General features: G+C 42.1%; 1 protein-coding gene and 1 pseudogene across 6 annotated transcripts; both read left to right on the top strand.

Annotated features, from left to right (window-relative positions):
• The first annotated feature begins 11621 nt into the window (after positions 1-11621).
• Foxn2 (forkhead box N2) lies at positions 11622-62174 on the top strand. 6 transcript variants are annotated; one of them, XM_076942467.1, is made up of 6 exons: positions 11622-11642; positions 33297-33847; positions 44643-44737; positions 50523-50587; positions 55802-55870; positions 58019-62174. In XM_076942467.1, the coding sequence occupies exons 2-6, from the start codon at positions 33311-33313 to the stop codon at positions 58540-58542; spliced, it is 1290 nt and encodes a 429-aa protein (XP_076798582.1). In that variant the 5' UTR covers positions 11622-11642; positions 33297-33310; the 3' UTR covers positions 58543-62174. The 6 variants fall into 6 exon arrangements, with proteins under 6 accessions (XP_076798582.1, XP_076798579.1, XP_034370242.1 ...); XM_076942464.1 differs by lacking the exon at positions 11622-11642 and adding an exon at positions 11800-11944; XM_034514351.2 differs by lacking the exon at positions 11622-11642 and adding an exon at positions 12030-12170.
• On the top strand, positions 39183-41482 carry LOC117717316 (glucosamine-6-phosphate deaminase 1 pseudogene; annotated as a pseudogene).
• Positions 62175-71930: the final 9756 nt, after the last annotated feature.

The raw sequence follows: 71930 nt of genomic DNA, 5'->3' as shown, positions 1-71930 counted from the left end.
CAGAAAGAATGTGTGTTTCTGTCATTTTATAGTCCCCCTTTAACAGCCCCCTCACTTACTGAACAAGTCCGTTTTAGCTAATCTGACACCTGAAACCTTCTTGCATAAGATCTGCCTTGTAACGCTTTCTTTCTTGCCTGACATCAACCTTGAAGAACAAATCAAAACATACTCAAATCCCTTCAAAAGAAATGGGCCTTTCATATATTTATAAGCAATGGCAGTTTTATTGGAGATTTTGTAAGGGAGCCAAGGAAGGGCTATAAACCACACCCACCTCTCACAACACCCTGAAGCTCACCTCATGTTTTCTTTCTCTGGCTCCAGCAGAGGGGTCGGGTGGGGAGACAGGCTCAACAATTTCCTGCAGAGGGAGTCAGTTTGGTTTAGTCTTTATCCAGATAAGATGCTGCAATAAATATATACAAAATTCTAACTATCGAACAGATTAATTAAGTCAGCATCAACATTTGTTGAATGTGTATAATGTACCAACAGCATTCGAGGTGCTTATCAGTGAAGAAAACAAAGACTGCTACCCCGGAGGATTAAGTTTTAGTGGAGGAGACAGACTGACCTAGTGTGTAATGAGTAAGCCATCTAGTGACGCCTTGGGGGAGGGCTGGGATGCTGGGCTGGGGCAGGAGTGTGCACTTTCAGATAAGGAGGCCAAGGCAAGGCTCACTGAGAAAGCAATACTTGAGCAAAGACTTTAATGGAGATAAGACCAGTAGCTAAGAGAGTTTCTTGGGCAAGGACATTCTAAGCAGACAGCAAAGTCCTGGGAGCAGAGTATATGTGTGTGCATATGTGTATACACACACATATATAGAATCTGGTGTTTTTAAGAAAAAGGAGTAGGAGTTAGGGAATAGGAGTGAGACCATGTAAGGCTTTGTTGGCTACCATTAATATTCTGGCTTTTTTTTTTTTTTTTTCTGAGCAAAATGGTAAACCACTGAGGAGTTTGAGGTGAGGAATGTCATGAAGTGACAGATTTTAGAAGTGCCCTTTGGCTGCCACATTGCTACAATACTGCTGGTGCACCCCTTTAATCCCAGGACTTGGGAAACAGGCAGGCAGGACTCTGACTTTGGGGCTAGTCTGGTCTACAGAGTGAGTTCCAGGCAAGCCAGGGTTACATAGTGAATCCCTATCTCAAAACAACAAGAAAACATACACTAGCCAAGGGAAAAGGCTTCCTAGAACAAGTTTATACAGAGTTATTTAAATTACCCTGTTCAGAGTGGCCTTGACCAGGGTAGTATAGCTGGGCTGGAAAGCAGAGCTCAGACTCTAGACATATTAATAGGTAAGAAAAAGAGGAACAGGGGTGGGGGGAGGGTGGTTAGGAGGGACAGCATTGACCACAGCTTTAAGGTGCAGGGCTTGATCATAATCAAGGAGATCAGCGAAGCGGTTGCCCCTGGTTACTGGAAAATCCTCGCTCCAGAAGCTGCACAAACACTGATGTGGACTCTCTGAGTGCCTTGGAGCTTTTCCTGGCTCTTCGTGGGCTTAACTCTGGGAGCTAGAGTGCCAGGTGGGCACAGTCTCTAAAGTACCCTGAGCCAGAGGCTTCCAGGTTCCTTGTATCATGCCCAAGAAAAATAATGAAAAGCAAAGACTGAGAAGGACTGATGGAGACCATTAAAGAAAGGCAAGAAAGAAGGCCGGGCTCCAAGAGAGGAGCAGCACCAGGCTGCCCTGCTACGCGGTCTTTCATGGGTTTTAATGTGGGAACAAGGTGGCGGTAGCCTGTATTAAGATTGTTCATGTTAGAGAATCGCAGGCCTAGCCAGTAAGGAGTCCATAAAGCTTGGCCGTGTTCTCTCAGTGCTCCGAGGGAGTTACTCATCCTCCACTCAAGAGAGAGGTCACATGTGTTACATGACTAGCTCGTGATCCACCTGGGGCCCCGCCCTTACTACTTAAGGGTTTCTGCCTGCACACTAAGGAGGAGTAAAAGTTTACAAGAGATTATATAACTTAATAGATAATGTAACATAATAGAGAATCCCTTTAATACTCATTGCCAGACCTAAAGATGTGAGTCTGGTTTTGTGTTGTTTCTGCTCTTTTTGTTTGCTTGTTTCTTGAGTCAGGGTGTCGTGTAGCCCAGTATGACCTTCACCTTATCGTGTAGCCAAGGATGACTTTGAACTTGTAATTCTCTTGCCTCTATTTCCCAAGTGCTGAGATTCCAGGCGTTTGCCACCCTGCCAGGTTTATGCAGTGCTGGGGGTGGAACTGTGTACATATGCAAGGCAAATAAAAAAGAAGTATTCTACCTACTGCCTCCCCAGCCCAGGTTTGCCTCTTTTGTTATCCATCAACTATATCCTTTTGTTTTTCTTTTTCTTTTCTGGGACCAAGCGGCAAATGTAGAGATGAGAGGGCAATTTGCAAGAGTCATGTGGATTTGGGGATTGGGCTCAGGTTGTCAGCCAGGCGTGTGTTCCTGTTTGGGTTTTTTGAGACAAGGTCCCACATAGGCTAGGCTGGCCTTTAACTTGCTGCTTAGAAGATGCCCTTGAACTCCAAGCCTCCTGATTTCCTGTCCTAAATGCTGAGGTTACCTTTTTAAAAACATAAAATTTTTTTAAAAAGAAATTGATTGAGGTAAAGCAGCTCTTGCCTGTAAACCCAGCATCTTGGAGGGTACGTCAAGGGGGATTACTGGGAGTTTGAAGCTAGCTGGGGCTACATAGTGAATTCTAAGTCAGCTTGGGTTAGAGTCTCAAAAAAGCTTAAAAAGGTGGACGGGAAGGGATAGAGGAAGGGCCAGAGAGCTGGCTCAGTGGATAAAAGTGAGAGAGGGATGGAGAAGGGTTAGTGGGATGGTCTAGTGGATAAAAGAGCCTGGGCATGGGGTCTAACGGTTGGTGAGTACGTAAAAGTGTTTCATACCGTTTGGTGTAAGCCTAACAACTCAAGTTTTATCTCCAGGGGCTCACATGAGGGTGGAAGAAATAAGCCAGCTCCCCAAGGTTGTTCTCTGACCTCCTCATGGACACACACATGCACACTCGAGCGCGCGCACACACACACACACACACACACAGCAACAATAAACTAATCATTGTGAAACCATCCCAACTGCTTCAAGGCGGGGCTTATCCCTTACCAGCAGGAGTTCATGGTGGTGAACAGACTCAGTAAAATGAAGCAGAAGAGGGCCCAGGAGGGTGATCGCCTGGACCCAAAATGTTTTCTGTTTTCTTTTCAATCTCTATCAGTGTTGCTGACTAAAACCAGCATCTCCAGTATCCTAAGCAAGTACTCTAACCTAACCCTGGGGATCTGAACGTTTATATTGGTTTTGCTCCTTGAGTTACAGTCTCCAAACTGTGTTCAGGGAGGAACACTCGTGGAAACTCCTGGGCTTTCTCTCTCTACGATGTGCTCCCGTTTCCATCACGGCAAACCTACGCTATCAATTTAGAGTTGGGTTCCATGCAAGATTTAATTTAAGAAGAAAAACAATTTTAGGAAAAAGAAAAAAAAAGACTCATTCAAAGAAATAACTTCCATTCAGAGCCAAAACCACTGTGCACTACAGGCCTGCTTATGTTTTGGTATCTTTTGGCATCACAAAGGCTCTCTGCTTGGCCAGCTGTAGACAAGCTTATACACTTTCCCCTAGTCTCATTCATTATTATACAATCAAGTTTAACAAAGAACTCTACAAAGTCAGTTTAACTTCAAGAACCCTCTGGCCTACTTGGCTTTTGCATCTGCCACTGTCCCCTAGGCTGATGGCTGTCTAATACCTTGTGTGTCGTCAGCAAGAATGCTGTTAGGTCAGTATAGCCTGAATACTCCCTTACCCCTAAGGTTTGCTCTTAGGAATTTTCCATCCTCTGACCTCCACCTTGTTAGGTATTCCCACTTGCCCAGGCTACCTGTTTGGAATTGATCCTGTCTTCTGTCCCCTACTGGGAAGTGCCATTGCAGAGATCTTTACTACCTACTGTGGTGGCTCCATATAAAGTCTGCCTCATTAAAGCATTGTGTGGGATGGCTCAGCTGGTGAAGGTACTAGCCACTGAGACTGACTACCAGAGTTCAATCCGTGGAGCCCACATGGCAGAGGAAAGAATCGGCTTCCACAAGTTGTCCTCTGACTTCCACAGGTGCCTTTGACATGCTTGCCCCTGTCCCCTAGAGACAAATATATATATAATGTTTTTTCAAGACAGGGTTTCTCTGTATAGCCCTGGCTGTCCTGGAACTCACTCTGTAGACCAGGCTGGCCTTGAACTCAGAAATCCACCTGCCTCTGCCTCCCAAGTGCTGGGATTAAAGGTGTGCACCACCACTGCTCAGCTCAAATATATTTTTATAGTATTGATTCTTTTCTTCTGTTACAGAATGTTACCCATGTTACATGTTACCCATGAGGTTTTTGTTGTTATTGTTGTTGCTGTTGTTTCGTTTTTTTTCCCAGACAAACAAACTATATGGCTGCCCTGCTCTGTAGACCAGGCTGGCCTCAAACTCACAGAAATCTGCTTGCTTCTGCCTCTGAGTACTGGGATTAAAGACATGGGTGCCACTATTGCCTGGGTGATTTTTTTATGGAGATTTCTACCCAGTGGTCTGGAGCAGGACCTAAGATTTTACATTTCCAGAACACTCCATGGTGCCAAAGCAGCTGACTGTTCTCAACCAACTTTGAATAGCAAGAACTGAAGGTTCTCTAAGGTTCGTAGAACTCATCATTTCTATTGACTAAACAGACTTTTGTAACCTGGGCTAGACCTGAACCCAAAGTTTCCCTCTGTAGCTCCTGAGTGCTAAGACCGTGAGCATGAGCCACCACATCCAGCCCTGTAGACTTTTAAATTGTGTGTATGTATGTATGTATGTATGTATGTATGTATATATGTACATACGTACATATTTGTATTCCTGCATGAGGCTAAAGGCATTAGATGCCCCTGGAGCTGGAGTTGCTGTAAGTTATCTCTCCAATCCCCTAAACAGACATTTTAATGAAATATTTTCCCCATAATGATTTTATGTCAACCAAAACAACAAATTCTAGACTTCATTGTATTTTTCCCAGCCTGAAGTTTCAAGCAACTTAGAATCTGTCTGTCTCATTCTGTTTGTATGTGTGTCTTCTCTAAGTAATGTTTAAACTTTTGGGCATTTAGGAAGGCTTCACATATCACACACCTTGTACCTTGGCCCGTTCATCTCGGCAAGAACCAACTACAGAGGATTTGAAAAGTTTGCTATGAGTGAATTATTCAAAGGTGTCCAGGGTGGCAGGCTCCCTTAAATTAACCTCTTAATGGACTTCTCCACATCACACCTTGCACCCTTTGCTTAAAGTGTTCAGCTCATCCTTGAGACTGACCATTGTCTTTCCCATGTTAGAACTTTCAAACAGCTCTTCTCTCAGAATACTTTCTCAGCAGCCTTTCCCAACACTATCCTTTTCCTGAAGAGTGAGTTGGGAGCTGTCCACCCTCAGAGTTGAGATCGCCCAAACTGACTTGCCCCTGAGTCTTTCCATGCACTCGTATCTCAACATCTGACTACCTTAATGCAGGCCTCAGCCAACTTGCACTGTAAAGGTCTAGGTTTCCCTTTCAGTCTGTAGTTTCTCTGTTGTGATTACCCAGCTATTGTGCTGTAAAGTAGAAGTACCCTTGGACAACAGGCAGATATATATGCACAGTGATGAACCACTGACGTTTCATTTACAGGAAGATGGCCAGGAAGATGGCTCCATGCATAAAGGCGCTTGCTGAGGAGCCTGCTGACCTGAGTTTGGTCCCTGGGACTCAGGTCATCGAAGGAAAGAGCTGACTCTTTCTTCTTAAGCTTATAAGTTGTTTCCTCACTTCTATATTTGTGCTGTGACACGTGTCCCCTCCCCCACCCCAAAGCAAATCAAAGAATGAACAACATTTTAAAGTTAATTTACAGGAAACAGGCTGGATTTAGCTATTAGGGCAATATTTTCCTGAGCCCCATATGTAAGTGCTTAGACACTACAGCTGTCTAATTACAATTCCTGGTGGTCCTTGAGACTGCTGGTCTCTCAGCAATCTAGCTAGGCAAATCAGGTAGACATGGAATGTGGATGCTGCTATTTGGGGCAGTTTTATTAGGCCACATGGAATCGGATAAGTGAGCAAAGAGACCCATCCACAAAAGTGAAGCAAGCTCACAAAGAAATGTCAAGACTAACCTGCTGAGTAGAGAGAAAAGAGAGAGGCAAGTTCTTGCAATGCTAGCTGAGCTTCCCAGGGCTTGCTCTCACATAATCCCTGCCTATTTTTGTATCAGATACCTCTTAAGTAGCCAGTTGGCTTGCATTTCTGTTTCTTGCCACTAGATAACTTGAGCAAGCTTTTCTATCCAACTTTCCAAATGACTGGTAGTCCTCTGCTGTAAACAGCCATGAGTCTGCTACGTTGGTTTTTGCTAGGTTCCTTTCTCTCTTTTATTTCATATCCCTACCCCCACTTTCTACCCCTACCTCGTCTGTTTCCAGTGGTTCTTTCTTTCTCTATCTTTTGTTTCTTTAAAAAGCATAGTTGGAGATGTCATTAGAAGCTATTTTTATATCTTTGTATATGCTTAAGCATGAAGATGAGGAGAAAACAGATGGTTAGAAGAAGTCAAGGCAGGGCTGGAGGGATGCTTCGGTGCTTAACAGCATTCGCTGCTCTTCTAGAGGCCCCGTGTTTGATTCCCAGCACCTGCAAGGTTGCTCACACTGTCTGTAACTCCAGTTCCAGGGTTCCAATGCCCATCTCTGTTCTCTGTGGACCCTAGGCCCTCACACAATGAAAAAGGTGATGCACATCCAAGTGCTGGCATGGGCTCCTCAAGAGAGAGTCAGCTCGGTGCTCGTCTGTTTCTGAATGTGCTTAATTTTACACTAACACAACCATTCACATTTGCTTTCTTCCCCTCTCTTTTCCTTTACTTCTGGATTTTTTTCTTTTTAAATAGAAGACTTGCTATGTTGTAGACCAAGCTGGTCTCAAACTCTTGATCCTCCTGTTCCAGCTTCCAGGGTGCAAGGTCTATAGAGGGTTCACAGGGTGCCCCAGTATAGAGATTTGTTTTGATACTATTGCATGCTAGTGTGTGTGTGTGTGTGTGTGTGTGTGTGTGTGTGTGTGTGTGTGTGTTTGAGAGAGACAGACAGACAGAGAGAGAGAGAGAGAGAGAGAGAGAGAGAGAGAGAGAGAGAGAGAGATTTGTGTGGTGTGTGTGTGTGAGAGAGAGAGAGCTGTGGTGTGTGTGTACATAGTATCTGTGTATATGTGTGCAGTGTGTGTGTATGATGGAGTGTGTGGTATGCTTGTGTATGTAGAATGTGTTGGTGTATACATGGTGTGTATGGTATATGTGGTGTATATACGTAATGTGTGTAAGTATGACGCGTGTGAGTATGTTGTCTGTGTGTAATGTGGAAGGGGTATGTGGTGTGTGAGTGTTGGTGTGTATGGTTATGTGGTGTGTGTGATGTCTGTGTGGTATGTACAATGTGTAGTTTGTGTGGTGTATGTATGTACACATAGTGAAGAGACCAGAAGAGAATCAGATGTTTCCTCTATATGTTCCCTTGAGATAGTGTGTCTTAGTTAGCATTCCCATTGCTGTGAAGAGACACCAAGGCAACTCTTATAAGGAACAACATCTAATTGGGCTGGCTTACAGATTCCGAAGTGCAGTCTATTATCATCAAGGTGGGAAGAATGGCAGTGTCCAGGCAGAAGTGGTGCTGGAGAAGGAGCTGAGAAACTGTGTGCTTCCATTCCTCTTCAGATAATGTAATTCCTGGGAAGTAATTCCTAGAATTTTTAGCTCTCTTCTGCCTTTAAGCTAATATTTTTGTTTCATTTTAAAGTTCCTATTTCTCAACTTGTGGGTTGCTCTAAATTCCTGTTAATATTGGGGTTTAGTAAATCTGATTTGATAGCCGTGGTTGCTCCTAGGTAGAATGAAACGGTAGCAGTGGCACCCACCTTTGATCCCAGCACCCGGGAGGCAGAGGCAGGTGGTGCTCTGCATTCCAGGAAAACCTGGGCTACAGAGTGAGTTACAGGACAGCCAGAGTTATGCAAAGAGACCCTGTCTTGAAAAACCAAAAAAGAAGAGGAGGAGGAGGAAGAAGAGGAGGAGGAAGATGACTGAGGCTGGGCAAGGTGGTACACACCTGTAATCCTAGTACTTTGGAGGTGGAGGCAGGCGGATCAAGGTCATCTTAGCTACATAGAGAGTTCACCTATTCAAGACCTATTTATTCAACAAATAAGAAATAATAATAACAATAATAAAGCATATTGAAAGCGTTTCATTGGCAATTCTAACATTTTAGCCCAAGTGGCATGCCAGTACCTTGGAATACTGTATTTTGTCTTTGAGGACAGTTATTGCTTTTATACAAGTGTTATTACTCACTGCCTCTGTATCTCTGTACCATAAGCTGCTCTAAGAACTAGACTACAACAATGAACAAAAACACAGTAATGGTTCTTATTGCTAAGTCATTAAATCTACATTATTTAATCAAAACGTTTAGAATTATTTCTCCTTGATATAATAACATTTGTTGAATCCATCACCAATATGTAATGATAAACACACTTTAGACATGAATATCTACATTTTTATTTCTCCTACCTTTAGCCTAAATATGAGGGCCCATTTATTGTTTATTTATTTGAAATATTTTATGTATGAATACTTATCTGCACATGCACCTATGGGCACCTGGTGCTCTTGGAGGTCAGAAGAGGACATCAGCTCCCTTAGAACTGGAGTAGGTGCTGGGAACTGAGCCCAGATCCTCTGTAAGATCACCAAGTGCTCTTAACCACTAACCATCTCTTCAGCTTGTATTCATTTTCTTTTCTTTTCTTTTCTTTTTCTTCTTTGAGATAAGATTTCACTATTTAGCCTTTGGCTGGCCTTTTCCTTACTCTGTAAACCAGGCTGGTCCCAAACTCATAGAGATCTGCTTGTCTCTGCCTCCCAAATTCTGGGATTAAAGGTGTGCACTGCCATGCTTGGTACCCCAATTTATTTTTGAGACATGGCTAAACTCTGTATTCTAGGCTAGTGTGGAACTTATATGTAGACAGGCTGACTTGGAACTTGGAAATATCCAACCCTTTCTGTCAGAGTGCTTGGATTGCAAGTGCTTGCAAACATGCTTGCATATTCTTAGACAATGTATTTTCTAATGTGTTTGGTTTCCAGTAAACTGATCACTGAGTAGGCTTCTTTAAAACTATTGTATAGCTGTTTCCTCCTAAATAAAACCAGTCCATTTTGGAGGAAAGCTCATTAAGATGCAAGATATTTTAAAGGGAAGCTAAACATTCCTTCCATCCCAAGGGGGAAGTCTGTAAGACAGGGAAATAAACTAACAGAGGTTTCAGGAAGTCCCTGAAATCGACCAGATGAACTAGGCCCCTCTCAGCCCAAGCATACGTAAGCAGTCAGGACTGCTGGGAGGTACTATCAGACCAAACAAGCTGCCTAAAATCTGTTTAAAGATAAGCCAAACCAGCTGGAAGAAGCAGAGACCAACTGAACTGCCTAGAAAGGGCTATCTCCAACCTGCTGAGCTACCTGCAGGGTGTGCCCTGGGTCCCCGGTTTCCAACTTTCATGAGGTGTCCCCATACTGGAGTGGGCTTTGGTGATGTAAGTCCTTGAGTCACTTCTGTTCCTCCACTAACACACCCACCCCACCCCTGTATTCCTGTAAGAAACCACAACAAAACACATTGGTTCAGTAAGTTGCACGTTGAAGGCTTGTATTTGTCCCCTATTTGGGTGTGTAGGTATGTGTTCTTGTCTCCCCAGGGCATAGAATCATACAACTGAAGAATTCTGGAAAAGGAATAAAGCTCCACAAGAAATCTGATGCCTGGGGCTCTTTTTTGTAAAGAGTTAAAAGTTCTGCTCTTTTAGACTGATTATTCTTGTAAACTCAAGGGAAAAGCTGCTCCCTCTGGATCATCATTATCTTTAATCAGAGCTTTTCCTTGGTGGATGTTCAAAGTCCTCTAAATTAGCCTCTTGGTATACAAGAATCCTCAGACTTTGAACTAATCGTTAACAGATTTGTTAAGACTCTTGAGCTTTACAGGTTGACATTGTATAAACGTGCCCAGTCTTTCTGGGTGTGACCAGTCACTGCAGAGGACCAGCAGAGAAGACTTAATGGTTGAAGATGCAGAAGACTCATTACTTGACCTTGGACAAGGTGTATACTTTTTCTGGGTTTATCTATTTTATGGTAGGCTGGCTCCTGGAGTGATTTATCTCTGAACTATCTCCAGCTTTCAAATTCTATGATTCTTCCAGAGTTCAGGAAGAACATTTAGCTTCTTGAGTTTAAAATAGATGCAGTGATGAATGGGAAACTACACAGAATATAAAGTTCATTCTATATATCAAATACTGTATTAGTAATATTAGTACACTTGTCAGGTGAAAGGCTAGAAATTGAAAGATTTAATTTCTAGATTCATAATGACAACAGTAAACTCAAATTATAGTTTTCTTTCCAGATATTCGATGGAATCTTCTCTCCTCTCCTCTCCCCTCTCTCCCTTCTTCCTCCTCCTCCTCTTCTTCTTCCTTCTTCTTCCTCCCTCTCTCCTGTCTCCCTCTCCCTCTCTCATTTAACTCCCTATGTAGATGGCCTTAAACACTTGAGTCTCCTATGCCACCTTCCAAGATCCGGGATTACAGGAATGAGGCTCTATACCCTGCTTTCCCTTTGAGACAGAAACTCCATATGGAGCCCAGGGTGACGTTTAAATCATGGCACTCCTCCAGCCTTACCCTACCCAGTACTGATACATAAACCTGCACCACCAAGGGCAGCTTGATAAGCTACTTCTAGGCTTCAGTTCCCTTATATGTAAAGTGGAATTCCTGAAAGTGTGAGTTTGCAGATTCACCAGAACCCTAAACAACCAGGAAGTATACCCAAAGGGAATGTCCTTAATATTAAAAATTATTCTACATTTGTCTGAAATTCAGAATTAACTGGGCACTCCCGTTTTATCTAGCAGCACTGTACCAGCAATACACACTAAGTCCTTATTACTGTACAAAGTAATTAGTGAGGGCTCTGTACATTTTTTGCTTTGCCTTTTATTACTGTTTTTTTTTTTTTTTTTAATTTGGGAAACAGACCCACAGTCAATCTTAACTTTAGTAAATCTTTAACTTTTTCAATTTGGGATCTGATTCCAAAGCCCATTTCCCCCACTAAAAACCGCTCTGCACGAGTTTCCGCTGCACTTCAGTCAGAGGAAGGTAGCGCTGTTCTCGATAAAGCTTCCCAGTCCCCACACTTTCAAAGCCCGGGGCTGTTGGGACCGTCGCGGCAGCCCCAGCACACGCGTTGCGGGCGGACACTCGCGCGTCCCGCGCCAGCTCGTCCACTCAGCAGCCACGCCGCGCCTCTGTCGCCCTCCCATAGGTCCTTCTGGAGACAGGCGAGGTCTTTTCATTTTCCCGCCTGCTCGCCCCGCTCTGTCCTTCGGTGTCCCTCGCCGAGCCTTCCGAGCCCGCCCCGCCCTTCCGGACGCCACCTTCCCCCACCCGCCTTCAGGACGACTCGGAGGGGCGGCCGCCGCCCCGGTAGGAGGCGGGAGGGTGGCATGGGCGGGCCGGGGGAGGCGGGACGGAAGGAGGGGCAGGGCCAAGCGCCTTGGCGCCGCGTTGCCATGGCAGCGGGGCAGGGAGGAGGGGAGGAAGCGAGCGGGCGGGAGGGGGATGTGGTGCTGCGGCGGCCGCCACCGCAGCTGCCGCTGCCTGCTCACGGCTGGGTGTCCCGGAGGCGGCTGCTGGGAGCCACGGGAGCAGCTGCGGTGCTCTGCCATATTGTGTCTGGCCCGGCCCGGCCCGGCCCTCGCCTCCCCTTCGCGGCGGCCGAGCTGACGGTGAGTCCCGGGATCGCGCGGCGCGGAGGCAGCGCGTGCGGCCGGCGCTGGGCGTGGGGCGCGGAGGCGGCTGTCCCGTGGCGCGCCGGGACATTTTTGTCCCGTGAAGAATTGGCGCCCGGCGCGGGGGTGTTCCCGGCGCGCGGCTCAGGCGGAGCGTGGGCTCCCGGGGGGTGTGGACCCGAGGCGAGCACGACCCCGTGAGGAGTTAGTAGTTTGTCCCGAGGTAATGACCGTCCGGAGGCGGCGTCGCGCAGCCGGAGCCACAGTGGGCAGAGGACAGCCGGAGAGCTCGCCGGAAACCTGCGACCGGGGAGTTGCTCTAAGAGCCCCGAGAGCCCGCGCCACGTCGCCGCTCGGGCTCCCATCGGAGCGGGACGCGCGCGGCGTGGAGTCCCGGTCCGGCCCAGGCGGGATGGCTGGGCCCCGAGAAGTAGTGCCCAGGAGGCGCCGCGCGCGACTCGCGTGAACTTCGGGCGCGGGGCCCGGATGTGGGGTGGCTACCCCGGCCGGCTCTCGCGGCTCCTGGGGCCGGCGCCCCCCGAGCGTGGCTGGCCGGGGGGTTGGGACTTGGACTGTTGCAATATGGGCACTTCCTGTTCGCCATCTCCTTCGGGGCCGAGGTTACTTCTGCCCTCCGGCCCGCGCCCGGGCGGGGAAGGGTGCGCGGTGATCGGCCGCGTTGAGCTTGGGTGCCGGCCCCGGTGCAGTGGCCGGCGGCCCGAAGCCGGTCCGGGGAAGGTAGGGGGAGGGAGTCCACGTGCGAGGTGCTGGGTCTGCACTCCAGACTCCGCCCTCGACTGCCCTCTTGCAAAATGCCTGGGCTCCCACCGCACCTCACGCAAGTTGGGGTAGCTCTTTCACTGGGGCACCACATTCTCGAGATCATCTTGCACTTGGTTTCTGCTTTAAAGCCTTCGTTTTTCACCTTTTGGGTGGTGGTGGGAGGAGTCGTAAGTGCAGAGAAATGACTTTTTTTTTTTTTTTTTCCTACTTGAAACTCCGCTGTGAGCGGTTCTTTCCATGTTGGTTGGTGCTCTTTTCTCCTGTCTTCTGATTGTGACAGCCACGTGGCCGGCTGAGTGCAATAGAGTGCTCTAGCGGCCAGAGGGTTGAGGCTTCTCCCGCAGCAGGGGCTTTGTAATGGTATAATCTCGGGTTCTGCGCTCTGATATGGCGAAGTGGAAAAAGCCAACTGATCCTGTCTAGCTGTTTCACCTGAATCGTATAATGGCTTTCCTTTGCAATTCTGGTAAAGTGTATATTGCCATTTTTGCCATTAGCTATAACTTTGATGATTTATCTTAATATTTTAGCAGTGTTAGATATCATCAAAGAGCGATAGGACGATGTCTTTATAGAATTTCCCGACTCTTTAAAAAAATCGTTTGAATTTCAAAGCCATTAACTAATGAATCTGAAATGATCACATTCTGGTGTTATTTAGGGTTTATGAAAAATGAAATTATCTTTTTTGTTTTGTTTTGTTTTGTTTTTCGAGACAGGGTTTCTCTGTGTAGTCCTGGCTGTCCTGGAACTCACTCTGTAGACCAGGCTGGCCTCGAACTCAGAAATCCGCCTGCCTCTGCCTCCCAAGTGCTGGGATTAAAGGCGTGCACCACCGCTGCCCAGTTTGAAATTATCTTTTTAAAGATAAATACTATTCTTGTATGAAGTCAAATTTGAGCAGAATTCATAATAAGTGGAAATTATAGTATATAATAAAGTGAAAGAGAAAATGATAAAAGTTAAAAATTTTTTTCGGGAGTGAAGTTTTAGAATGTCTTTACTCTCATAGATTACCAATGCATCATGCATCATTTTTATTTATTTATTTATTTATTTATTTTGGGGGCAATTTTAATTTGTTTCAGTAACATATTTCTGTTGTTACTTAGTTTTAGTTGGTTGTTAAGCCGGAAGAAATACCTTACATTTGTAGAGTTGTGGAGAAACCATTCCAACTCCATTTACCAGGATTTTGATTGTTGTGTAATGATTGTGTGAAGTGAATGAAGGTATTGAAGAGGTGACATAAAGCTTTCTGTAGAAGATAGACTGAAAAATGAGTGTGTACTGACCACTGAGAACAGTTGATAGTTGAAGAAGAAAAGTAAATTAACTGAAGTGAAGAGACATTTACATAAACCCGGAAGACGGAAGGACTGAAAACAGTTTGTGATAAGATTTAAAGCAAAGTGAAACTTTAAAATACTTCTCAAACTGCAAGTGTGTGTGTGTGTTTTGAGAAGGCTTTCACTATGTTGTCCAGGCTGACTTCAGAATTGGAGTAACCCTCCTGCTTCTGCATCTTCTGTTGTTGTTTTGAGACAAGCTTCACTTTGGAGCCCTGGCTGGCCTGGAACTTGCTATGTAAATTAGGCTGGCTTGCAATTTCCAGAGCACCGCCTGCCTCTGCGTCCTGAATGCTGGGATTGTCCTGAACATCACCATGGGTGGCTTGCCTGTAGTTTTGATTGCTTTGACTGTTCAAGACAGGATCTTGACAAAGATGAGCCTCTTGTGTAGATGAGGACAACTTTAAACTCCTGATCCACCTGCTTCTGTGTCCCTAGAGCTGGTTTTATAGGTGCATACCACCATAGTTAGCTTGTATATGTTTTGTTGCTGTTTGTTTCAACAGCTCAAAAGGATGATTATTTTTAAAATAATATAACTGGGTTTTATGTAAATACAAACAGTTCCAGTAATCGTTTTGAGAGCTTAGGGCTTTAGGTTGAAGAAGTAAAACACAATTGAGACAGTACAGGAGCTAAACTGTAATAAAACTAAGGTTAAGAGAGTAAGTGTAAGAGTTAGTAGAGAAAGAAGTTGTAGAAGGCTTGGGTGGGTAGAAGTTTCTTGGAAAAACATGGTTATTGTTTTCCATGGGAAAACTTCCGTGCTAATAGATAATCACCCAAATGGCCACCTTTCGTTTGTTACTAATGTATTTATTTTGTTTGTTTGGTTGGTTTTGTTTTTATGAGAAAGAGTAGCCCTGTGTAGCCCTGGTATCCCCTGGATGTCCTGGATCTCTCTCTGTAGACCAGGCTGGCCTCAAACTCATAGATGCCCCTGTCTCGGCCTCAGAGTACTAGGATTGAAGATGTGCACCACTAGCCCCACCCCCTTTTAAAGTAAGCATGCATATGAGATTTATTTTGTTAACTTTCACACTTTGGTTCCAATCTTCTGTCTTCCATCTTAATCTTTTTTTCTTTTTCTTTTTTTTGTGTTTCAGTAAGCTTTATTTTTACTTGGTGCAAGATGTGGGAGAGGCTCCAGGGTGGTTACAAAGCTACCTAGTGGCTTGAGAGGTTCATTCAGGTGGAGGTCCTAAGGCTGGCTGGTGCAGAGCAGAGGAGGGAGCCTCTTTGAATGTACAGAGGCCTCCTAGTGCTGGAGAGTGAGCCATTCAAAGAGATACTACTCACCCAGAGATGCCTGGGGCATGCCAGTCTGTGCTGGTTGTGGCTCTGCCAGCCTATGGAGGTTGGTTAGGTGGTTACTCATTTTCTTGATATGCTTCACCTCCTCATCCAGGAAGTGGTTTTCCAGGAAGTCACAGAGATGAGAGTCTGTGGGGTTAGAACCCATGCAGATCCAAGAGGGCCTGGTTCAGCTTCTCCAGGGCCTAGGTAGCTCCCATGGCCTCCTGGGTTTCACCCCATTCATCTTGAGATGGCTTCTGCACATCCTGGAAGAGTGCACGGCCTTCAAGGCCCTCAGATCATTCTGCAACTTGAGGTGATGTTTGATGCTCTTCTTGGCCAGTTTGAGGAAGAAGTGGCCTACGCCCTCCAAAACCATGTCATCCTGATCAAAAAGAAGCCCAGAGAGAGGTAGGTGTAGGAGTCTGGCAGATGCAAGTTGACCAGTTCACAGCAGCTTCCACTTCGGTGGAATAATTCTTACATCTGAGAGGTCATTGCTGATCTGGAGTAAGGGGCTAACTGCAAAGGTGGTGCTGGCTGCTCTTAGGAGCCAAAGACTCAGGAGATGGTCCTGGTAGCTGTGATTTGAAAGACTTGTAAGGTGGCTGGAAGCTAATAAAGTGGGAGTCCCGAGGTCTGTTCTGTCCAAACACTGTTGAAACAAGACCCAGATCCACGGGACCTCCAAGGTGCTGCTCTCCATCTTAATCTTCTACTGTTCTGCAGAAACTTAATTATTATACCTCAGCATAGTACTACAATTTGTATTTATATTGACAGTGTCTGTTTATCTGTTGGAGATACACTTGGACACTCAAGTTTAAGGCCTGACTGAAGCACTGATTGTGCTGTGAGCCTTGGAATCACAGCCTTCTAGATCCATCTTTACTTTCAACCATAAATTCTCCTCCTTTTGTAACAACATATAATTCTTCCAGGCTGTAGCATTCTCTGCTGACTCTTTGGACAAAAAAAAAAAAAAAAAAATTGAATACCATGTGCTAAGTAAGTTCTATCAAAAGAGCAGTGGTGTTAAGAAGAGGAATTCCTTCATGTTTATTATCTTTTAGGTTTTATTGCCCTAAATAAATATTTGTCTGAGCAGCAAGATACATAGAACATATGTATTTGCCAGCAAGACGCCCTTGGAGCCTTATTTTAGATATATACTCTCTGCCTAGTCTGAATAAAGAAAAAATAGGATTTGTGGTGTGAGGTGTGAAGTTGAATAGAACGATCTGTTTTTATTATAAGTAAAGGTGGAAAGAGAAGAACTACTTTTGAATTTAAATATGGTCTCATTTCCTTCAGAATTAGTTGGAGAATGAAAATCCTCTTTTGAGGAAGACTCATTTGACTCAGTGTGGTCCAACACTCCGAGGAACTGGGAGGAACTGGAATGAGTGCCACTGAAGGAACAAGTGATGATGGGATGAAGTTAGGGCTGGTGTTAGCAGTCAGGGTGCTGAGCTTAGTCAGCTGAGTGTAAATGGATGGGAGATGGCAGAGTGAGTGGACCTGTAGGAGTGGCCCACAGAGGTGACGGCTAGTGTTGTGAATTTTCTTAAGAGCTAGTGGTTAGTATTGTGAACTAAGAATATTGCTTGGGAAACTAGAATGTAATAGGCATTAGCTGTGGTGACAGGGAGGCTTGTAATGAATACTGGTGTTACGTTCCCGATACTTTTAGTCCTACAACAATAGAATGCTGTCACTGTCTTGCCCCAAAGAGACAAAAGAACATTTATCCTCAATTAGTTTTTATTTAAACTTTATTTTAGAATAGTTTGCATTTGCAGAAAACATGGAAAATCTTACCCAATTTCTCTGATTAGCTTCTTACATACTCTGGTACATTGTCACAATTAAGGAATCAAGATTCCCGCATTACTGTTAATTAGGCAAGTCATTCAGATTTCCCTGATTTTTCTCTAATGTTTCTTTTTATTCCACAACTAGTTTTTAGAGTTACCTTTGACATGAGAGCTGTTTTATTTTTCTACCTGATTTTCTGTTACATAAAATAACAAACAAACAGAAAACCTGGGCGAGTGCTCTGGAGCATTGATTGCACTTAGGTGCTAAGCCTGGAGTTGTGAGCAAGAGAGACATGTTTATACCCCAGGAGGTGTGTCTAGTATAATCATACAGTAGAAGTTATTGCCTTACTGTGTCTTTGATTTCATTAGCATTCATACATGCAAAGTTACCAAAGCCCTAAAAGTCTAAATAAAACTCTTTAAGTAGCCATTTGTAAGCTACTGTCATACAACTTTAGTATGTGTACCGTAAACATAGCTGTCCTTTGCTGTCAACACAGATTTTTATTCTTCCCAAGTAGTTATATTTTGATAAATTACCAGAATAATTTAATTTGTTGTCATCTAGCTTCATAGCTTTGGTGTGTGTGTGTCTGTGTCTCTGTCTGTCTGTCTGTCTCAAAGCCTTTTGTGTAGCTGAGGCTGACCTTGAGCTCCTGATGCTCTTGCCTCTATATACTGAGTCCTGGGATTACAGGTGTGAGGACCATACTAGGCTAGAGTTTTCAGGTATAAAGAATTTTATTGAAATTTGAATTTTACGTGTATGTGTGTAACTGAGTGTAATGTGTGCAGATCACATGTGTGCAAGTGCCTAAGGAAACTTAGAAAGGGGTGTCAGAACACATGTACCTGGATTTACAGGTAGTTGTGAGGTGCCCAATATGGATGCTGAGAATTGAACCCCACTCCTGCAAGATTAGCAAATACTCCTAACCACTGACCCATCTCTCCAGCCATTCTTTGCCTTTCTGATAGTTCTTTCTTGATAATGCATATAGTTTTTTTGGCACCAGAAGCCTGTTTTATTTGTTTGAGAAGTGCTTTGAATTGAAAGTGATGTATGGACATATATGTATAGGCAAACACATTGGGAAAAGACCAGGGCACATGTACAGGTAGATGTCAGGACACTTGTGAGAGTTGGTTTTCAAGAGTCAACAGAAGTTACAAGGATGTGACAGGTCCTTTCACCTGGTAAGTCATCTTGCTGGCCCCTCTCTTTTTTATGTTTCAGACAAGATCGTGCTTGACTGATCTCACACTATTCATTCTCCTGCTTCAGCCTTCTGAATCTTAGGATCACAGATATGTAGCATTACATCCAGCTTTGAAATTTTTTTCTGATTTGTAGAAATACTCTTAGTTTGTGGATTCATTGAGCAGAATTTAATATTAGATTCTTCAGTGATATGGTGCTAATAGCAATTTTTGTTCTTTTGTTTTTGAGATAGGGTTTTACTATGTAGCCCTGGCTTGGCACTCATAGATATCCATCTGCCTCTGTCTCCGAGTACTAGGATTAAAGGTGTGTATTACCATGGGTTGCTAATATAGTTACTTAAATTTTATACATAACCTTAGAGGTAAAGGATTTAGGAAACTGATAAAAACATGCCCTTGTGTTTTATGTTAAAAGAAGAAATACAAAGAAAAATGGGAAAAGGCTTTTTTTTAAATTAAGATTTTGCTGTACTGTGGCTTTGTCCAGCATCCTCGTCCTTAAAAGTTTAATTGCATGATATCCTGCCTCCCCATCAGAGTATGGATTCCACTTGACATGGGTAGGAGGAATTGAATTCATACACTCTGGAAGAGTAATATGAGCTCTTAACCACTGAGCCATCTTTCCAGTCTGCATACTCCCTTCTTTTGTTGTACTGATTGAACATTTATTAATAATCTTATCAGTAATTGCTATCTCTTCTTGTCTGTTGAATCCTGTCATGCTATTATGCTACTAGACACATCAGTATGTAATTCTCAGCCCTGCGGGAAATATTATATTTTTATATATAAGAAACAAATGAGAAATTATGTAAATATAGTGCTGGCTGAGTTTTGAATAACAAATCTGTCATAGTAAAAATCTATGTTCTTTGTATTATAATTTGAAGTTTTTTAAGAAAATGGGTTGTCAGAATGAAATGCTTATATATTGATCTGTTCCAAGCAGGAGCAGTAAAGAATGCCTGATAGAGAAACTGTTATTCAGATGCCTACACTGGCAGGAACACCACTACTTTTTTTGTTACTGTGAGTTAAACAATGGGTGCTGTTGCCTGGGACCCAGTCAGGTTCAGTCATCTGTCAGACTGTGTGAGTGAGTGGGTTTGCTTGACTCCAAATCTTACTGTGCACTTACCTAGCATGACATTCTACTATAATTATTTTTTTAGATGTTTCCTCACTAAACATTGTAGGGTTTGCTAGAGCATAACAAATGAATACATTACATCTTGTCTACATTGACTTATATCCTAATGTCTGTCTACCTACCCACACTTCTCCCTCTCTGACTCTATTTTTGAGACAGGGTGCCATGTGGTTCATGTGGCCGTGAACTAGCTATGCGGGGAAAGATGACCTTAAAGTTCTGCTCTTCAAGTGTTGTTATTACATACCTGGTATGTGTGTGTGTGTGTGTGTGTGTGTGTGTGTGTGTGTGTAGAAGTTAGGCCTGGCTCTGCCTTCTATCCCCATGTTCATAGAAATAAGACTCAGACTCAAAATGTAAATATCTTAGCCGTATAGTAAGGCTCTCCTCTGGGTTGGGAGAGGGGATGGATTAGAGGAGTCTGAGAAGAGCCTAGTTAGAATGCTGGTGCAGAAGAGTAGGTGAGTTACCCTGTCCTTCTGAACCCGCAGTGCTTTGTGCCTTTCTCATATTTACTAAAGGCATCTACTAAATATGTTGTTCTGTAACCGTGATCTGTGTGTCTCTTCAACTAAACTGAAGTACCTCACTTGTGATGCTGGTTGAGTTATTGTTTTTTGGGATTATTCTGTTTATGCCTCAAAAATAAATGTTATTGGCAGCTCTAGAATATCTTTAAAAAGATACATTTTATGTATTTTAAGTGTTGGTTGTACTTTGTTCTAAGAATAAAGGTCAGATAATTTTAAAGTGGGTTACATTTGAGGAACAGCAAGTGTGTTCCTTGCTAAGTTCCTTGTTAAGTCTTAACTCATCACACTGTGTGCCAGACATTGTCAAGAATTCAGCAGTTCAGTTCACAGAAATCAGCAGCTGCACTTCATGGATACACCAGCAGTCCAGTTCAGTAGTGTCAAGACAGCAGACATGAATCAGCAGCAGTAGTGCAACCCAGCAGAAACAGCCAGGCCTCCTCTGAATTGAAAGGAGTCAGCAAGAGCAACCAGGACCAACAGGGATGCCTGGAGAAGTTCCTTGCTGTGCCTCTCTCAACAAAGTGAAGATCAGGGAAGACTCGAGACCAGCAAAGCTCTGCAAAGCTAGCCATGCAAGCCCCATTGCTGTCTGTTGGATCTTACCTATACTCCCTCCAAACATCACGTGTCCTCCACGGGTCTTGCCTCAGCAAGTGAGTCTTAGTAAAATTCCACGTGAGTCTGTGTCAGCTGAAGCAGCAAGAAATCACCAGAACACCACCAGAATTTTTTTGGTGAGATTTTCTCTATAGAGTCACTACCAACAGAGTTCAGTAACCTGGGTAGTCAGCGCACCAGCTCTCCCTTATCTGCCACAGGGTAAGTTCTCCGGTACTGCTCCAGCTAGGCCACCTAATGCTGACATCTATAGGAGGCAGGGTCAGCTCTTCTGTTCTTCTGCCCTGCGGTTGGGCTCGCCAGCACCCCCTGCCTCCAGACCTAGCTCTAGTGAGCTGCCTAGTAAAGGCTCAGGGCCCACTTTTCCAAGTGCTGCAGCCTGCGAGGGTGAGGGCTGGGCCAGCTCTCCAGCTCTCACATCCTTGGGGGTGGCTCACTTGTGACTTTGCCTTCAGGGCAAGCTTCACTGTGTTGCTCTGGTGAAGAGGCCTCCCTCCTGAGGGCTATATAGCCACTGTCACTTCATTTTCATGCTCCTCTAATTTCTCTGATTCTTCTCTGCTTCTGCTATTTTTCTTTTATGGCTTGTATGAGTTGTTTTTTGTTGTTTTTTAAAATTCGTTTTGAAATGGCTCGTTTATTTTATGTGTATTGCCCAAAGAAGCCAGAAGAGGGCATTGGATTCCTGGGACTGCAGTTACAGATGGCTGTGGACCACTTACTGGTACTGGAAATTGAACCTCTCTGCAAGAGCAGCCAGTGCTCTTAACCACCAAGCTGTCTTTCCAGGCCCTCTTTGGTTGGCTGGCTGGCTGGTTTGTTTCTGAGACAGGGTTTCACTCTTGATCTAGCTGGCCCAGAATTTTTAGCCAGTCTTCTGCCATTGCCTTCTTAGTGCTGGGACTTATGGGCACTGTGTCAAGCCAGTGCCCTGAATGACTTTTTCAAGTATGTTTTATTATCTAAAAGGATCTAAGTTTCCTCATTTTTAATTGTAACTTTTTGTAGAATTATCAGTATTTTAGCCAGTTTTTTAAAATATGAAGCTTCTCTAAATTTCTAGGAGGTTCCTTTAATAGTTTTAATTTCATGGAGTTCTGTGTATGTATTACTAAAGATTATGTAGGTTGGCTTCTAAGATTTTTTTAGGTACAAAATTTGTTTTAGAAACAGTTTCACTATGTAACCTTGGCTGGCCTTAAATCCCTATGTAGACTAGGCTGGACTCAAACTCACAGAGATCTGTCTTTCTCTGCCTCTCACATGCTGGCAGTCCAGCTCCCAGCTTTTTTTATTTTTTAAATATAGCAATCTGACTTTGTAGCCCAGGCTAGCCTTAAACTCACAGATTTTCTGCCTCAGGCTTAGTGCTGGCATTATAGGCACGTGCCGCCGTGTATGGCTTGTCCCTGTCACTACTGTCTGGACTGCTCTTTGCTTGACCTCCTTCTGCTCAGCGTCATTTCATTTCCAATACTATATACTAAGTGAGGGCTCTGTTCTGACAGAGTCCAGCTGCTGGGTTGGCTGGCTGGGTTGGGCAACCTGAAGAAACCCAAGCTCCTGTTCCCATCCTGCCAGCCTAGGGGAGGCCTGTAGACACTCAAGCACCCCAGTGTTACTGGTGAATGTGTGATAGAGCAATGCAAGAGAAGTAAATCCTAGGGCTTCATACACTGTGGAGTGGTGGAACTGAAGACTCAGAGGTAAAGGGACAGGCAGATATGAGGAGGCCATGGTGAGGTCCTGGCCTGGGCTGCTGCCAATGGCCATGTCTAGGTTTGCAGCCCTGCTGTAGCTGGGGTCTGTGTCAATGTCTGTGGCCTGTGTTACCACCAAAGGCCAGGTGGATGGATGTTCACCATCTAGATGTCTTTGTTTTGTTAAGGGAAGGGAGGTGGGGAAGAGATTTCCCCCCCCCACACACACACACACTCACACCCACACACGGGTAGGGGGGACCAGGGGATGAGGGAGGATGTTAATCTGAGTGTCCTGTGCTGCCTCCTGAGGCCATGAGGAGCATGCTGCTGCCAGGTCCCATGTCTGGGTTTGTAGTCTTGTGGCAGCCAGGGTCTGTGTTGATGTCCTAGACCAGTGTTACCACATCAAAGGCCGTGCAGATGCCCCTGTCTAGACTGGGTCTAGACTGCTGCTTTGCTTACCCTGCCCTTCACTGGTTGCAGCACTCAGGAACATGGGCCCTGAACCTTGCTTTTGGCAGCACAATTGAGCTGGCCCTGGTGGCAAAGGTGTGGGTGAGTTGTCCCTTGTCAGCTGCAACTTTTGGAGAGTTTGCCCTGGTGGTGTAGGTGTGGCTGGTGGATTGACCAACTCAGCTACCACCCAGGCTCAGATCCAGGGCTTTTAGTTGTTCCGCTGCAAAATCTACCTCATTCCTGCTGATCCAAAGCTGCAGGATCACCATGACCCAGGGTAACAACGGGATATCCCAGAGTTGTCCCCATGAGGATCCAGTATTGATAGTATAGCAGAAGCCAGAGACCTTGAAACAGACCAATGACTCATATAGTGAACATTTGCAAGTAAAAAAATGTGTGACAAGAGGTATACTGTGTGGCACACTATGTCACACTACAGCTGCCACGCGAGGTTGCAGGTGCAGAGGGCCATGAAAGGATGGGGAGATGAGTGGGATTGGGGTGCCAGTCTAGAACAGCCCGGCTCTATAGGCCATACTGTAGATGTCCAGCGCTTACCTACTGTGGAGCCTCTTTAGCTCCTGTTGACAAGTTGTTACTCTAGAGCGTCCTAGGGAATGCTTGCTGTTGGCCTGTTTCTGTTCATAGCCCCATCAGTAACTTGGTTGTCCTCTCTTACCCATCTCTGTATTAGATGTGTCTAGAAAACAAGGCTGTGGTCATTATTTTAGACCTTTGTTTCTTAGCTTTTGCTCTATTCTAAGAGTTATGTGTTTGAGGATCTGCTCTGTAGTTGTCTTTTTGTTGTTCGTTTGTTGCGGGGGATTGAAACGAGGGCCTTGCACATGGTGGATAAATATTCTAACACTGAGCTACACTCCCAGCCTTAGTTGCTGTCTTTATCTGCTGAACAATCAAAAATTTGGTGCATTGTAGCTACTATATTGGATAGTCCTGCCTGGGATCATTTTAACTTTTGGGATGCTCACATCATTTTGTCCTAAAAACTTGACAAATCCTATTTTTTTCCTCCTAAAATTATTGCCATTTCATGTTTTTTACAGTTTTATATAACAAAAACCCCCAAATTTGTCTTTTTCTGTTTCTTAGTTGATCTAGCACTTAAGGATTCAGTAAAGATTCTTAGGAATCAAGAGGAGACCCTAGGTTTATTTTTTAGTTGAAGATATTTCCATGACTGCCCTAATCATTATTAGTGTTTACTACCCACCCCTCATGCTGTAGAGTAGGTGCATTCTAAACTTAAAGAGAAATAGTTGGATTTAAATAGTGCAATATTGCTGGGTTAGTGTTTGGGGAACTTGCTGGATTTTATTTATTTAGAGATTATTTTATTCAGATATAATCGCACGTACTCCTAGATATTTGAGATGCAGAGGCAGGAAGATTTACTTACCTCTGGGAGTTGGAGGCCAGCCAGAGCAGTGTGGGATCTGTAGTGGCACTTCAGTGAGTCACATACCACTTACTCTCCCTGTTGCCACATATAAAGTAGAACCCAATAACAGTAACTGTCTGGTGGGGTTGTTACAAAGTGCTTGGGGTAGGTTTTTTTTTTTTTTTTTTTTTTAAGATTTATTCATTTATTCATGTATTTATTTGTTTGTTTATTTATTTAATGTATGTAAGTACATGGTCACTGTCTTCAGACACACCAGAAAAGGGCATTGGATCTTACTACAGGTGGTTGTGAGCCACCATGTGGTTGTTGGGAATTGAACTCAGGACCTTTGGAAGGGCAGTCAATGCTCTTAACCACTGAGCCATCTCTCCAACCCCAGAGGTAGTTTTAGTAAAGATTTTTAAATGATATCTATTATCAATAAGCATCAACAAGTGTTCTTTTATTCTCTAATATATGCACATATATACGTTTATATATATATTATATATATATATATATATATATATATATATATTATTGGAAAGCCAATAATACATGAATTTGAGTGTGTGTTTAAAGACAACATCTTGCTCTGTTATGTAGATCTACCCTAAAATTCTGCTACTCTTAAGTGCTAGGATACACCACCCGAATTTCAGTTTTGATTATTAGATTATTCTAGTAAAATTGAATCATACCATTTCTCAGATACCAAAGTAGCATAATAACAGAACTTTGATACAACAAGCATGAGAGCAGAAAACAAAATACACACAGCTTTGCCCTTATGGAAACTTCAGCCTGTTGGAAAGATGTGTATTACACCATTTCAGGTGAAGGGGTTTATTATTATTGTTGTTGTTGTTAATTGTGGAAGAGTAGAAGGCCATTTCTTAGTCTTTATGTTAGACCATTCTTACAGTTTTTAAAGTGAAGTGTGAAGGATGAATAGCAGTTGCTAGAGTTAGGTATGCTGTGTATAAACAATTTTAAGGCACAGACATGCAAGGAAACTTAATTTAGGGACATATTATCAGAGTTCCTGTGTGTTGGAGTTACTATTTCAATATACTATATTTTTAATGGTCTAGATAAAAACAAAACAAAAAGCCAATTGGAATAAATTAGTTCCATGTTTTAGGTAATAGTGAATGTTTTCAAATTGTTTTGTTTTCAACTTAAAAATAGAAATATTCACTTTCTTTGTTGGGTGGGAGAGACTTTTCATTCAATTGAGCTTTTGTGGTTTTATTCTAAATTTTTATTATTTCTTAAAGTATGTGTATATGAAGGGGGCAGGGAAGGAAGAGGGTGGTACACAAGCCAGAAGGAAACCAGAAGGGGATATATATAGAATCGCCCAGAAGCTGGAGTTAGAGCAGTTGTAAGCTGCCCGGTGTGAGTGCTGGGAATCAGACTCAGTCCCTGGAGGAGCAGTATGACTGCTGAGCTCTCTACCCTGTGATAGGTACTAGTGTTAGATTTTTGAGACGCTCTCACTATGTAGCCCCAGCTGGTCTGAAACTCACAGAGAGCCTACCTTGCTTCTTGAACATTGGAGTTTAAAGGAATTAAAGATATGTGCCACCATACTGGCCCCTGGGGTATTGTTTTTTGAAATTATTATTTATGTGTAAGTAGAGATTTCTCGTAACAAACTGTTGTAGATTTCCCCTTTAATTAAATAGATCTTAGTATATTTTAAGGACATTTTTAAATTAACAGTTTTACTTTATACATGTGTGGGTGTTTTGTCTACACTATGTCTGTATTCCACATGTGTACCTGGTACCCACAGGAGTCAGGAGAGGGCACATGCCCTGCAATTGGATGGGTACAGATGCAGTGAAGTGGCTCCTCTGTAAGAGCAGCAAGCGCTCTTAGCTGCAGAGCCATCTAGCACCTATACCTTAAGAATATTTAGTACCATGTTGATGCTAACAGTTTGTATCTTATTTATGGCTTTGAAACTAGTTTTGGAAGTCATTAAATATTTAAAAATTCACTGGTAAAATTTGTCCTTGGCTTTAAAGAATGAGTCAACCCATAGACAAGTAAATACATATATTCTTGCAGTAGTCCTGACTGAATTTTAAACTTTGAGCCTTAGTGTGAAAAGTTGAGTTCTTCAACAAAACTCACCAGTTAGTTAAAGAGATGACCATGACATAAGCAACAGAGAAATGCATGTGGCACTGTGGTGTACACACACAATTTAGTAATTTGATGGATGTCATTGAGAAGAGTGACCACCTATGTGGACTTGAAGGTACTCATCAGAAGGAAAAGCATTGCCATATTCACACTCAACCATTGCACATTCCTGGATCCTAAAGTATCCAAGCTGCTGTCCCTGGTTTTAGCAGGGATCCTTCAACTAAGGTCCTGTCTAGTGTCTTGACACAAACCCAGAATGTTTTAAACATCAAAGTAGGTGCTCGTGGACATCAATAGGTGATTCAAAAGTCCAGGCAGACAGGCAGGCTGGAGTGCTTTCTCTGGCGCCCCACCCCCATCATTCAGTATTTATGTTTTTTATGCAGAAAATAACAGATTGGCTTGCTGCTTACTTGTTACAGGTGTTTCATGTTTTAGCTTATCAAATATTGCATCATTTTAACTTCCCCAAGAAACCAACAACTATCAAGTGTTTTTGGAGATATACTGAAACAATGTATAGGAGTACCATACTGTGCAAATTATGTACATAGATGTAGAATATAAACTCAAGGTTACAAAGTGTATCTGGGTGAGTTATAGAGAGAGAAAAGTGGATTTAGACAGAAGTTGCCATACTGCATTTTCCTTTGTGAATTTTAGTGGTTTCTGCTTTTCACGTTGTTGAAAGATGCTTTGTTCTCCTTCATCAGTTTTATTTCTCTTATTATTACCAGAATTATTTCAGAAGCAGTTTCTCCATGAGAACTCTGTCCCTGTCCCTTAACTAGAAAGTGCAGCTAGCTACACACATTTTTGTTCTTGCTCAGAGACAATGGATCAAATGCTGTGTCACCTAAATCTGACTTGGTGGCAGTTTTATCCCTAAGAGACTATAATACCTCAGTTGTCCTAGATACATGACATCATGTAACATTGTGACCAAATAAACATCTTTTTGCAGTACATATGGGATTTGAAATCTATTTTATTTATTCTATGTGTGTATGTGTACACCTGAGTGTATGTATTATACTGCATGCATTCAGGACTCAGGACATTTCAGGAGAAGATGAAAAGGACGTCGGATCCTCTGGAACTGGAGCTGTAGGTGGTTGTGAGGTACCATGTAGGTGCTGTGATTCAAATTCAGTCTTCTGCAAGAGCAGTAAGTGTTTGTAATCATCGAGCTATCTCTTCAGCCCCTACATTTGGGATTTTAAATCTGTCTTCTAGTCTCAGAATTGGGTATTATGGAATGGGCACTATTTATAATGGAGAACCTTAAAAAACATAACGTCCAAACCCTAGGAAAAGCTGTGATATCTTATGGTCCCTGTCTCAGTAATTGTATGAAGAGACACTAATAACAACAGCAACTCTTATGAGAGAAGTCATTTACTTGGGGACTTACTTTACAGTTTCCGAGGTTCTTTATCATCATGGCATCATGACAGGGAGCATGGCGATATTCGGCAGGGTGCTGGAGAAATAGATACGAGCTGCATCTTGTCAGGAGTGTTGTAGGGAGACGGGAGAGTGGGTGGCACTCAGACATCCTTCACCCTCTGCCCCCTGAATGCTGGGATTAAAGGTGGGTACCATCAAACCCAGCCAGAAGTATCTTGATAATAGATGAATTTTTTTGTTTAACTTGATAAAAATTCTGAAAGAGGACAATAGATTCTAAGGAGTTGAATATGAACGAATATAATTCTATACATGTAAAAATAGCTGTTTTTATTATACCATATATTGTATTCGTTACTTTATCTTCTTTTGTTACTGAGAATAGTATTAATAAGTAAAAACAACCCTTTTTTTTTTTTCTGGATTTCTTAGGTTTTCCTTTTAAAGATTTTTATTTTATGTGTATGTGTCCCTCCCGTGTGTATGTGTGTACGTGTACATACGTGAGTGTGTGCCTATAACTGGAGCTACAAGTGCTTATGAGCCACCATGGTGCTCCTTTTTTTAAGTTTTATGTATATAAGTACACCGTAGCTGTCTTCAGACACACCAGAAGAGAGCATCAGATCCCATTACAGATGGTTGTGAGCCACCATGTGGTTACTGGGAATTGAACTCAGGACCTCCAGAAGAGCAGTCAGTGCTCTTAACCGCTGAGCCATCTCTCCAGTCCCATGGTGCTCTTTTTAAAGATTTCTTTTATGTCTGAGAATGTTGGCGTTGAGCACAGCAGGCAATAAGGAATTTTTTTTTACATTAATAAAATATTAAACATTTTGAGATTTAAATTATTTTAAATTACTTAAATCCCAGAGATTTGAAGGATTTTATTAAGTGATACGTTTGCCAGGGTCCAGTTATAAATACAGTACATGAAACAAACAGAATGGGGAAGTGAATGTTGCATTATGCGGAAGATGGAGAAACAGTTATTACAGCACTCTGAAAAGTCCCATGGTCCTGGCTACCATGCCCATGCATGTCCTTGGTTATGGGGGAGAGGCATACTTAATCAAAGAATATTTTTGTAATTTCAAAACAAAAAAAATCTCTATTAATTGATGGACTAATTCATATTTTAGAAAAAGCTTTGTGATAGGATAGGTTATTCTAATCATCTAAGAGGTGGTTCCTGTGTAGACCTGGAGTTTTCTGGTGAGTCTATGAGTTGCCGTGTGTGGTGTGGGTGAGTTAGTTGTGTAACTACTACAAATAAAATAATCTAACACAACATTTTTCTCAAGAACCTTCAGCTTAAGTTTAAATTATAAAAATAAATACATTAAAGAAAAACTGGAAAGGCTAATAACAGAGTCCATTACTAATTTAGTAATATGAACAGCTTTTAAATATACTTCCCTCTAGCTTTTACAAGTTCTTTTGTTTATTTTAGTTATTGTTTTAGAAGGTCAATTTTAGTGGCTACCAAAAAGTAGATTGAATAGGTAATTGCAATTTTTCTATTGCAGGACATGGCAGTTAGTAGTTTTTTTTAACTTTAATGAGTCTTTGGATATTTGTAAGGGTGGAGGTGGAAGAGGGATGGTTGAAGAGGGGTTATAGATGTACATGATCTACTCTATATGTTTTTGGACAGAAATGTTGATTTTTTTAATTACTAATATCTCTACTTTCTATATACCATGTACTGTGCTGCATAATAAGTAGCATCAGATTCTGGGTTGTTTTTCATTTCCTTGATTGCTGGTGACATTGACTATTTTCTCACATATTTTTGCCATTGACACTCATATCTGCTGTGACAGACAGTGCTTGGATAGAGAGTGACTGTTAGTACTCTAAAATTAAAATGATCGTGTAAAACAATTCCTTGTTTCTCCTTGAAAATACTGTCAGTCTTGGTAAGGAAGGGCGACATTGCCAGCCTCCGGTGTCATGCTGAGCTTTCTGCTCAACAGTGAAGCACGTTTGCTGCCATTTATATTCCAGTCCAAATAACAGCCTCTTAAAATTCTTATCAGTGTAGGAATATGCTAGAATTGTAGCAGGTTTGAGGGACACACACATAATAATAGTGAATACCAGTCATCATGTTTATGAACCCAAAAAGAACCTAATAAAGGAATTTTTATAAACTTGTGTTTTAATCCCAGCACTTGGGAGGCAGAGGCAGGTGGATTTCTGAGTTCGAGGCCAGCCTGGTCTACAGAGTGAGTTCCAGGACAGCCAGGGCTACACAGAGAAACCCTGTCTCAAAAAAAAAAAAAAAAAAAAAAAAAAAAAAAAAAAAAAATATATATATATATATATATATATATATATATATATATATATATATATTTGTGTTTTAGAAGAAAACCATATTTGTTCCCATCTAAATTAGTTTCTGATAATATTTAGTCAAGAGACTTTGATTATTGAGTACCTGTTACACTGATGCACTTGTGTTATCTGTAGCAGAGACAGCCCAGCACTGCTAAGAGCAGCTGGACCAGTTCCTTTTCTGCTTGAGGACACCGGCTCAAGTAAAGAAAGCCTTATCACTGACTGCTGCAGCACAGGAAAGGTTTTTAGGGCGAGCTAGAGTGAAACGAAGTGAGGTTGTTATCAGACACGAGGAGTCACAGCTTGTACCCTCTAAGTTTGATAACATGTTCATTAAATATTAAGAAAGAGAGATACAGACTGGGGAGGAGGCAGTAAACAATCCCAAAACATGATAGGTTTCTCAAGAGAGTCACTTAGATGTCTTTACAATGGCTAGTCATATGATCCTGTGGTGCAAAGGTTGTAATTTACAAGGTTTTAAAGATTAATCAAAGCTTAGACTTGAAGTTTAAATATTAAGTAGAAATGTACAAGCTGATACGCTTACATTTCTTTCATAATTTTGTTTATAAGTTGATTTTATCTTGTGCATGGTTATAGCTTTCAGAGTGAGAAAGCAGTGCTAATATCTGGGAGGCTCCTTCCCCAGCACCGCATAAGCCAGGTGTCATCACAGCACAGCCTGTAATTCCAGCACTCAGAAGGTTGAAGCTACAAGACCTGGAGTTCAAGGTCATACTTGTCTACATAGGGTTTGAAACCTTGTCTCATTTGTATACATTCTGGCCTTGAGTAAACAGAGTTCACTTAGTATTTTAGCACTCTTGTTATGAGACTTTTTTTTTTAAGGAAAACTTAACATTATCTCTATGTAATTTTGGTTTTTATCAGATGTGTGGAAGTTCCTTTACTCTGAGTCAGCAGAAAAGACAAATACTCAAAAGTGATGCTTATATACTATTACCATGGTATATTGTGACTAGAGTTTTGGTTCTGAGTTGGCCTGCATGGGTGTGGATATTTAGCCTGAGTCCTTCTCATCTGTAGAATAAGGTTCATAATTGTCTCAACTTTAATTGATGGCTAACTGACACAGCTTGCAAGGTATCTGGCCCGCACAGTATTGATTGATGTTATCATTATTTGAGAAATCAATACTAGCTCCCAGAATCCAAATAGACAAATTTCATAGTTCCTGGCCTGTTGACTGTGGTCTAAGCAAAATGAAGTTCTATCGGTATTTCTTCCATTTGACTTAAGTAAGCATGAGTCAGTCAAATAGGTTATACGCTTTTTGTTGGCTTTAAAAATAAGACATCTTTACGCTGAAATGAATTAAATGCCACTAGTTTTTTCTTTTCTCTGATCATCTGTGCTCTGGGAGGAGATATTTGTTATAGCAGGTCAAACATCCTGTAATAATGGGATGTGTTGAGGCTGAGATGATTGGAAATGCAGAGTTAAGTATAAAATATTGGATTTTTTAAAAACCAGCAAATTTATTCTGTTTGTTTTTTGTTTTGTTTTTTTCAAAACAGGGTTTCTGGCTGTCCTGGAACTCACTCTGTAGACCAGGCTGTCCTGGAACTCAGACATATGCCTGCCTCTGCCTCCCAAGTGCCGGGATTAAAGGTGTGCGCCACCACTGCCCGACAGCAACTTTATTCTGAATTTAACTTAGCCAATAATAAATTTAGGGAATACAAAGTTGGCAAGACAATAAATATTAAATATGTTCTTACCACATAGAAAAATAACTGAAATGATTTATTTCATTTATGTGACCTTTTTTGGTATGTGTATGCATATACATTTGTGCATGTATGTGGGTGTTATGTTGCATCATGGTTTCATTACATAGTCCTGGTAACGACAAACAAGCTGGCCTTGAACCTGGAAATATTGTCCTGCATTGCTTTCTAAATGATGAAGTTATAGGAATGCACCATCATGTTCTGCTAATTAGTCTATTTTAATCATTCCACAATGAATACATGTGCAACTTCAGATAATTATTCTGTCAATTAAAATTATGAGAAGAAATGTTTTTTCTTTGATATGAAATATAAAAACAAAACTAGTTTACTTTTTAAAAATTTCATTTTATGTGTACAAATGTTGTGTTTACATGTAATGGAGGCACCATGTGCCTTGTACCCCTGGAAGTTAGAAGAGAGCATTGGATCCTTTAGAATTGGAATTATGGATGGTTGAACTGCCATGTGAACGTTGAGAAGTTAACCTAGGTCCTCCATAAAAGCAACAAGTGCTCTTACACAGAGCCATCGCTACAGTCCTAGAAATTTTTTTTTTAATGATAAATATTTAAGACTTGAAGATTTATTTGGGATTATTGTTTAAACACTTTCAAATTTGAATATTTTAAAGATTGAACAATATGACTATTACAGTAAAATGTAGATATTTAGGATGAATTATAAAGTCATGATACAATCTGATTATTCCACTTATTTATGTGTGGAAACACATCACCGTACACTTGTAGAGATCAGAAGACAACTTACAGGCATTTACTCTCTTTTTCCACCTGATGGGTTCTGGTAGTTGAACTCAAGCTGTTATGCTGTATGCAGTAAGCTATCTCACTAGCCCCACTATGTTTAATAATAGCTACTGTTGGTTATCGTAGACTAGACACTTTGCTATTTATGCTATATATCAGTCATATGGACGATGCTATAAAGTTACATTTTATTTATTATTTATTCTTTCAAATAATATAAAGCAACTAGTACTTTATATACATTATAACTATCAAAACTATATTGTATTTAAATATTATATGGGGAGCTGGGCACGGTGGTATACACCTTTATTCCCAGCACTCAGGAGGCAGAAGCAGGAGGCTCTCTGAGTTTGAGGACTGTTTGGACTACAAAGAGAGACCCTGCCTCAAAAAAATAAAACAAAACCCAAATATGTATATGTGTTTTATCTATTTATTTATTGTATGACATAATCAGTTGCAGATTTTCTTTATTTAATATGTATATGTAAACATTTATTTGCTTTTTTAGAGTTTTAGATTTACATTAATTGGTAATTTGTTTTTTATTGCAGAAATATACGAGTAAATGGGTCCAGTAATTGGAATGACTCCGGATAAGAGAGCTGAGACTCCGGGAGCTGAGAAGGTTGCAGGACTGAGTCAGATTTACAAAATGGGAAGTTTGCCCGAAGCTGGGGATGCAGCTAGGCCAAAGGCCACTCTAGTGGGCAGTGACTCAGCCGATGACGAACTAACAAACTTGAACTGGCTTCATGAGAGTAGTAATCTTCTAACAAACCTCAGGCTTGGAAGTGAAGGCCTTCCAGTGGTTAGTCCGTTGTATGACATAGAGGGAGATGACATGCCATCCTTTGGGCCATCGTGCTACCAGAACCCAGAAAAAAAATCAGCAACTTCAAAGCCCCCATACTCCTTTAGTCTTCTCATTTATATGGCTATTGAACACTCACCAAATAAATGTTTGCCTGTCAAAGAAATTTACAGTTGGATTCTGGATCGCTTCCCATACTTTGCCACTGCACCTACAGGCTGGAAGAATTCTGTTCGGCATAATCTATCCTTGAATAAATGTTTTCAGAAAGTGGAAAGAAGTCATGGCAAGGTGAGTGTTCATAAACATCATTCTGTGTGGTGAGGAATTAATATAGTCCTGTAAAATTTAAGACCAAGAGAAATGAAGCCATGCCAGTTTAGCTTGAAGTTAATTATAGTCTTCATTTGCTTTAATTTATGATGTTTTAAAATTTCTTAGTGTTGAAAGAAACTTAATAAAATTACATTCAGTCTGCCTTTGGGACCTAGATTATTCTTTGACATTCCTGCTTCACCTTGTTACTCACCCCTGCTCTTACCTGAAATTGAACTTTGGGCCTTGAACATGCTATGTTGGGAAAGCACTAGTCTACCACTGTGCTAGCCCCAGGCCACCTAAGTTGCTTGCCCCTTCCTTCCCTCCCACCCTCCCTCCCCCCTTCCTTCCTTCCTCCCTTCCTCCCTTCCTTCCTTCCTTCCTTCCTCCCTTCCCCCTTCCTCCCTTCCTCTCTCCCTCCCTTCCTTCCTCCCTTCCTTCCAAAGGTGTGTGCCTCTTTTTTAAAAGATTTGTTTGTGTGCTTGCTCAATCGCTTGCTCCCCTCCCTCCTTCCTTCCCTCCCTCCTTCCTTCCCTCCCTCCTTCCTTCCCTCCCTCCCTACATTGTCTATCTGTGAAGCCCTGGAACTCTCTGTAGACCAGCCAAACTGGCCTCAAACTCAGAGATCCATCTGCCTCTGCCTCCCAAGGGATTAAAGGTGTATGCCACCACTGCCCAACAGATTTTATTTATTTTTAACTATGTGTTTCTGGGTTTGTGCTTGATTACAGTGTCTTCAGAAGTCACAACAAGATGTTGGATTCCCCGGAGCTAAGTTAAAAGCATTTGTGAACTGCCTAATATGGGTGCTAGGAACTGAACTTGGGTTCTCTGGAAGAGGCAGTGCATTCTTTTAACCACTGCCTCATTGACTCATTACCCACAATTTCTCCAACTATGTCAGTATGTATATATCCTATTTATTCAGTATAACATAATGAAAGTATAGCTCATTTATATTAGAGGCTTTCTGTACATAAAGGAGATATACAAAGGCAGTATTTTATTCTGCAAGAGTGAGACATGTAGGCAGGCAGAGTGGAAAGGCACAATGAATGTGAAGGCTGAATGTCCTGAGTTACTAGGACTTTAGTGTTGAGGTCAGAACAAGGGTGTGATAAGGTTTTCCTATTTTTCACTTGTGAATGATTGTGCATTGTCATCCTAACGTCTGGATTCTCTGTAAAAAGATACTTGCACATACTACCACACATGGATATAGTTTTAATAAAGATGTAGGGTTTGAAGAGTTGGTATTTGCCTTATGTCTAAATCTGTTGACTTGTTTTGACATTGTATTTTAAGAATAGCTTTAGAAATTACTTGATTTGCATAATACATGACACCGTGTTTATACTTTCCTGGATGCTTTTTCTTTAACTTTTTTGTTTTATTTTTGTTTTTTAAGACAGGGTTTTTCTGTATAGCCTTGGCTGTCCTGAAGCTTTCTGTAGACCAGACTGATCTTTAATTTAGATGTTTGCAAACCTCTTCCTCCCAGGTGCTGGGATTAAAGGTGTGTGCCACCACCACCCAGCTCTTTTTATTAATAACTTTAAAAAATTTATTTATTTATTTGTTTTGTTTTGTTTTTTCAAGACAGGGTTTCTCTGTATAGCCCTGGCTGTCCTGGAACTCACTCTGTAGACCAGGCTGGCCTTGAACTCAGAAATCCACCTGTCTCTGCCTCCCAAGTGCTAGGATTAAAGGCATGTGCCACCACTGCCCGACAGTATATTTTTTAGAAACTTATTTTCACTTTTGTCTTTTTATTTTTGTGTTTTCTTGGCTAATCTTATTCATTCCTGTGGCTTTACATAGTGTCTGGATGCTGACTCTCAAGTCCTCCAAAAGCCAACTTCTCTTTTATAAACATTATAAAAAAAACTTCTCTTTTATTTTAACATTAAAGTTTTGTTTATTTTCTCTTCTCATGATAGGGCTTCTCTGTTTAGCTTAGGTAGGAACTCATGATCATTACATTAGACTTCAGCCAATGCTTTGGAGATAGAGAGGCTGTAAACAGATATTCAAGGCAGCTTCTAGAGGGCAAGAACTCTGAGGGAAGCTGCCTAGGAAAGACAGAAAGAAGGACCAAAGGGACCCCAAAGGCAGGGATAAGTGCAGCTCAGAAAAATGCCTAAATGTCTTGATAGGATACAAGAACCAGCCATGCTATATATTCTAAGAAGACATTCTCAGCCAGATGCCCTGGGAGACACATGATTATCATGGAACTCCTAGGAGCTCTGAATGCTGATCCAGAGAGTCAGACAGCTAAAGCTCTGTTTAGAAGATGTGTTATTGTAAGTAATAAATTCCAACAGCGGGTTTGTTGCCAACCCCAAGATTTATGTTTCTGATGAAGTGCGCGCGCGCGCACGCGCGCGCACACACACACACACAGCCTTTATATTTTGATATGTCTTAAACAGCACTGCCTAGCATCCATTCCATTATTCCCAAGTTATTATTTACCAATGCTATGTTCTTTTTTGGCTTCTCTCAACTCAGAGGTCTGCTCAATTGGGCGGATGTCTCCCAGCTCCTTTACATGGCAACCATATATATCTCTCTGTCCTGCACTCTTCTCAGGCATGGCATCTCTCCCTCCACACTTTCCTAGTATTGGGGAATCTCTCCTTCATCCCCCTCTCTTCTCCTGGCCCAAGCCTGGGAATCCTCAAATTCCACCTCTGTCCCCCTCCCCAGCTATTGACTGTTGGCATCTTTATTACCAATCAGAATCCATTGGGACAGGCTTCCAGAAGTTAAGTGCAGACATTCTCATTTTAATACATTTTGGGGGGAACATAATTAGCATTCATAATACAAACAGCTGTAGGGGGTGGTTCTGATGCTAAGGTCCTATTCCCCAATTGCTTCTTGATAGATCAATAAAGATGACAGGGGCCAATTGCTGGGTGAAAAAAAAGAGACAGGACTTCTGGATTCTCATAGACAGGCTAAGTGACACAGGACGAGGAAGGGAAATTTCACCATGCTTTGAAGGGAGAAAAAGTGACCAGCCATGTGAGATCTTGGGAGCAGCAATAGCAACTAGCTGAGGGCAGTTTTGGGTTGTTGAACAAGGAAAAGGTAACCAGGACACTAAGCTAAGGGCAGTTTAAGATGTGCTGAGCTGAAGAATATTGGGAAGTGCATGCTAGCCCAGGAGATTAGAAGCACCCAGCAATTGAGCCAAGGTGGCAGGTTGAAATTGAGCTCTGCATGTATGTGTTTCCATCCATGGATCCAATCTTCTCTGGGCAAGGGCTGGTAGCGCATTTCCCCTCCTGAGCCTAAAGCAAGGTTGTAGGAACTACATTCTACAAGCATCTACAGTGAAGGCTAGTAGATGGGGCTTTAGTGGCTCCACCAGGAAGGATCCCTGAGAGGACAGGGAGGAAGGCTGAGAAGGGGAAGAGATGGTTAGTTCCCCCTGTAGGAAACACTAAGAAGGCCATGTTACAGGACAGGAAAGAAAGCTTTATTTTCAGAGGTCATGAATAGGAAGTCCACACAGTCTGCCATTGGAAAGTAGGAGACAGAAGAAAGGATTCCATGGGTATACACTGTGTAGCCCCCATCCTGGCATCTCCCACCCTTCAGGAGAGGTTTGAGATAGCATAGGACTAGGCATAGTTGGTGTGGTGGTTTGAATGAAGTCTCCTGTAAGTCTCCAACAATTGCATATTTGGTCCTCAGTGGTTGTTTGAGGTTGTTTGAAGATGATTAGGGGGTACGCCCTTGCTGGAGAAGGTATGCTATAGGGATGGGCTTTCGGGTTTCAAAAGGACTCCTACAATTTCAAGTGATCTCTCTCTTTGCTTCCTTTTTTTTGGGATCAAGATGTGTGTGAACTCTCTGCTGCTGTTCCTGTCACCTTTTGCCTGGGTACTTCCACTCTTCGATCATGGACTCTAACTGTAAGCCCTGAATAAACTCTTCTATAAGTTGTGGAAAGAAAAAGATACCATTACCAAGACAACTTGTAGAAGAATTTATTGGGGGCTTACAGTTCCAGAGGGTGAGTCCATAACCATCAAGGTGAGGCGTGTGACAACCAACAGGCAAGTGTGGTGTTGAGAACTTCTGTCTTGAGACACAAGCATGAGGCTTGAGAACAAGGAGAAACAGTGCTGAGAATGATGTGGGCTTTTGAAACCTTAAAACCCACCCCCAGTGACACACTTCCTCTAACAAGGCTACACACCTCTTAATCCTTCCCAAACAGTTCCACCACTGAGGACCATGTATTCAAAGATAGGTGCCTGTGGATGCTATTCTCACTCAAACCACCACAGTGGCCTTGAACTCATTAAAGGTTTCCTTTTATTTATTTATTTTAATTTGAGAGTGTTTCAGTATGTAGCCCTGGCCAACCTAGAACTCAGTATATAGACCAGGCTGGCCTGGAACTCACAGGAATCTGCCTGCTTTTGCCGCCACACACACACACCCCCTCTCCCCCCCAACGTATATGGTTAAAGACATGCACCACCATGCCCAACTTTTTTTTTTTTTTTTTATGTGTATGTACTATGTACATGCAGAAATCTACAAAAGGCTAGAAGCCATCAAATCACCTAGAACTGGAGGTAAGGTGGTTGGTTGTAAGCCATCATGCAGATGCTGGGAAGTGAACCCAGGTCCTTTGTAAGAGCAGCTTGTGCTCTTAGCCCTTGAGCCATCTCTCTAGTCCCAGGCTTGAAGTTTTGATCTTGATCTGCCTGCCTCTGTTGCCTTAAATGCTAGGATTTCAGGCCTGTGCTGCCACTCCTAATCTGAGCAATTAAAATGTTCAAAGAAGGGAATGGGAGGAAGTCTGGTCATGAAAAGTAGGATTCAGAAACTGTAACACTGGAGCAAAAATTGGCAAGCTATCACAAGTAAGGTTATAAAGAAGCTTTAGGTACAGCTACCAAACTCCCAACTTGGTGAACCAGTGTTTTTTATTTGAATTGCTTAATAGGAATGTGTAAGGAGTTACTCACAGGACAACTCAAAGACAGCTCCATCAGCAAAACATACCCCAGCATGGGACAGCTCACAAAAGCTGGAAATCTGTAGTACACTGCACAATGTGCAGGCAGCTCAAGAGATTGGAGCAAGTCTTTTCCAGGTGATTCAATTGGTCTACACTAATTCAGGGCAGCTCAGCAGGTCTCTGCTTCTTTCAGAAGCTTTGCAGCTTGTCTAGCCTGAGGAGGGTAACTCTCAGAAGTCTTTATTGGTGGCTATGTGACATACCATGTGTGCTGCAGCCGCAGAAGCCTTAGAGTCAAGATGAAGGAATAATAAATTGATTATCCTGGAACACTTCCCAGGCTAGTGAGTGGGTGACCAAGTATATTAGGAACTGCAGTATCCAGTTTAACCCAGGGCCTGACTTCATCCTGGGGCTCTCCACCAGGAACACCCCACTTGGCTGCTACCGGAAGCTGACTGAGTAAGAATGGGAACCTGTTCTTTAAATATGTGAAAGCCCTCAACATGGATGAGTATGTGGGTCTTCCTCAAAGAGCACCAGAGAGCTACCACTCCTTCATGTGGAATAATTTCTTCCAGCACATTGACACCCACCCTGGAAACACTGATACTTTGGATGGGAATGAGGCTGACCTGTAGGCTAAGTGTGATGTCTTTGAGAAGAAGATCCAGGCAGACTTGAGGAAGGGTTGGAAGGTTTGTTGGAGGCATTGGCCCCGACGGACACGTTGCCTTCAATGAGCCAGGCCCCAGTCTGTTGTCCAGGACCCATATGAAGACTCTGGCCATGGACACCATCCTGGCCAACGCTACATTCTTCGATGGTGATCTTGCCAAGGTGCCCACCATGGCCCTGACGGTGGGTGTGGGCACTGTCATGGATGCTAAAGAAGCAATGGTCCTCATCATAGGTGCTCACAGGGCTTTTGCTCTGTACAAAGCCATTGAAGGGAGGTAAACCACATGTGGATGGGGTCTGCCTTTCAGCAGCATCCCTGTACCATGTGTGTCTGACGAGGATGTCACCTTGGAACTAAAAGTGAGGACAGTCGAGTATTTCAAAGATTTAATACTTGCTCATAACAAGTTGGTGGACTCCCCACCCCATACAGTATCAAGGAGAAGGAAATTCAGAAAAGTTGCTCAGTACCTCAGAGGGACAGGCAGGTCTTTATGGAAAGTATCTATAGGAGAGACTTTTCAGTCCACTATGGCTGCTGCAGATCCTTGGCTTGGCACATACAGGCTAGGGAGTTTTCCTATGGAGAACATTGTTGACAACTTTTCGCCTTCTCTCTTCAGAACTGGGGGCTGAATCTGGAGCCTTGCACATGTCAAGGGGGTGCTTTGCTAGCTAAGCTATGTCCCCATCTTTCTGCCCCTTTTTGTAATTGTTTTTGTAACAATCAGAGATCTCCATCACTGACTATCATTATACCCAGGTGAGGCCCCTTGCTGCCCTTCTGCCCCTGTGTACGTTGCCAGCACACTCCCACGGAGAACTCCTGTCTGTAGATGTCCTTTTTCTCGAGTGGACAGGGATTAGGGCTTGCGTGCTTTGGACATAACTGTTTTGGATTCTTGAGACCCTCTCTTATGCTAGCCTTTTCATTGAGAATTTTTGTTTTAAAGAATACACTTCCAGAACCTGAATTATGTACAAGGAAGCAGCCCTTACTGCCAGAACCAAGTACCTGGGGGAGAAGCCTGTCCCCTGTTCCCATTGTGTGGATTGTCTTTCCTGTTGTCAATAACCATCCTTTCTGTAAACAGACTTTCTGGGTAGGATTGGGCATGTGGGGCTAAGATGATGAATAAACTCAAAGCTTCCAAAGGCCAGCCATGTCTTGTTCTCTTTCAAGATTCCAAGAAGAGAAAGATGAAAGGCACTCCTTACACACTCCCTAGTGAGGAGCTCTACTTGGTGGTGGGGGGGGGGTGCGGGGGGATAGCTGGCATCTGCGCATATGTGCTGTGCTCTCCTGCCTCCTCAGAGCTGAGTGCCAAGATTATACATGCTAGTACTGTCTCCTGGCTCAACCCACCCTGGCATTCCCACCTCTCAGGTTTACAAAGTATCCTCTGTTCTCAGAACATCAGAACTAAACCTTTCACCACCTGTCCTTCAAGCTCCTTTCCCAGGCTCCTCTGCTTGGCCTGTCTATATTCTCCACCTCTGTGGAGTGGTCGCTGCCTTCTTTTCTATCCTTGTGCCTCTGAAGCTAGAGCTGCCTATTTCCAGGAGAGGTCTTTCAGACCCTGGCCCAGGCCCTCCAGACGTACTCTTTCATACCAGCATTTGTTTGTGGTTTTTATATGTGATTGTGCTGTCGTTCTGTGTTAAGCTAACGGATCGATGGACTTGTTTACAATATGATGTTTTCTATTAAATTTAATATTTTCAAGTAAAAAAAGAAGTCTTTATTGTTTACTGTGGGAAGGATGGGCATAGGGAAATCTGTTTGTTTCATGGACTTCCTGGAGCTATTTTGAGTTGTTTATGCTCTGTCTTGAAGAGTTTCCTTGCTGGATAGAATGTTTCAACCCCAGAGGAAAAGGCTTGATGTTGATGAAAATAGAACACTGTTTAATTGTTTGGGTTTAGGAGTATTATTACATTCAGGGACAGAGGAGAAAATGCATATGGGAAAAAGAAAAAAAAAAATATATATATATATATTTTAAGGCAGGCCTTAATGTAACCTAGACTGGCCTCCAGTGAAACTTGATAGGTGGCTAAGGGTGACCTTGAACTCCTGAGGTTCCTGCCACCACCTCAAGTGCAGAGTTTTCCACCACTACACCTCAGTGGTTTGTTTTGTTGAAACCTTTTTGAGTGTCTCAGAATGTATTTTTCTTTGCATCTGTGGAAGATGGGGCAGTTATTCTTCCATTAAATTGAAATTTAATTTCCTGCCCTTGACAGCCCTTTTCTGAATCGGTGTTATCTAGAGATGTAATTCTTCCCACAGAAGACAAGGTCTGGTTTTTTGGCCTCTTTGTATTATCCATACCATTTCACAAAAGTCACATCAAGTCTACCCCTGACCCCCAGGTCTAGAGATCAAACTTAGTCACTGCGTATGCTTGACAAGTGTCTACCACTGAGTTACATCCCAGCCAACATCCAAAGCTTATGTTTTTCTGAATTTTTATTAAGTGTAAGTGAACATTATGACTGGGATTTTAGACCATAAACACGAAATTAAATTTTGCCTAGTTAGTGCAGACAACTCTTAAAATGTAGAAGGCAAGAACATAATAATATTTCAGAAATAGTAATATTGTATCTTCCCTGAACTTAGGATTTAAAACTTTTATTAAGATGAATCTTTGCAATTCACACCTTTGATGTCCTTTATGCAAAACCTTCGAAGCCATTTTTAGAGGTTTAAATAAAGTTCATGATAGTAAAGGAGAGAATGAATGTTGTCTGTTTTCCAATAAGTGTCTAGGCACTTTGTTTCTTATAGACAAATTTTCTGTTAGGACAGTGATCATATTTGAGTTTTATTATTTAAGCAAATTTTAAGAGAGAATTAGTTTAAAAGTCTTTTTTTAAAAAAACTCTAAAATATATATGAGCAAATATAGTCTTATTTCTTGTTACTAATGGCTCATGAACTGGCCCAGTGAAGGAAGTGTTGTCATGGCAACAGAAACCTGGCTGTTATTTGAAACTCTACTCAGGATACTTAAATGTCCTGAAACTGCAAGTTCTTAGCTTTTACAATGTACTGCTTCAAGAAAATAGCATTTCTACTGTGATCAAAAACAATTTTCAGTCTTCTCACTATAGAATTTGAAAACAAAACTTGAACCAAACACTTTGTAGGAAGTATTCCTGGAATGCCAAAGTAGAATATGGGTAGTTACTGATAGAATTGTATTGGTCGGTGTATGAAAAATTACTTACGTATATGAAACCTAATTGGAGCAAAAGATACAAGTGTTGACATTTGGTTTTACGTCCCAGTTGTCAAAATATGTCTATCATTTTATCTAAATGACTTATTTTATCTGTGTTAGCTTTAACACTGAATCTAAATCTTCATTTGAAAATCTTAAGGTTTCTTGGAGAAACTTGTCTGCTGCTTAGTTTTTTTTGTTATTTTTGTTTGTTAGGTTTTTGAGACAGGACACACACATACTAACAGCCATAGACAGACAGACAGACACACACACACAAATTATTTAGTGCTGGCTGAGACAGATCTCCCCATGTAGAACAGGCTGGCCTTAAACTTAAAACAATACTGCTGCCTCTGCCTCCAAAGTACTTGGGTTACACCGCACTTGGCCCTAATGCTTACTTGCTCTTGTTTCTGTGGTACCTTGCCACTGAATGCCAGAAATATCCAGCCCATTTCTCCCTATGTGACTGTGTTAAAAGACACATTCAGTTTTCTTTTTTTCTGCATGTCTCTGTTGCCAGGGTTTTTAAAACTGTTCTGTACTCAGTGGCTGGACTTTTCCACAGATAAGCAGCTTTCTGTCACAAATTAATTTTATACCTTACCATTTATCACCTAACCTTTTTTTAAAATTTAGTTCCATTCTTACTGAATTCCCCTTCAATAAACACCCTATGCTAATTTCAGAATAACAAGTTAATGTTCATTTATTTTTAGCCATGTCACTTATTACTTTATTTGGATATTATTACAATTCACTGAAATGACCTGGGATCTTTATTTTATGGATAAAATGTGAGAGGTTTGACTTTCAGAATCAAATAATGATGAGTATCTTGGATTTTTAAGACTTTTTTAAAATTCCATATTGTGTGTGTGAGTATATATACCTGTGTGTGAGTGCCATTGGAGGTCAGAGGGTATTATTAGTCCCTGTGTTAGTATGTAGTTGTAAGCCTTCTGATAATGGGTTTTGGGAACTAAACTTAGGTTTCTGCAAGTCCAGTACAATATACTATTAATTGCTGAAACCATCTCTCTAGCCCCAGATCTTAGTTTTTAAACTTGTGGAGTAATATTTTTCATTATGACATTTTATAAAAATGAAACAGTATTCAAAGATAAAGATTTCACTAGTTACCTGATACTGCCTTGACGGAGAATGTAGAAAATGGAAGCAGTGTGGAGATAACTGCATCAGACCTTACATCATGGCTTTATGCAAGGAAGGAGTATGGAGAAAGGAAATAAGTAAATTAAATTGTCTCCCAGAGAATTACTAATGTAGTTAGTTATGAAGTATAATTTAAATTACTTTTCCCCTTTTGCTGGCCCCCTCCTATATAATTTAAATTCTATGCTGTTTGCAATATAAAAACATAGGGTCAGGGTGGTGGCTTAGAAGGTAGAAGCACTCACTGCTAAGAGCAAGGGACCTGACTTTAAGTTCTTAGATCCACACAGTAAAAAGAGAGAACTAATACACGTATGTTTTTCTCTGATCCCTGATTCTTGACTTGTCTCTCTCCCCATAGATAAATAAATAAATGTTAAGCCTGGGTATAAATAAGTTTCAACCTCTCTCATCTTGGGTTAGAACAAGTTTTATTAATTCATGGTGACTGCAACCAATCATGTATAGCAGGCTCACTTCCACTTTCTAGGTGGATTATGGAAGCTGGTGTGAGCATGACCACAGATGCCTGCTAGGCAGGCACTTTCCCACTGGGCAGCATCCCCAGCCTTCACTTCAGCTCTGGTTTGCACTCAGCAAGTGGGAGGGAGGTTCCCCCATACACTTCTCAGAGCAGTTGGATGATAGATAGTTCCAAGCTACTAATTCCTGAACAACTTTTTTCTAGGTTAATGGAAAAGGATCCTTATGGTGTGTTGATCCAGAATATAAGCCCAATCTTATGCAGGCCTTGAAAAAGCAACCGTTTTCCTCTCCACAAAGGTAAGGGCCCTCTATGTGATTTAGATTTATTATGTGAGCTAAAGAAAACAAACAAAGTTGTAGGGTTTTGTTTTATTTGTGTGCTTATCTAATTGTATAGAGAAGTATTTACTGATAACATTAACCTAAGATACTTTACTCTCTGTTAATTTTTTCTAGAAAATAAAATGCTGGGTAGTTGAATATAAATTCTCAGAAAATAAGTCAGTGCAATATAAGTAAGCTAAATAAATTGTATGACTTAAGTTGCAAAAACATTAACTTATTTTAATTGCATGCTAACGATGACACAATAATTTAAATGCATATTTGAATAAGATGATTTATACATTTGTAACTATAATATTTTGTAAGGGTCCATGATTCTCTGAGAATGATACCCAGACTCAAATAGTGTACACAAGCAGAGTGTTTTATTCTATAGAAGTCCAGCATGCTGGGGTCTTCCATATACCAAGATAAACACACTCAAGTGAGATCACGGCTCAATTTAAAGCACACTAGGGGAATTCCAGGGAGGAGTAGATGACATTTGTCTTAATTGGTTGGCTCCATATCTAGGGACATTCCAGAACCATTGCTGGGGGTTGGGGGCACTGGAAACTGTTGCTGGGGAAGCCTGGAACCTGTTGCTGACCCATTGCCCTTGCCTCAGGCCAGGTGGTCCACCTTCTGATGGTGGGGCAGTTTCTGGTTAGCTGCCTAAGGCCTGGGGTTTTTCCAGTAACTGACTTACCTGGACTTGCCCAATTCTTAGAAATAGTGATCTAGGCCTAGTCTCCTGACCTGCAAGTTTGAAGCCTGTCCCGAAGTCAGCCTGTCTCAGTCCTCTCACTATTGCCTAAATCTTTCCCCCTTCATTTCAGTAATGGGCCATCTTGAATCCTTGAAATGTTTCTATGGGCTGGTATTGTTGTCTGAGAACTGTTGTCATCAGTTGAACAGGGGAGATTGATTCCTTAACAAACCTAATTAAAGCATTGGTTATACAGGGATCGTAAGTCAAGGCCAACATCAGTAGGACTGTTGGACCCTAAGGTCCAAATTGGGGGATACGCTCCCACAGAAACACGAACTGGGGTTCGATGCAAAAGCAAGAGGTTTAGTGATACTGGTGCACTGGGGTTCCCCCACATGCAGACTAGAGGAACCCCGAGCTAAAGCTAAGAGCAGTTTTTATACAGTTTAAGGGATGGACTAGAGAAACAGTGACTAAACACAATATGATTGGCAGAACAATGTGACTTTTAATCTGATTGGTCTTTGGGGAATGAGGTGGCTAGGACCTCACTTGTCTGTAAGTGGCAAGGGTTGGTCATCCTGCGGAATGTGTCTACCTGCTCTGGGCCTTCCCTACCTGCAGGTGGGTTCCCTTCCATGTGGTCTGAGGAATGTTAATCCAGCAAGTGTCCTCTGACTAAGGAATGTTGATTAGCCTTTCCCAAGTGTGTGGGGGGTGTGGGGGGTGGGGTAGACAAGAATTCCAAAATTCCTCTTCAGGACAAGAGGACCAAGCTAGTCAGGGCAGAGCCAAGGGTGGTTAGCCAAGGAGACCAGTTGAAGAGGGACTCATACCAACCCTGAGACTGTTGGGGTGTTTTGTTTTGTTTTGTTTTTGTTGTGTATTCTTTTTCTGACTAAGGCTATGGATTCTTTGACCATCTGAGTGTTCAGCATAAAAACAACATTCCTTACCTAAGGCTGCACAAAGTCCTCCCTGCGGAGAAACAGCCATCTAGGCCTCTTGTGTTTTGTAAGACTACTTCTAGGGAGGATAGGGAATCCTGCAGGGCCATGATGGGCTTTTCCATCTCCTGTATATTTGCATCTATAGCCATCCATAGGGCCTTTTAATTTTTATCCTGAGTTATTGGGGCTTAGGCCCCTGTACTAGCAGCTCCTGCCAGCCCTATGCCAAGGACAGAATCTAGTAACAGTGGAAATGGCCACTCTTTTTACCTGATTATTTGAAAGCAGTTGGTTCGGTGAAGTGGGACCTTGCTGGGGCAAAAGAATGGAGGGTCCTGATGAGGGAGCAATGGTGGGCTGAGGCAGAGGTGAGGGGTGGTTGGCTAGGCCTTCTTGGGCCTAAGGGGACCATGGGTCTCAAGAGGCTACCTTAGAGCAATTAGACAGTGTAAGAGTCCCAGATCATAGGCAGAGATGTAAAGTCTTAGTCCCCGTGTCTTTCTAACAGTCCAGTCAGCCTTCTAGCCAGCTGTGAACTTGATGGCAAGCTATTGCACTGCCCCTTCCTCCCCCACCCCCCCGCCCTGGGCACTCAGATAGTAAAGGGGCTCAAAACAAAGCCCACAAGTCTCTCTCCTAAGAGGCTGAGTATCCTTTCTCTGTGTGTGTGTGTGTGTGTGTGTGTGTGTGTGTGTGTGTGTGTGTTTGAGATTTGTTTGTTTTTTTTTTTTTTTTTGTATGAGTACACTGTAGCTATCTTCAGACACACCACAAGAAGGCATCAAATATCATTACAGATGGTTGTGAGCCACCATGTGGTTGCTGGGAATTGAACTCAGGACCTCTGGAAGAGCAGTCAGTGCCCTTAACTGCTGGGCCATCTCTCCAGCTGTCCCCCCTCCCCCCAGTATCCTTTCTTATGCAGCCTGAAGTGTCTGTGTATCCCCAAACCAGGTCACAGTGATGAGGTCATCTTTGATGGGCAGCTAGTAGCTGGTGCAGCAAAGCACCTGAGTGGTTCTTAGCCTGGCAGGTGGGGCAGTGTGATCAACTAAGTGTCCTAAGTCAAATATTTTGTACCATGCCCCTTGCAGCAATTCTTTCAGTTTTCAGTGACCCAGGTGTCAATAAAACTTGATGAATCTATTGGATGAGTTGCTTAGCAGACTCCTTAGGTAGGGTGGTGCAGCCTTCAGAGGTCGGCAACCATCCATCTCTTCTGGAAACACCTGATCTGGATTGTCTTCAGCAGTATATTCAGGGATGGCTGGGAGCACAGGGGCATGGAAACTTAGTAGGATGTTGATGGTGGAAGCTTGGGTGGCCTCCCTTTCAGCTTTGTCAGCTAGCCTGTTCCCTTGAGCTGTTTCTACTGTCCCGTTCTGATACCTGGGGCAATGAATTATGGCGACTTTGAGAGGAAGCCATAATGCCTTCAATAAAGCAAGTATTTCTTCCTTATTTTTGATGGTTTTTCCTTCAGCAATCAATAATCCCCTCTCAGTAAATGGACCAGTGTACATGAGCCATAGCAAGGGCATATCAGCAGATACGCTGTCAGTGTAGATGATGGCTATGGCGCCTTTTGCCAGCTTTAAAGTCTAGGTTAGAGCCTTTACTTTAGCTTTCTAGGCTGAAGTTCCTGGCAGCAAAGCAGTTGTCCAAATAACCGAGTCCAGGTCCACCACTGCTGCCCCTGCATACCTGATTCCATTCTGGATGAAGCTGCTCCAATCCGTGAAGTAAATACATATTTTCTGCATCTGGCCAAGGTATGTCAGTCAAGTCCAGCCTGATGTTGTAGTGTGCCCCAGAACTATAGAGCAATTAGGCTGCATGTCTGAGATGGGTCAGGTGGCAGCGTGGCTGGGTTTAGGGCAGATGATGAGTTATATCTTAAGAAGAATTCACAAGTAGAGCCTGAAAGTGCACCAGTCTAACGTTCGACAGCTATCGCCTGGGTGAGTTCTTGAGGGTCCCCATGGCATAGCATGGGTGTGGTGATAACAAGTCCTGCCGCACAGCTGCTTTGTTCTCCTCCTTCACTAGCAGGGCAGTGCCAGCTATAATCTGGAGGTAGGCTGGCTGTCCGTAGGCCACCAGGTCCAGCTCCTTAGATGAGTGAGCCATAGGTCTTCTCCATGGTCCCAAGGTTCGAGTGAGTACCCTCTTCGCTATGTCCTTTCCCTCATCCACATACAGCTGGAAAGCTCTGTGAATGTCTGGGAGGGCCGGGGCTGGTCCCTGCAATAGGCTCTAATAGGTGGATCTGATTTCAAGGCTAGCCTGGTCTAAGAATAGTTCCAAGACAGCCAAGGCTACACAGAGAAACCCTGTCTTGAAAAAAAATTAAGTTGAAGTTGAAAATTTTAAATGTTAAGTAAAATAATGTATTTTCTTACAACTTCCTCTGGCTTTAGATTTTTTTATTTTTTCAGACTTAACATATAGACCTTATGATTTCCCCAAATCTGATTTCCCCCCCTAAGGAAACTTAAGAATGTTAAAATTCTGTTATGTGTTTGTGTATGTGTATGTGTGTGTGTATATATGTATATATATGTGTATATGTGTGTATATATGTGTATATGTGTATATATATGTATATGTGTGTATATATGCATATATATGTATATACAGATATGCGTATATTTGCATATATGTGTATATACACATATGCATATATATGCATATACACATATACACATCTATATATACATATACACACACACATATATATACATATATGTCTTTGCTTAGTTCATTTTTTCAAAAGTCTGAAAGGTTATTAATTTTCAAATACATACATAGGGAGAAAACTAAAATGAAAACGTACTGCAACAACTTGAGAATTTCCTACTGTAGTAGTCCATTTGAATTCTTGAATCATTAACGAAAGGAATATAGTTAAATGTAGCAAACGATTAGGAAGGTAAAGTTGGAATGTCAGCCGCATCACTTCTGCATGTCCTGTCATCATCATACAAGGAAGCAGGTGCATGTGCAGCCTTCTAAAACAAAGGTTTTAGCATGGTTGGAGCCAGGAGTGGTATTGTACACCTTTAATCCCAGAACACAAGAGGCAAAGGGAGGCAGATCTCTGTGAGCTCAAGGCCAGCCTGGTCTGTTTGATAAAAACCTGTCTCAAAAAACAAAAGCCAAAGATAGAAAGAAAGAGATCATGCTTTGGAAATTGATTTTTCTTGTTCTTAGTTAATATTGGTGCTTGTGTGCTAAAGGAAGTACCTTTAATGCTTACTTAATAAATCACATGATTTATTTAGCTACGCTCTTAAGTAAAGATAAAGTGGGAGACTGATACTTTTCATAAGCCATCACGAATACATTTCACTGTGTCCTCATCTATTCACATTGGATCTTTAGCTTTATCATTATAATGTATTTGATTAAATATATTAATGCAAATTAATAAAAAATAATATCTTTCTTACTTGAAGAAACAAACTTTAGGTATTAAACAAGTGATTTTTGCCTTTTTTAAAAAGGTTACATAACAGCATGGGGTTATTACTTATTGACTTTAAAACGTTAATAAAATGAAAGCATTTTATTCCATTTTGTTGTTTCCTTCTGACATACTTTTGTATAACCATCTCATAATTTGTAAGTATGGAAAAAATGAAGTTTATGTAAAATCTGTGAATATGAATTAATTTTATTTTAAAAGATTATTCTCTACAATCACAAAAAAGAATCCCCTCCCCCCAAAAAGTCTTCATTTTTATACTAAAAAAATTCTTGGAATTTAACTCCTATTAGTGTTATACCAAATTTAAATATGTAATATAAAACCAAATTTTTATTTATTGTTCAAGACATTTAAAATACATTATTATGTAATTGATACAAAAATACTATGTGAGAAAACTTACTTGTCTTAACAATGACCAAATTATTTTGAGTCTTGAACTTTACACACTTTCTGCTTGAGCAGACTCTAAGGTGAGTGTGTTAGGAAAGACAACAAGGTGAGCATTATTGTGGTTTTCATGGTATGTGTGAGATGTACTTGTGGCTAGGTTCTGTAGGAAATGAAGTGATGTTTACTAAGCACATCTGTCTTCTCTGTTTTCAGTGCTTCTTCATCGCCTCACTACTTCAGCTCTGTTCTGAAGCAGAGTCAAGTGCAAACTCTTAAAGGTATGTGTGAGCCATCGATCTGGGGGTTTAAACTTTTTTCTAATTGTTGGAGATTAAGGAATAAACTTCTAGAGAAAAAGTAAAAGTCACCTTTTATCGATATTTGGTATGATGTATACATGCTTTTTTCCAGTGACTTATAATGGACAGGCGTTTTATGCCTCCTTCATTGGTTTTATTTTTTCCTTGGACGTGGCTTTTAATTTCTTAGTAATATTATCATTGGAGTTTCTTTTTCCTATTATTATGTGGCCCATGATAATGTTATATTATATATACATATATTACTCCTTTGATTTTGCCAACTGGTTTTAATCATAAAATACTTGTGACCCTGTGTTAAAGAATTTTACCATCCCTTAGATTTGAATATAGTTCAGAATATTTTTTTACAGGTTACGACTAAAGGGCTTTAATTTAATTGACTTCTTTTCAAGGAATTTTGGGGTTCTTGCCCCCCCACTTTCATTTTTATGGCATTTTCATACATAGTGGGTTCTGGCTGATCTTCCCTAACCCCTTCTGCCTGCCATTGTCCCTGTTGCCACCTAACTCTTTCATTTCCAGTGCTCTTCCTTCTTTTTTGTTTTTGTTGATTTGTATTGTTGTTTGTTTGTTTGTGAGACAATTTGTGTAACCTTTGTTGGCCTGGAACTCTTAGGCAGACATGCTAACCCCAAACTCACAGAGATCCGGATTCTGCCTCCTAAGTGCTAGGATTACAGGCTGTGTCACCACACCTGCTCATCCACCTCTGTGTTGATGTCACATGTGTTTATTGCCCTCTCTATCATTCTCCCTTCTCGTGGGGCCCTTACCAATGCCCCCACATCTACACTGCCTTCACTTCTCACCTGGACACTCATATGTGAAGTTAGAGGCTGAGCTCCATATGGGAGAGAGCACGCTCTATTTTGTCTTTGTGGGCCAGGGTTACTTCACTGTTCCTTTACTGCTGCGTGAAATTCTGTTGTGTGTATGTACGTTTTCAGTATCCACTCATCTGCCTGTGGACACCTAGCTAATGGTATTGCTTTGCTACTGTGAATAAATACATCAGTAATGAACATATAGATGTACCAGTATCTCTGTAGTCAGATACCTCCTTTGAGTGTATACCCAAGAGTGCTATAGCTGGTCATACAAATTTCTACCTTTAGTCTTTTGGGAAATTTCCACACTGATTTTCATAGTAGCTGCAGGGGTGAGTAAAGGTGACCCTTTTTTCATGGTCACCACTTGTCATTTGTTTTCTTGATGGCAGCCACTCTGACATTGTTGAGATAGAACCTCGGAGGCTTTTTTAAAAACACAAAACTAACAGTGTCATACAGCGCAGTATGAGACTGGCCTCTTGCTATGACCTTGAACTTCTGCCTCCATCTCCAGAATATTGGCCTAACAGGCCTGCACCACCGTGCCAGCTTTATGTGGTTCTGAGGCTGAGTCCAAGGCTTCATTCATGCTAGGTAAACACTGCACCCAGGCTGCATTCCCAGCCTTCCCTGGTGAGTTTTTTGATTTGGTTGTTTACCACGAAACTCTTTTTTAAGTCCTTTGGATATACTAGGAACAAATTCTCCTTCCTGTATAGTTGGAAAAGGTCCTCTTCCATCCTTCCTCATTCAGAATCAGTTGTTAACTGTTATGTACAAAGCAGTTTGACTGGGAGAGTTCCCATTTGTCTATTGTTGGTCTTGCTTCCTTTGTGACTGTCCTTATTAGAAAGTCCTTATCTATGCCTACACCTCCAGGAGTTTGTCCCACTTTTTCCTCTAGCAACACCAGAACTGAGGGAACGCTTTTGTGTTGTAAGAAATTTATTTCTTTTCTTTAAGTGTTGAGGTCAAAGCCTTGTCCAGGTTAGCAGGCTCCACAGCACAGTGTGAGCCCTCAGAGCTCTTGGAAGGACTGGGTTGATTCCTTGCTCATAATTAATCGGTAGATTAGTACACCACATTTCTGTAGTGTTGCTATTTCAATTCTTAAATATTACCATGACCTGAAAATGAAAAACCTTGCAAGAGATGCCTTTCTGTTGTCAGATATTTTGCCTCTTTGAAACTTACAAGCTGAGCTTTGACAGTATTGTGCTTTCTATAAAAATAATGGAAAGAGAGGCTTTAGAGAAAACATAACAAAGAATCGTAGTGGTTCTGAAGACCCCCAAACTCGGGAGACCCTTCCTCAAGTCTCAGGAAATCACGACCACCCAAAGATCACAAGAAACCATACCTGGATGCAATCAGCAGATGTTTATTGGGGAGAGTTGGCTAGCCAAGGTCAAAACTGCTCTCCACGCAGGAACAGAATTTTGACAAAAGGCCAGCAAGCTGGGGGGGGAAGGGGGGGGGGCGGGGGTGGTTTATAGTATGGGGTGGGGAAAGGAAGGAATTTTCACATGGTTACACCTGATTGGTTGTTTTACAAATTTCAAACATAAGCAGGCTGTAACACTGGGAAAACCTCAAAGGGGGGGGGGGGGGTCGGTAACCAAGAACAGTGGAAAGTTAGCTACTTCTTGGAACCACCCAGATGACTTGCATCTTTCTCTGTGGTCAGGAATGTCTTTTTGCTTTGGGCCTTCCCCACCCTGAGGCTTGAGGAATGTTAATCCAGCAAGTGTCCTCTGATTCAGGGATAATGCCCTCCAGGGAATGTGTCCTGGGGCAGTTTAGGCCTGAAATCTTACATCCAGTTCCACTTTCTGGAACTTGCATTCTTTTGCTCAGGTCTAGGGTAAAGAAAAAGCCTGCATATGTTTCATAAAACGGTCTTTATAATTTTTCACTCTACAGATGGAATGGGTTTCTGATACTCATCTGCCTCCAGTAAAGCAGGTGTCTTCCTGTCACCTGCATGGGTACCTGGGATTTCTCTTTACCTTTAGGTATTGATGAGATGCCTTTCTTTTTCCCTCCTGCATGTTGTTCTTCAATCATGGTGGTTACCTCTCTCCTCCGTCGCCCGGGAAACCTCAGCCCCACCTGTGTCTCTTACTCAGCTATTGGCTGTCGACATCTTTATTCACCAATCAGAATTAACGTGGGGCGGGTTCCCAGGAGCTGCATGCAGACTCCAGGTCTGGAGGGCCATACTTTGCATTACAATAGACAACATCTCAACATACCTTTTGTGAATTCTGGGGATGTTCTTAGAATCTATTCTTGCTCTTATTTCACTCCATTCAAATTTTGTTTCTTCTTATGGAGTCACTTGTAGTTCCAGCCTGTTTTTCCCACTGGAGCAAAGGTCTCCATTCCTCTCTGTGAGGCTTGCAAATGTCATCTCTGTTGCTACCAGCAGCTTCTTCCTTTCATCCCTTGCTTGGGAGTATTAAGCTTACTTCCCTAGCCACAGTGACTAGGTGAGGAGTGAGGTTGACATTCGAGACTAATAGCATTTTTGAGACAGTATTTCTCACTGTATCCCAGGCTAGTCTGGAATTCATGATTCCTGTGCCCCTGTTGGAATACCCAGTGTTGGGTCATTTTGTAAATCCTGTGAAGTAACATACACCTAATTCTAAACTCCAGAAGCAGAGGATTGGGATTCTTAGGCTAGTCTGAGGCCTGTCTCTACAAAGAAACAAGCAAGCAAACAGGATATATAGTGCTGGGGCTGAAGAGAACATACATGCAGGAAAAACACCTATATACATAAAATAAAATACTTCTGTTTACAAAGTATCAGTAAGAATTGTTTGTGCTTTGACTATATATATATAGAGAGAGAGACAGAGAGACAGAGGGGGGAGGGGTTGGCAGCTTTCTTTTTTTGAGTGAAAAAGAAATCTTATTGGAGCCTTAACACTCATTCAAGGAAAATCAGATACTGAAAATTTTGATGTAGTCACTGTAATGAAGCTTTATGAAGTAAGGCTCATGTAGTCTGAACTTTTTTGTATTGGTGTATAAGTGTGAGGCTTACAGTGGAGAAACAAGTCTTTCCTGAGCGGTCCATTGACAGTGAGTGTAGAGATCAGCAGGCACAAGGTAGTTCCCTGTCTGTTGACAGAATGAACAAGGTCATTTGCTATGTCAGTTCTAAGTAAGTAATAACTATGATATATTTGTGTTGAATTCTTATTGTGTCAAAACTGATTCTAAAATTAATATAGTGCTGTATACAAAGTATCTTTTATATAAAAATATGCAGAGATGATTGTATTTGTACTTGGATGAGCCTCCTAAATTTAGATAGATGTTCCATAACAAAGCTACACAGTGAATATCACCAACAAAAAAGATGACCTGGCACACCAGCATAGACATGAGCATGTGTGTATGTGCACACATATAAGACCCTGTAGTGCTTATAGGCGTTTGTATAAGTATGGCTGAACATGATCAATATTTTGATCCTACAGTAAATTAATTTAGCATTTAAAAGTTCAGGTCATAGAGTGACCAGTTACATATATTCTTAATCTTGCAACTATTGTGTAATAAATATATTTTATAACAATAAGGTTATCCAAGGTAAATGCTAAAAAGTAGTATTATGCATTCTTGCTAATTTAGTTTAGAGGGAGGTAACCTTTGAAAGGCAGTGGTTGTTCACATTCATTTTGAATGAAGAAAGGCACACTTACTGCTTGCATCTCTCCATTATATTTGACATAATGCCCTTGATAAACTCTTCATAATCTTAAAGGAAAACACAAATTGCACAATAATATGAGCTTAGGATGTAGCTCGGTTGGTAGAACGCTTTTCTTGAATTTCTGTCTCCATATCCACTGGGAGTAGTAGTGAGTGCCTGGAATCCAGTACGTAAGAGGCTGAAGCTGCAGGATCCAGAGTTCGGTGTCATCCTCAACTATATGAGACTTTGTTTCAAAATTGTGTGCATATATGGTGTGTGGGGTGTGCTAGTTTTTTTTTTTTTTTTTTTTTTTTTTTTTTTTTTTTTTTTTTTTTTTTTTTGAGACAGAGTCTCACTAAGTAGCTGTGACAGGTCTGGAACTTGATATGTAGAACAGGTTGGTTTTATCCTTTTGGTTGTGAGCCTAGCCTTCTAGGATGAGCCTTCTTTCCAGCTACAGGTTGATTTTGAAAAAGATGTGCCTTTGCTTCCTGAGTGCTGGTGTTGAAGGTGTGTATCAAGACTCTGGGCCGTTCAAGTCCTCATGCTGGCCATCTTAGACATGTGCGGTGCTTACAAAAGCTCCTCAGGAAGAACATTAATGCTGTTGCTCTTTTCCATTTTCAGAATCTGATATTGATGCCGCCACTGCAATGATACTTTTAAATACTTCAATAGAACAAGAGATTTTAGAATGTAAGCAATCATCCTTTCTTTTGAAAATAAATTTTATAAATGCTTTTTCAAACTAATGATGTAAAATATAAGATGACTAAATGTCATAACAGAATCCTTTCTTTCCTACTAAATTGTGTATTAATCTGAATGACTCGGTTTCTTTTTTTCTTTTTAATTCTATTTTACTTATTCACTTTACATCCTGCTCGCTGCCCTCCTCCTGGTCACCCCCACCCACAATGATTCAATTTCTATTTCTATGAACATTTGCAAAAGTAAAGTTAAGGCTGTGAGAAATCATTGTGTTAATTGAGAAATATAGGGAGGAAGATGCTTTTCAGATAAACTTGAAGAGCTAAAAGGAAAGATGAAAGCTCAGGTCAGTCCCATGTACCTGCGTGGAAAACTGATTCTCAGGGGTTGTGTCCCCTGACTTTAATAGAGTGCGCATACACATACAGAAAACAATTTTTTAAAGGTTATTTAAATTTTGGAATAGGAGTATTAAGGCACAAATTACAAAGTCTATTAAGAAAAGATGGACAAATGTAATTAAAGACAACAGAGTATGTTTGAGAACAAAACAGCATAATCAGGTGGTAGTGCTGAGCCCCTGTAGGCTCAGCTCCTGGAGACTGGGGCGAGAAGATCAGGAGTTGAGGCTAGACAACACATGTGAGATTACCTGGGACACCTGAGACCCTGTCTCAGAACACATAAATGAGTCTGGAAGGCTGCAGATTTCAGCATGGGTTAGAAGGCTTGCCTCACACATGCCAGGCCCTGGGCACATTTGACCCCCCAATCCTAGCACCACAAAAAATAAAGTAAGAAAAGGAAGGCAGGTTACAGAAGAATTCTTCTGAGCTATGTATAGTAAGCAGAAGCTCCATACCGAGCCTGTGTGTTGAAGAGTGCAACAAGTGAGAAATAAGCAACTAGGACTCACAACTGCCATGCTAGTCTGTGGGGAAGAGAAGGGAGAAAGACTGAGCCAGAGGTAGTGGAAGTATCGTGTCTTTCAGACACAGCAGTACTGAAAAGGCTGTATAGGTTCAATACAGACAAATCCCTGCACTAAGAAGAGAATTGGGCACAGAGGCCCACCCCTAACCAAGAAGCTGGTTCATACTAGAAAGGGTTTCTCTCCAAATGTAGGCCTCATGTCCAGGGGCAGTGTTTTGTTTTTGTTTTTTATTTTATTTTTGTCTTATTGTATTTGTTTGGTTTAGTTAATCTATTTTTTATTTTTAGTTTTTGTATTTTGTTTTTATTCTGAGAGGAGGGAGAGTAAAGTTGGGAGGGTGGGTGGGGAGGAAAATCAGGAAAAAGAAAGAATGCGATAAACCCATATGGTACTAAAATATATAAATAAAAACATTTTAAAATAAAAAAATTAAGAACAAGACAGAAGAAAAGTTAGTAAAATATATGAAAGTGAGTTTTAAAAGAAGGAATATGGACAGATGTAAAATAATTAAGATATCTTTCAAATGTAAATGATTGCTATTGTAACATGAAAATAGGTTTGTTTTCATACACTGGGTTGTTACAGCCATCCCAAGGTTAATTTGACCCTACTTGAATTTAAGATACACTTCCCTTTTTACTCAGAACTTGTGTTTGCTATTCCTCCTACAAATCCTGTGGGTGTAAAGGGTATCCAACAAACTTGATTGCTGCAGGGTTATTTGTACCAGTGCAAACTTAGAAACAATGTAAATACTCACAAGGACATTGTTAAGCAGTGGTGTGGTCATATTGAGACATTTGCAAATAGTTCAAAGTAACTTTTATGTTCCATGGAAAGGTCAGGCTGCCTTTCAAATGGTTTTTCAGCCAGGCAGTGGTGGCACACGCCTTTAATCCCAGCACTTGGGAGGCAGAGGCAGGCGTGTTCGAGGCCAGCCTGGTCTACAGAGTGAGTTCCAGGACAGCCAGGACTACACAGAGAAACCCTGTCTCGAAAAACAAAACAAACAAAAAAACAAAACAAAACAAAAAAACAAATGGTTTTTCAATGTCTCTGACTAATGACTATAGATAGAATCAGATACTGGGGAGACCCTACAGAACTATATTCCAAGTTCATGCTACTCAAAAGTGAGTTTTCAGGCTTACAATCAAATGCCTCTGACTAGTTGATTCAAATTCTGTTTCCCACAGGTGAGAAGCCTCTGCCTCTTAAAACACCACTGCAGAAAAAGCGGAGCTACGGCAGCGCGTTCAGTGTCCCCAGTGCTGTGCAGCTTCAGGGGAGCCAATCTGCAGCCTCCAGCATTGACCCAAAAGCAGACCATAATTACAGTGCCAGCAGCGTGGCAGCCCAGCGTTGCGCATCCAGGGCTAGCATGTCTTCCCTTTCTTCTGTAGATGAGGTATATGAATTCATCCCGAAGAGTAGCCACGGAGGGAGTGATGGCAGCGAAGGCTTCCACAGTGAGGAGGAGACAGACGCTGAGGATGAGGAGGATCCTCTTGGAGACAGTGGCTATGCACCACAGCCTCATGAGGACAGCACTCAGAAGGGACAACCAGGCAAAAAGATTCCCAAACAGTCATGTCAAGAGATTGATGAGGAGCTCAAAGAAGCCGCTGGGTCACTGCTCCACCTTGCTGGAATCCGCACCTGCCTTGGTTCCCTAATAAGTACTGCAAAGGCACAAAGTCAAAAACACCGGAAAAAGTAGAAATACTTCGAGAGTGAAGGTCTTTTAAAGTGTGGCAATACTCTTCTACTTAACTTTTTACAAGGGATATCAGAGCCATATCGGACCTCTTTAGCTTGAGGGTGGGGGAGGGGTGCCACTTGGGGTGCCACTTGTTTCTTTCTAAATATTTTTTGGTTACTTTTCTTTTTTTGTTTAATTAAACAGTTGCTCTTAGGATCATGCCTAATTGTAAATCTGACATAAAGGACCCCACAACATAATTTCTGTGAATAAGTGTCTCCCAGATTTAGAAAAATTTATATAGGAAAATCTTTAGTCTCTGTCTTAAACTCGTTGGGAAAAAAAATCTCTTTGTTAATCAGTAAAAAATTGGTAACTTGGATTTTCATTCTTCTTATTCTGCTATTAACTAGTAACTGGCATCTATCTCCTGTGCTTCTCTCCTGACACAGTACAAAAGGGTAAACTGGGGATCCTTTGTCTTACCTTGTTTTCAGCTACTCTTTGTTGCAGTATGAGTGTGGCCATCTATGAAATGGGAAGATCCTAGATGCCTAGAACTCTCTGGTGTGTAGAGAAGGTAACCGTTCTAAGGATTAGGAAGGCCATTTGGGGATGTGGCTCATCTCAAGACTCTGATTCCTCCTGCAACAGTCTCTTTGAAATGTTTTTACCTCACAGTTAATGCATAGCATCACTGGGGCCTTTACCCTTTCCCAGAGTACTCTGCAAATGTTAAAGTTTTAGCGGCTAGCTGTTTTTGTTAAGTAAAAATTGTCTGATGAGAGGATATAGGCAGAGTGTGTCATGAAATAACATTCATCTTGACACATTTGTACAGAAAGAATCTTGCATCTGTTTTCTGAACGTAGTGTAATGAAGATACATTATGACATCATAAGTAAAGGAAGGTCATTGAGGGCAAAACTTTCCAAGCTTTGTATAATTAAAATTAAATGTGTAATGAATTAGACTTAAAACATTATTAAATGTTCCTATTAAGGAAAATATAAAGATAAATATCTTCAGGGATTTCAAAATGCATATAAAAATTGGATCTTACATAAAACTTTCTGAGAAGGCGATGTAATAGCTGTATGTGCCATTAATCCATGCTGAAAGATTTTATATTACCACTTCAAAAGTGCATTGGCTAAGATATTTTAAGTATTTGAACAAAACTGCTTGTATGAGACAGTTTTTATATCACTTATACTTTGACTATAGAATTTAGAACAGTGATACTAATACTATAACTCATATATATATATTTTTTACAGTGGTGAGAGAAACTTTGGGAAAGTTTAGTCTTATTTCATGATACGTCCTGTATTCTAGACAGCGACTTTTGAATTTTTCTCATTTATATGCATATATACACTTGCTGTGTGCACACATACACAGGCTCAGGTTAGTTTCCTGCTTTCAGATGTTTTTATGACTATAAAGCATTTTCTTGGAGTTTTTTAAAGAGACAAATGTTTTTATTTTTACTTCTAATTTTTTTTTTCTGGGCAATACTGTCAAATGAGAAGAAAAACAAAAGCATGTTTCTTAATTGACAACACTTAAGCTATAATAGTATTGATACACTCCTGTTTTCCCTGTTAGTTGTAATTGAATCTGGATAGCTGAATTAATGGAATTGGTGCTACAAAAAAAAAAAAAATAGACATTTTTCTTTTATTGATAATGCAGGATAAGGAATTTGGGACTTTTTAAATTCATAAATGTTCTCTCTCCAGAAAACAGTTAAATGAAGTTAGTTTTTACTGCAGACACTGAATAAAACACCAGACAGAAGTGTGGTCTTAATCTTACCGCGGTACACGTCTTGAAGAGATGGTGGAGTTGAGTTGATAGCACGGAATTACGAAGCTAATCATCACACCCTTCTGGCTGGGCCCTTTACAGGGCACCGCATGCTGTTCTGAAAGACATGCTTTTCTGAAAGGCTCCGTCACCAGTATTTCTCTTGTCTCTGTGCAGTGGGCAAGCCGTTCTGCAATTGGAAGAAAATGATCTCAAGTATGAGGAAAGAGTTGTCCTCAGCTCCAAGAGAAAGACCTCATCAGACGTCATCTTTAGGCAGTAACTTAAATTCCTTTTTCTCCTTCAATGGCCTCTTATTTAAAGCAGCAGCCGTTAGCAAGGATGATCTGTGCCTGTGCTGCACTTAAGACTAACAAGCAGAGTTGCCTAACAACTTGCACTTAGTTCTCTTATAGGAAAAAGTGTCTGACTTTTCATTTGCTGCTGTGTTCAGGCATCCATCTCAAGGGAGAACCTTCCTAATTTGGTTCCTTATGTTATTGGAAATTATGCTTCGGTTTGGTGTGCTCAAATTGAAGCATGGCTTGGAAGCAACCAGTTGAGGAAATCTGAATTTGTTTGTTTGTTTGTTTGTTTTTTGAGACAGGGTTTCTCCATTCTGAATTTTATGAGCTAGAAATTCCCAGTAAATAACAAGCTTTGTGTAATAAACACAGCTTAGAAACCCAGGGACACCATAAATGCTTCAATAATTTAAAACTGGTTTTAGCTAAGGTATACTTTGTCTTACATCAAAATAAGAACTTTGTTGGAATCAATTCCATTTTCAATGGGTTCCTAATAGAAGATGTGTCTTAGCACTATTAACTTCATTTTTCACATTGCCAAGAGAATCAGTGTTTCTTGAGTATGTCTTTGAAATCTGTTTGTGCAATATATTACTAAAATAGTTGTTTTTTTGCTTTCAAATTTAGAATGAAACATTGCCTAGATCATTATAAAAGCCTTTTCTGTTCTCATAGCTTGACTTCTCTTAACTCAGATTCCTTTGTATATTGTAAAGTTTAGCACACGTTCTCACTGCTTTCTGAGGCATTATGTAAAGGGTTCATACTAGATTGTCAGCTAAGTATGTGTTAGCATAGTTCAAAGGTAGAGCAAGTATTGAGGGAATGCTTGTGTCTCGTAGACTGGAGGCCTTTTCAGCAGTTTAGGGTGTTGTCTCAGATGGCAGTACCTTAACGCCCTTTGAGTCTATATAAAGCAACTTTTGAGGCTTTCTGGTTTACATGTATGTTGTGGGTTTTTTTTTTTTAATTATTATTTTGAAATGTTTAAGTTTTTATTAAAGTTTACTCCAGTGTGTTAATGATGTAATCAAATATTTATTGAAAGGCAAAATAGAATATTTTAATGTTATCCCTGCCATTTTTTCAAGAATATTCTTTGCATCTAACTGCCAGTGCCATTGTCAAACTTGTTTTCAAAATTGTTGTACTTTTTTATTAAACAGAGTGCTTAATTTTAAAGTATTATGTTGCCATCATATAGTATATAAAATGTATAATTGCCAATTCATTGTAACTATTATTTATTTTTAAACTAAAGTATAAGAATACCTTTTGATTAAAGAAATTTGTTATTAAATTGTTTTCTCTTTTCTGATGTAGCATAAAAACTTGTGAGTTTAACTGCCAATAGATGACCAGCCACAAGTGAACCACTTCTCAGCTGCCAGCCTTGCGTAATAGCAGAGACAACTTACAAACGTTTAGTTTTTGTATCTAATCTGATTATTAAAATGTTTATAAAGTTTATTTTTACCAAAGATACAATTCATTATGATAAAGTTGCAGAATAAACGTCATTTTATAACATTTTTGTGCTTTCTGTTGTGAGTTTTTAATGTTAAATATCTTAACTTATATATAATATGTTATATATTTTGGTTTTTTTGTGTGTGTGTGTCTGTGTGTGTGTGTGTGTCTGTGTCTGAGTGTGTGTGTGTGTGTTCGTGTGTGTGTGTGTGTCTGTGTGTGTGTGTGTGTGTGTGTGTACCTGTCCACACTAGCATATTCATACTGGAAGTGCATGTGTGGAAATTAGGACAACTTGGGTGAGTTGGTTTTCTCCTTTCACTGTGGCTTTAGGGGCTCGAGCTCAGATGTTAGGATTTTGTGGCAAGAGCTTTTACCAGATGAACAGATGGTAAGCCCTTAGTTTATTTGTTTGTTTTTGTGTTAAGGTCCCATTACATAGCCCTAGTGACTATTGAACTCAGAATCTTCCTGTAGCAGCCATGTTAAAGCTTACAGACATATCGCCGTTACTCTAGGCTGAAGTTTTGTTACTTTTAGTGTGTGTGTGTGTGTGTGTGTGTGTGTGTACATGTATGAGTGAGAGAGAGATTGGGATTACTGGCATTTGTATGAGGATAAGGGAGCTAGAGGTAATTCCAAATAGTTATTGCCTCTTTGAAAAGCAATATGGACATTACTCAAGAAATTAAAAATAAGGTTATTACATAATCAAGTTTGTTCCCTAAACACATACTCAAAAGAATGAAAGGTACCCATCACTAGCTTGATCAACTCCATTTGGCCACTCTGATTCTTTTTACTGCCTGATCCCCTGTTGCTCTTAGGTCTCATGGCAATCCTACCAGGACAGATGAGAGCAAAATGGGAGGAATCATGATATGGTGATGCTGCCCCTCAGAGCAAGACGACTTCTCTCATGGAACCAGATTGCTCTCCTCAGTGATGACAGTAATTTGCAGATCTCCTTGCAGAAGCAGACGGAGATGTTGAGTCTGACCACTGTGCTGAGCAAAACAACATGTTCCAGCAGGCCTGCCTGCTCCCTTCTGATCTGTAAAATCCCAGTTAATGTTAGCAACTTGGAGACAGATCTGGGAGGATGTCACTAAACCTTTCCCTTTTTCTCCTAATCTGACCACATCGTACCTTTAATAGCTACTCATGTCTGATATACTGGGACAAGTGGGTAGGGGTCATCCATAGAGACTTGCAAAACCAGGGCTTCTGACCTAGAACACTGACAACATTGACAGTGACATGCGAGAGCCACTTCTAGATAGCAGCACATTGTCCATCAGCAGGCGAGTAAATAGGGAAAATAGGGAGCATGTAACAAAACATTCCTCCTTAAAAGGAGGACCTGTGACACATTACACTGGGGACAGTGTGAAGTCATGAGGTGGGATCCAGTGGGTGGGACGCAGGGAGGTCCTCCACGACAGCCACAAGATGGCAGGCCCCAATAACATGAGAAAAGTCCGTGGGTTTCCAAAACTGCTTTATTGACATTTCGGATGGTAGATGGTCTGGAGGTGCGTGCACACACACACCCAAACTCAGGGCAGATCTGAGTTAAATAGGGAGAGGGTAGGGTCTAGGAAAAGAAATAGGTAATTGGCTACGCCCTCTGGCCTTTAGGTAACTCTTTTAATATGGAAATCTCTCTAGGGCTGAGGCCTGTAGTCATGCCCTCTACCTGTGCTTTTTGGGAGGGTCTGCATTGTCCTTGTGTGACTGAACGCTGCTGGTTAATGGAGATCTATACCATGCGTCAGGACCCTGGGTTCTTGGGGGCATGGCCAAACACCTGCCGTTGCCCCATTGGGACCGGAGGTTCAAGGCCTGTGCCCAGCCAAGAACACCCTTTGATGGTTCCACATCGTGCTACATTGAATAAGCAAGCTACAACATAAAATACTGAATAATTCCACTTACATGCTCTACCTGTAGAGGATATAGAGACAGAAGCATGGTTGCTAAGAGCTTGGAGAGAATAAAGGGGCAGAGTTGTTTAATATGCTGAGAGCTTGAGTTTTGCAAAATGGAAATAGTTTTGGAGATTGGTTGCACAACACTGTGAATGTTCCTAATGTAGAGTGAAAAATTATAAAGACCATTTTATGAAATACATACAGGCTTTTTCTTTGCTCTTAGACCTGAGCAAAAAGAGTGCAGGTTCCAGAAAGCAGAACTGGATGTAAGATTTCAGGCCTTCGCTGCCCTGAGATACATTCAGGAAAGAGCAACATTCCTCAAGCGTCAGGGTGGGGAGGGACCAAAGCAAGAAGACACATTCCTGACCAAAGAGAAAGATGCAAGTCATCTGGGTGGTTCCAAGAACTAGCTAACTTTCCACTGTTCTTGGTTACCCCTCCCCCACTTGAGGTCTTCCCAGTATTACAGCCTGCTGATGTTCAAAATTTATAAAACAACCAATCATGTGTAACCGTGAGAAAATGCAACCAATCACGTGTAACTGCGTGAAAATTCCTCCCTTTCCCCACACCATGCTATAAAAAAGCCCCTCAGCTTGCAGGCCAGGATCAAATTCTGTTCCTGCATGGAAGAGCAGTTTGACCATTGACTAGCCAACTCTCCCCAATAAACCTCTGCTGATTGCATCCAGGTATGGTATCTTGTGATTTTGGGGTGGCCGTGATTTCCTGAGACTTGAGTAAGAGTCTCCCGAGTTTGGGGGTCTCCATTTGGGGGCTTGTCCTGGATTTTGCAACCACCCTAATCTTGAAGAACCCCACTAGGAGGTGAGGGAACACCTGCGGTTTATGTTTATGTGCCGCCCATGAGAGGGGTGAGCTATCTGTGTTGGGTTTTTTGTGTTTTCTTGGCAAATTGTCTGTGTGTTAGCTGTTAATCTACTGTGCTAAACATCCTGAGTTAAAAAGAGATAACATGCTCACCAGCAGGGAAAGAGATGAAGCTGCCGGTACAAGAGTGCTGCTGCAGAGCAGAGAGTTGGGCAGGTCCTTTAGTAAGGGGCACCAACCGTGGTTCAGGTTTGGACAGCCCACCTACCACATGAAGGGTGCTCTCTAGATAACACCACATGGAGGGCACCCTCGCCTAGCCCACACTTGGCGAGAGACAGCTCGTGGTTCCCCAGCACAGCCCCCTTGAACCACCCAGCCACGCAAGTTGGCCACCACCTAATTTGGTGTGTGTGACTGTACTGGGGGCCTCGGGGTCACTGCTGTAACAAATCAGTGGCTTTCCACCTGCCACCTATGAAGATAGATAGGGCCCAGGTGATTAAAAACCTGGCAGTGGAGCCAGGGCAGCTAGACAAACAGCCCCAAGATTATTCACCTGAGAGTTATAGTTATATATTTTTTATTAAAAAACTAATCAGTGAATAGTGCTGAGATTTTGAATAAAGAAAAAGTGGATAGTAGCGCTGAGGCAAGTCACGTGAAGCGACTCCAGCTTAGAAACGCTGAACCAACAAAACTGCCTGCAGACAGGTCAGACAGGTCAGGCAGGTCAGGCAGGTCAGGCAGGTTGCCTACTACAAAAGTTACAGGCTGTCCTGAGTCAGAGAGCCAAAAGAATAGGCCTCCATTTTGGTACAAATACAAATTTATAGTAAAAAGTTTTTAATTATCAAAGCAATAGATAGGCCAGGATCCCTCAGACACCTAGATCTAGTGCCCAATATAGTCACTAGATAAATCTAGTGGAGGAATATTCTTCCCCTCACCCCCCCCCCCCCCGATAAAAGCCTTTTTTTCCACAAGACCCTTGTAGGTTCTGGTCTTCAGGAGTGAAGAACAAGAGAAGACACCGGAAAAAGAATGTTCCCTCAGACATGGACACATGGGGACCCCATCAATTGATCAGGCCGTGGTCAACAGCGGGCTACAGAAGGTAAGGGACACCCAAAGGCCCACGCCAGATCCCATTGATAGATCTTGAGAGAGAGAGAGCTACATGAGACCCCACTAATTTTCACCAAGGCACATGAGGTTAAGCAGGGATCAGATGAGTTGCCCACAGCCTTTCTAGACTAGCTCACAGAGACATTCTGTCAATATAGACAAGGCTTCAGAGGCCAGAGAGTCTACAAGATAAGTCATTAAAAGGATTTAGTGTAAGTTGCTGAGAAAGTCTAGAAGAAAGGAGTGGAGAAGATAAAAGGTTTAGTGTAAGTTATTGATAAAGTCTAGGGAAAGGAAGAAAAAGAAAGATGACAGGAAAAGAATTTACAGAAAGCAGAGAAGAGGGACTCTAATCAAAGTGAGATAAGAAACTCCTTGAAAAAGACCAGTGTGTACATTGCAAGTAAAGGAGCCAGCTTCGGGGTCCAAGAGGGCCCTAACAAATAGAAGCCAGGCCAGGAAATCCCAGGCCTTGAAAAACACCCCAAATGGTGAAGATATTAGCTCTGTGTGAAGACAGCGATTAAGATAGATAGGGTCCTCCTCCAGGCCAATGGGCCAAAATGTATTCATGGACTACCCGAAAAATGGTGGACTAAGAGATAGGCTGGGTATCCCATTCATTTATGGTCATCCTAGACTGTCCCTACCCTCTGTCGGGTCGAGACTTACTCCCCAGGATGGGGGCCCAGATACACTTCCTACCCTACGGGCTGTAGCTAGCTGACAAGAACTCACGGGTAGAGGAAAGGCTTCCCCTACTGACTCCAGCTGGGAGCTGAGGTAACCTGCTTTACAGACAGGAACAGTTTTCTCCATGTTTGTCAGAGACAAGCCAACGCTACTGTGGTGGACACAAATGTCATCTGGGCTGACTCCCCACCCCTGGGTTTGTCGGTGCAGAGAGCAACCTTGGAACTTGGGGCCAACAAGAAAATCAACATCTACATGGACTGCAGGTATGCTTTTGCCACAGCCCATGTCTGCAGGGCTATATACCAAGAGAGGAAACCCTGATGAAGCCAGCAGCTGTAAATATTCGTTGCCCAGGACACCAAAAGGGAGGAGACTCAGTGGCCTGAGGCAATAACCAGACAGACAGGAGCCCGTCCCAGTTATGGGCCTAAGAGATGGCCTCACTTAAAACACAGAGTAAGAGAAAGAACTCAGATTGCTAGCCATCCTGCCAGCTACTATCTAGAGAAAAAGAGACAATGGTGCACACAAAAAAGGGAGAACTATACTCACCAGAAAACAAAAGACTTACCAGGCTAAATGCACAGATGGACTCTTGTTAGGAGCCGCAGCAAGCAGTGATAGCATTTGCCATTACAAGATGGCGCGGGCATCCAGTGCTCCCACAAGTAAACAACTAAACTGTGCAGGTGCAAAAGACAAAAGCACACCAAAGTCACTGCCCATCCCGGGGCATAATATGGGTGATGAGTGAACAGCCAATCAGAAGTGAACACGCCACTCTAGGGTACATATAGCAGTGCCTTTCCTGGGCTTGGCATCTTCTGCTTCTGCTGATACGAGAATAAAGCCTCACTGTGGTAACCACACGAACACTGACTCACGTGTCTCTTTTGCAGGCGAAGGGGACTCGAAAAGAGGCGTGGAACAATCTGGTGCTGAAACCCGGGAATTTCAAGGCACCGCAGAGACCCCCCAGAGATTCGGGGCGGGTTAAAAGACTACAGGATCGAGGTACGTCTCTGAGAGGTATGTTTGGGGTGGAAGCCTTGGTTGCGAGCGGATTTTCACTCATTGCCGCCGCTGCACTAGTTGGCCTCTTGTTTGTGTTGCTTTTGCTTTTAGCTTATTTGTGTTGTGGGGATCCAGCTCACAGCACAGCTAGTAGTGCAAGTCAAGAGGTTTCAAGAGAGGTCCACTCCAGGGTATCAGAAACAGAGCGTGTTAGCCGGGATCAGGCCAAGGAGCCTGGGAAAAAAGATCAGGCCAAGGAGCCTGGAAAGGAGAAGCAGGCAAAAAAGCCTGGGCAGCAGAGACAGGCCAAGGAGCCTAGTCAAAGAAAAGAGTACTCAAAAGGAACAGGAGCCACTGCAGGGCCTATTAAGGTTAAGGACCCTTCACCGGCTGGTGAAGACAGAGTGGAGGTAGGGGGGACACCCCTATACCCCATTAAGGAGCTTGCCACCATAGACCTTAGCAGCTCCAAGGAAGACCTAACGCAAGGAGAGGAAGAGAGCCTAGAGCAGGAGGCAGCCGCCTATGCAAAAAATAACCGTTCTGAGATAAGACTAAGAAAGACCTTGAGTCCCTCGGCCCAGCCCTTGCCTCTGACCTATGCCCCGGGCAGCGTCTCTAATTCATTTCTCAGCCCAGGAGATTGGAGACAGCTACAGCTGGCATTTCCAGTCTTTGAAGTGGCAGAAGGAGCACGTGTTCATGCCCCAGTAGAGTATAGGCAGGTCAAAGAATTAGCTGAGGCAGTACGTGCATATGGAATTGGGGCTAATTTTACTGTATCCCAAGTGGAGAGGTTAAGTGCAGCTGCTATGACGCCAGGAGACTGGCAGGACACAGTGAAGGCGGTACTTAACAATATGGGCCAATACCTAGAGTGGAAGGCCTTGTGACACAAGGCACTGCAAGCACAAGCCAGGATTAATGCAAACACTGAGGGACAACAATTATGGACTTTTGACATGCTGGTTGGAGTTGGCGTACACTCGAACGACCAGACCGCTCACCCTTGGCAGGTCTACGCACAGATAGCATCAGCTGCAATGAAGGCATGGAAGACTCTCCCTAGGAAGGAAGGCAGTAATCTTTATTTGTCCAAAATAACTCAGGGGACCAGTGAGTCCTTCTCTGACTTTGTGGCCCACATGATTGAGACAGCTGGCAGAATCTTTGGGGAACCAGAGCAGGCAATGCCATTGATAGAACAAATGGTCTTTGAAAATGCTACAGCGGAATGCCGCACAGTCATTGCCCCTCATAGGAACAGAGGGTTGCAAGACTGGTTGAGAGCCTGTCACGGCTTGGGAGGTCCCCTCACTAATGCAGGACTTGTGGCAGCAAATTTAGAGATAGCTGCTGTCCTTCTCCAAGGTCAGGGACGCGATTGACCCCTGCCATGGCCGGGGAGGGGAACTGTCTGTGTTTTTCCACAGGAAGAAGACAATCCAATTTGGGTCCCCACTCGGCTGGTGTAGATCGTGAAGAATGAAGCTACATTGCAAGATAACGGCTCTGATTCTCCTGATGCTGATGTTCGATTTGGGGATAATTATACCACTATGGGCCATAGTTAGATCTTGGCCTGTTCCCATGCCAGTACATTCAAGTTCTGCAGTGCTGCCGTTGTTTACAGCTACTGAGTGTTACATGGATGCCCCGTGCTCTTGGCGCACCTACCAGCAGCCTGAGTTATATAATGCTACAAGTTTTCCATTAAACTTTACACTTTGTTTTGTGGCAGTAAGCAAGGATAATAAGACAAGTAAACTGCATACACCTTGTATGATTCTTAAGAAAGCTACTCTTGCTAATTGGGTGGATCCTGTGACTTACAGTAAGGTGGAGACAAGAGTGCTAGGGGCTGTCTTGAATCAGATTAGTTCAGGACAGATGGAAGGACTGGGAAATGTCAGTCTGAATTCATCAACACCTATAAACATTACCACCACCATGATTAGAAGTAATGTTACTATAATTAAGAGGTCCAATTGGCATACCAATAATGCCACTTTGCAACAGATGATACCGTGGTACTATCCAGATTTGTCCTTTCCAGTGGTGTTTTCACCTTGCCAGTCTAAGATTAAACCCAAAAAACAAGTTGCCAGAGGATTTAATTTATCCCCTCCTCTCGATTTGGCTATAATGAATAATACAGGTAAGAGCACTGGCATAGAAAATATTTGGCCCTTTTATCATTGGGTGTTGAGTGGTGAGGCTGGGGCTAGTGCCAGTGTATCTGCCTTTGCCTTGTTGAATGGTATATTTCATGAGGTACAAAATGTTTCAGCTACACGATCTAATATCTCTAGCCATTTGAATAACATTAAAATTAATAAGGTGTTTAGGGATGCATCTGCACAACCGGTGTCGGTGTGTGTGGACCCCCCATTTTTCTTTATGTTATCCAACTTTCAAAATAATTCTGATATCTTGGATTATAAGAATGTTACATGCTTTTTAGCACAATGCTGGAATGGATCACTAGACCTAGCCTTGGTTGTGCACGTGCCTACCTTTGTGCCCATCCCAGTAGAAGCCGATCCTGAAACTTTCCCTATTACATCATTAATAAGACATAAAAGAGACTTTGGCATTACTGCAGCCATTGTCACTACTATTACCATCTCTGCAGCTGCAGCTGTGACAGCCGGCATAGCCTTGGCTAATCAAGTTACAGCAGCTACTGTTGTTAATCAAATTTCAGAAAAGACTTCTGAGGCTTTGACCACTCTACAGAAAGTGGATGCACACTTGGCATCAGACATTCTGTTGGTCAATCAGAGAGTTGATTTGCTCCAAGCCCATGTAGAACAACTCACAGATGTGGTTCAAATGAGCTGCGTGTCAGCAACCCCACATCTATGTATTACACCTCTGAGATTTATGAATGATGCATGCATTTATTCAAAGCCATAATCTTTCTGCTTATTTACAAGGGAATTGGACTAGGGAGCTGGACCAGATGCAGCAGCAATTGCAGATCCGGATCTTTAGCCTTGATGGAACACGAGTGGACCCTGTTACCCCTGGCAATTTTACTTCTTGGCTTACCTCTGCCTTTTCTTTCTTTCTTAAGGGGTGGGGATAGGCCTGTTTGGTGCAGCCCTATGTTGTGGATTAGTGTTCATGTTATGGTTGGTCTGCAAGCTCAGAGACCAACAAAAACGTGACAAGGTCGCTATCGCCCAAGCACTCGTACCCTGGAGCAAGGATCTTCCCCTGAAATTTGGCTATCTATGCTAAGAAAGTATCTGAAGACTGAGACCCTCAGTCGATGCACCCCAAGGGTTCAGCCCATTGCACTGGGTCGATGAGAGGTCTACGTCTAGCCAGCCCTTGCCTGAATAACTGTGGTACCTGAATATTTAGAGGTGTTTGTGAGTGGGTGCTCGACAGGGAATGTTCCACGAGTGTGGATAGATTTCCCAAAAGTATGCCTGATTGCACAAAGGTTTGATGCCAAGAAACCTCCTCCCCTGGTGGCACCCCAGGGCAGAGGCTCCCTTTCCCCGACAAAAAGGCATCGAGATGGGTATGGGAAGTATTACTCATTGCACGATGACAAGAGAAGAAACCCATTGCAATATCTCATTTTGCACAGGGGATCAGGCCTCTGCTTTCCCTCACTGAGTTGGTGCCGCGCTTGATAGGCAAAAGGCTGTTCCATCTTAATAAAATTGATAGGGGGAGATGTTAGGAGCCGAGGCGAGCAGTGATAGCATTCGCCATTACAAGATGGCGCGGGCATCCGGTGCTCCCACAAGTAAACAACTAAACTGCGCTGGTGCAAAAGGCAAAAGCGCGCCAAAGTCACTGCCCATCCCGGGGCGTAATATGGGTGATGAGTGAACAGCCAATCAGAAGTGAACACGCCACTCTAGGGTACATATAGCAGTGCCTTTCCTGGGCTTGGCGTCTTCTGCTTCTGCTGATACGAGAATAAAGCCTTGCTGTGGTAACCACCCGAACACTGCCTCACGTGTCTCTTTCGTGGGCGAAGGGGACACGGAAGAGGCCCGAAATAGACTCTTAAGATATGAGTGCAACCAAGCAGCCAAGAGATTTAAAGTGTATAATGGACCTCAGGTTTTGAACTAGAGGAATAATAAGGTAGTGTAAGATATGCCAGCAAGCAAACACTTATGAGACTTAAAGTAAAAAAAATACCTAGGAGAAAACATCCTAGAATAGAGACCTTCCCGAGGTT

This window comes from Arvicanthis niloticus, chromosome 11 (assembly GCF_011762505.2).
Source record: "Arvicanthis niloticus isolate mArvNil1 chromosome 11, mArvNil1.pat.X, whole genome shotgun sequence".
Taxonomy (NCBI): domain Eukaryota; kingdom Metazoa; phylum Chordata; class Mammalia; order Rodentia; family Muridae; genus Arvicanthis; species Arvicanthis niloticus.
The sequence above is the reverse complement of the archived record's forward strand: the minus strand, read 5'-3'. Positions and strand labels throughout refer to the sequence as shown.

Coding starts and splice junctions, on each gene's coding strand:
- Foxn2 (XM_076942467.1), top strand. CDS start 33,311: ATGGGTCCAGTAATTGGAATGACTCCGGATAAGAGAGCTGAGACTCCG. Junction 44,738..50,522: donor CCGTTTTCCTCTCCACAAAG/GTAAGGGCCCTC, acceptor CTCTGTTTTCAG/TGCTTCTTCATCGCCTCACT. Junction 50,588..55,801: donor TCAAGTGCAAACTCTTAAAG/GTATGTGTGAGC, acceptor TTCCATTTTCAG/AATCTGATATTGATGCCGCC.